The sequence below is a fragment of the Nylanderia fulva genome, unplaced genomic scaffold, assembly GCF_048542155.1.
Source record: "Nylanderia fulva isolate GAGA-0341 unplaced genomic scaffold, ASM4854215v1 Scaffold192, whole genome shotgun sequence".
Lineage (NCBI taxonomy): Eukaryota > Metazoa > Arthropoda > Insecta > Hymenoptera > Formicidae > Nylanderia > Nylanderia fulva.
This window is the reverse complement of record NW_028190184.1, coordinates 153,969-224,146: the sequence shown is the minus strand read 5'-3', so window position 1 is coordinate 224,146 and position 70,178 is coordinate 153,969. Positions and strand designations below refer to the sequence as shown.

The 70,178-nt window shown below is 41.9% G+C and overlaps 7 protein-coding genes across 7 annotated transcripts; 4 read left to right on the top strand and 3 right to left on the bottom strand.

Moving 5' to 3' along the window:
• Positions 1 to 10,466: 10,466 nt before the first annotated feature.
• LOC146723497 (uncharacterized) lies at positions 10,467 to 11,372 on the top strand. Its single transcript, XM_085481869.1, has one exon. It carries the CDS (start codon positions 10,467 to 10,469, stop codon positions 11,370 to 11,372), a length of 906 nt encoding a protein of 301 aa, XP_085337995.1.
• A 948-nt stretch (positions 11,373 to 12,320) lies between these two features.
• Positions 12,321 to 13,076, top strand: LOC146723496 (uncharacterized). Its single transcript, XM_085481868.1, has one exon. The coding sequence runs from the start codon at positions 12,321 to 12,323 to the stop codon at positions 13,074 to 13,076; it is 756 nt and encodes a 251-aa protein (XP_085337994.1).
• Positions 13,077 to 32,751: 19,675 nt separating this feature from the next.
• Positions 32,752 to 34,135, bottom strand: LOC146723495 (uncharacterized). The gene is made up of 2 exons (XM_085481860.1): positions 33,323 to 34,135; positions 32,752 to 33,261 (listed from the first exon to the last, which is right to left on the bottom strand). Exons 1-2 carry the CDS (start codon positions 33,982 to 33,984, stop codon positions 33,234 to 33,236), a joined length of 690 nt encoding a protein of 229 aa, XP_085337986.1. The 5' UTR covers positions 33,985 to 34,135; the 3' UTR covers positions 32,752 to 33,233.
• Positions 34,136 to 35,328: 1,193 nt separating this feature from the next.
• On the top strand, positions 35,329 to 36,327 carry LOC114937604 (uncharacterized). Its single transcript, XM_029311119.2, has one exon. It carries the CDS (start codon positions 35,329 to 35,331, stop codon positions 36,325 to 36,327), a length of 999 nt encoding a protein of 332 aa, XP_029166952.2.
• A 3,552-nt stretch (positions 36,328 to 39,879) lies between these two features.
• Positions 39,880 to 42,568, top strand: LOC146723494 (uncharacterized). The gene is made up of 6 exons (XM_085481867.1): positions 39,880 to 39,973; positions 40,145 to 40,474; positions 40,652 to 40,960; positions 41,336 to 41,535; positions 41,653 to 41,917; positions 42,291 to 42,568. The coding sequence occupies exons 1-6, from the start codon at positions 39,880 to 39,882 to the stop codon at positions 42,566 to 42,568; spliced, it is 1,476 nt and encodes a 491-aa protein (XP_085337993.1).
• A 6,468-nt stretch (positions 42,569 to 49,036) lies between these two features.
• Positions 49,037 to 50,194, bottom strand: LOC114936015 (uncharacterized). Its single transcript, XM_029308984.1, has one exon. It carries the CDS (start codon positions 50,192 to 50,194, stop codon positions 49,037 to 49,039), a length of 1,158 nt encoding a protein of 385 aa, XP_029164817.1.
• A 158-nt stretch (positions 50,195 to 50,352) lies between these two features.
• Positions 50,353 to 56,207, bottom strand: LOC114936016 (uncharacterized). Its single transcript, XM_085481866.1, has 4 exons — positions 56,114 to 56,207; positions 52,376 to 54,268; positions 51,713 to 52,140; positions 50,353 to 50,496 (listed from the first exon to the last, which is right to left on the bottom strand). The coding sequence occupies exons 1-4, from the start codon at positions 56,205 to 56,207 to the stop codon at positions 50,353 to 50,355; spliced, it is 2,559 nt and encodes an 852-aa protein (XP_085337992.1).
• Positions 56,208 to 70,178: the final 13,971 nt, after the last annotated feature.

Sequence of the window (70,178 nt, the reverse complement as noted above, 5' to 3'; positions counted from 1 at the left end):
CAAAATTTCTTATTTTTATACTGTTTGATTTTTATAATTATGAGATTTAAATATTTTCTATAAGTCAATTCGTTATAATACAGTGATAAACTAAAAATGATACTGATGAACTAAAGATGAATCTTGTGATAAACTAAAAATTAATAAAATTTTTTTCAGTTATACGTGGATACATTAAAACGAATTTTAATAAATTTCTAAATAGTTTTAAAACAATTGGCTGCGGATCCATTACAGATAAGACGTATAAATTGGAGATACAAATAGTAAATTATGATAATGATGTCTACTTTGACAAGGGGCAAATGATTGAAATGAAAGGATATGTAAAAATTATGAGTAAGCTATGTGAAAAAGTTTTAAAATTTCCAAAAATATAATTACTATATAACTGTCATTAATATTATAATTTTATCATTTAGATGACATATTTTATTTGGAGATTGATCATTCAACAGACATAAAGCAAATAGGAGAGGAAAAGTTATCATTTCAACAATTATTGTTGGGTACAAGACCAATTGTAAAAAAAACATCCAATGAAGATTTAGGATTACCACCACGCAAAATGATTTGAAAATAATGATTCTTTTCCATTTTATTAAATAATATGTGAAAATAATTCTAATATTTAAAAAAATTTTTTTTTAACGCGTTCACAATGTTTGGTTATAATTAGTTTCACTTTCGTGTTATTTAAACGTTATAATATTTTGAAAGTATTATTTTATATACTCTTCTAGAAACTATATATAATATCAAGTATCAATTTTTTATCGAACTTTGACATTAAGTAAAATATAATTATTTCAATGATGTTAAAAATAAATGTCACCATTCGTTACATAAGTAATGGTTTTTCAAAAATGATGTTATGTATTATAATGTATTTTATGAAATAAAATTAAATTTTATGTAAAATGTTTTCGTAAGCAAATTGCATTACGACAATTTATAGGATATTTTTGTACTTAATTATTGTGTATATCATATGTTGTATTATTATATATTGCAAGAATGTAGATATTATTCATATTTAATTTTAATACGGCCGAGATATCGAGTACAATAATTATATTTAAATCAGAATTCAAACTACAGGATTAGTCGTTTATTAATCATCATTCATACTTTCTATGCAGATGTAAAATAAAAATAATTTTTCAAATCGAAGGCTTCTTTTTCTTTTTAATATTATCGATCTCTGTTTTTTATGTTTAATTTACTCAGGAGTAAGCAAAAAGATAGCCTATTTCGACATAATAATTAGTTTAATGTATCATAAATTTCGGCTACAGAGTACTGAAGTAAAATGATATTATATCTTTTTCTCTTAATTATTTTATAAATAGATAAATTTGCTTAATTATTTAATTAGAATCCTATAAATTGTGATAAAAAAAATAAAAAGAAAAAAATTAAGATTTATTTGTATTAAATATAATAAAAAGATCTGTATATATATTTATATATATACTTACTTTTTTTCATTCGTCGATCACTGCTTCATCTTATTTATGCCTTCTTTTTTATAAATATATTATTTTCTACTAAATCTTGCGTGACACGACACAAGCTCTTAAGAAATATTATATAACACATACCGAGATCACTACACATTTAACCTTTATTATCACGATACGAACTGTCATTATTATAATAACCGCGATCAAGTTCGCCCCGTACCTCGAATCGACCACCAATCACGTATACGCGGAAAAACGGCAACAAGACTTTCGACTCCAAACACGCACTTCACGGGTACACATGACTTTTTTTATAGTAGATAATTAGGAAGGATATATCCTTCCACACAAGAATGATTTTTTAAATTTTCTATTTCACATATCTCTTCACATATTCCACAAGTGTGAAAAGTCCTTGAAAAATACATACAAAAAGTTATTAACACAAGCATTTAAAACTTAATAATAATAACAATAATATTGATATATATATATATATATATATATATATATATTATATTTTGGAAAATTAATTTTATAACTTAACCTAAAAATGTAATATTTGAACAAACTTTATTCTGCATTGATATCATTTCCGTAATTAAAGTATCTTCTTTTTTATACTAATAATGAAAATAATACAGATAATAATCCTTAAGGTTCGCCAGTAATAATTAATAAAAATCTTTCTTCAATGATAAAAGTCGACCAAACTGGCAATCATTTATTATAGATAATTAGTTAAAATACAACGTTTTGGCTGTCATTGCAGCCCTTTTCAAGTAAATCTATAAAAAATTACATAAAAATAATTATAATTTTGATACATTTTATCGCAACAATTAATTATAAATTTATATACAAAAATATGTTACATACCAATAGTAAATGCAAAATAAATTAATACAGTAAATCAAATTCACTGCATACCTCCGACAACATTCACCATTGTTTTAATGAACAATATTAGTAATTGTCACGTTCCTGACTCATTGATGAATTTTTTAAGTTTAGGTGATAATTTTAGTGTGCCCATATGTAGAAGTGATAAAAACGATAGGAAAATTTCCGCATTGGAAAATATAAAAAATTTTGAAGTCAATTATCGAAAGTTTCCTAAGGATAGTCTGGATAATGTGAGATTGTCAATAGCGTGCTCGGTACACAAGTTTTTGAATAGACAAAAACATGTGTGCTACATGGATAGATACATATTTAATAGGTATTCTGAATGCTCAAAATTTTTGAAATTAAACAAAAATATTTTTGTAACAAAAACGGATAAGGGCCAGGTTACGGTGTTGATGAGTCGGACAGACTATGTGGAGAAAATGAACAATTTACTGAAGGACGTTTCCACTTATAGATTACTCAATAAGACACCACTAAATGCACTGAACGCAAGAATTACTTCTTTGTTAAAATCTTGGTTAGACAATAAACTCATAGATAAGACCACAAAGAAACATTTGAGATGTACGAATGGTAATTTGCCTCGGGGCTATGGTTTACCAAAGATCCATAAAGCAGGTTACCCCTCTCCGTATCATAATTTCAACGGTAGGAAGTCCTGTTTATAACATTGCAACCTTTTTGAGCGCGATACTGCAAAATGCAGTCACAAAACCTCGATCTCATATCAAGGATAGTTGGTCCTTTGTGGAAATCATTAAAAATAAAAACATTGACGATAGTCAGATGATGATTTCGTTGGACGTGACTTCACTTTTTACAAACACCCCGTGGGAATTAATCAAGATAGCAATAAAAAACCGATGGGAGGACATCTCACAATTTACTTTCGTTTAACCTTGCGCAGTTTTTACACGCCATCGACACTGTTATGCGTTAAACTAGTTTTGTTTTTGAGAGTAAATTTTACGAACAGGTTTTCAGTTCTCCTATGGGGTCTCCTTTGTCTCCAATTTTGTCTGACATAGTTATGGACGATTTGGAATTATATTGTTTGCGTCAATTGGATTTCGAACCCTCTTGCTATTTTAGGTACGTCGATGATATTTTTTCAATTATTCCGAAAGGAAAAATAGAAGATATGCTTGGGATTTTTAATGGTTTTCATACTCGACTTAAATTTACATCTGAATTAGAGAACAATTTTTCTCTGAGTTTTTTAGACACGAAAGTTATACATATTGGTGGCAGACTAACGACTAATTGGTTCCGCAAACCTACGTTTTCAGGTCGACATATAAATTTTCTATCGAGTCATCCGATGAGATATAAACTCAGTGTCATCACAAGCCTAGTAGATAGAGCTATCTTACTCGCTGACCCTATGTTTCACGAAGAAAACATTAATATAGTTAGAAGAATTCTTCGTAATAATTGTTATCCGTTAGGGTGCCGTCACATGAGGCGTAACTTGCGTACGCGTAACTTGCGGTAACTTACGCCGACCAATCACATCGTCTCATTTCAGTATCAGCTTCTGTCTAGTTATTTTATGCTTTGTACGCTATTATCGTTACGCCAAATCCAATTTCTGGTGGAAGAAACACTAATGCGTATTTGTAAAAAAAAACTACATAACTCCATTTGTGCGTTTTTTTGTTACAGATGAAGAAGAAAAAGTCAATTTTAATCCATCCATACCTATACATTTCTAATAAAATAAACAAGAATAATCAAATAAGGGTAAGTTAACAAAAATCTAATTTATTATATAAACTTTAATAGCGTTCGATTAAAAACAGTCTATTGCTCACGATATGTGATACAAAATTTCAAGTTTAAATTGTATATTAGTAGGTCTTCGTACTTTTTGCATTTGAAATCTGTTTTCTTTTTCTCTAATATTTAACATATATTGATTTCTTGTTTTACATGCATGAATTTTTGAGAATTTTGAGCAATATGATCATAATGCATTATTTTCTACATTGCATGTTTGAATCTTTTCAGCACAAATGCGGGTATTGTGGATGGCTGTTTCAATTTTCTACTAATTTTGTCGAGCATGAATGCTTCAAGCATTATGTGGAAGATAAGAATCGCATCGTTGTAGATGAAAATTTTGTCGTGACAATACATTATAACAGTATGTTTACAACATTCTTTGCATATATTTTGTTGTATCATTTTATTGTATTATAGTAATTAAATGCATTTATTTATTTAATAATCCAAGAGAATGCAAAGACTGCGGAAGGTCCTACAGATACTTTGGATGAACTCTTGATCAAAGCAGTGAGGGCAAGGAGGGGATTATATGACTATCGCATACCAGCAAATGAAAGGACCAACTTGCGGAAAAATGCATTGTAGGTGGAAGTGTCTAACACTCTAGGAGGTACTATCAATACCTCTTGTGAACACATGCAAATATTTTATACATTATAATTAAATAAATTAAATTAAATTTTTAGGAGCTTTTAATCCAGAGGAGGCAAAGGCCCGTTGGAAATATTTAAGAGATAATTATACTAAAGCGCGTAAAAAGATTAAAGATTATGTTCCTAGTGGATCGGCTGCTAGTGGACAAAAGAAACCCAAATTTAAATTTTACTACATGATGACATTTTTAAACGACTTCCTTGAGACACGGCAGTAAGTTCTTTTTCTTCAATGTGCAAAAATGTGTCACTCTTTTTTGTCAATTTGTCAAGGAAAATAGATATAGAAGACAATTTTTCATGTCCAATACCGTCATGTAGGATGTTATATGTATATATAAACATATATTTATTTCAGGACTGTGAGCTCATTGCCAAACGTTGATGAAAAATATGGAACATTTGAGTCATACGAGGATGATACCAATAGTTTTTCTTCAATGCAGACTACTATTGATGCTTCACCAATACTGACTCCCACTTGTGTTCCTTTACGAAGTACGTGTTCCTTACGCCTACACCAACTCTTCCTCCAAGGACCTCAATATCTAGAAGCGTCTCTCCACCAACGCTATTCAGTACTTTGCGAATATTGGCGACAAATGTGAAAAGTTAGTATATTTTATATAAAACATGATATACTGATCTAATATTCTTAATATTCTTATCATTAGTATATTTTGCTTCAGTTTCCTTTGATGATAATAACTACTGTAAAACGTATTTGGAATTTTTAAAAAATATATTATTAGAATAAAAATTTAAGTTAAGAATAAAATAGTTCATTTACAATGTAAAAATTATTAATAATTTAATTTAAATATTAAAATTTTAATAAATTAAAAAATAAATATAATAATTAACAAATTTTAATAAAATGTACATTATTTACCAAACAATATAATTATTGTACATTATTTATGTTTCAGAGCAAAAGACCGATGTCTTGCAAACAGTTTTAAAAGAAGCTTTAAAAGAACCAACAACGCAAACTGTTGATCCGCTAGATGGGTTTTTAGCACGGTTGGGAGAAGGTATGCGAAGGTTGCCATATCGCCAGAGAGCTCGCCTCGAAATATGATTTTTGACATTGCTCGGTGAAGCAGAAGATCTTTGTGGTATCAATATTGACTAGAAAATTTTTATTTTTATTTCGCTAAGCTGGATGCAGTGATTTTTAACACGTCTCACATTTCTTGATATTTTTTGCAATAATCCATGCGTAGCTCTAAGTTAACATTGTTAAGAAAGTTCGTTACATTTTTTATTTTGAAATTAAATATGAATTAGTTTATTTACACACATTACACTTATATTGATAAAAAAAAGTTGGATATTTTAATATGTGTACATATGTGTGCATTTGCGAGAAAAGGAGTGAAAATTGCAACAATGTAAAACAATGTGCATTTGCGAGAAGATGAGTAAAAATTGAAACAATGTAAAACAGTATTGTGATCTATGTGATAATCTCAGAATGTTGAGATAATATCTCAGTTAAACAAATTCAGGTTTAAAATCTTGTACTTAGAATTATAACTTGATATAACTATAACTTACATATAACTATAATTTACATGTACATTGACAATGATTCGTTACATTTTTTATTTTGAAGTTAAACATGAATTAGTTTATTTACACACATTACGCTTATATGTATAATGTACAATGTAAAATTCATGTATTTTTACAACCAGTAACAAATATGTAACAATTCATGTATTTTTACAACCAGTAACAAATATGGAGAATACAATTTTGTAGAACATACAATAAAGTGACATATGGCGAACTATAAAAATTGAGACTTATTCACACATTTGAAGCAACGAATTAATTGTAACATCTTTTTTACCATGATTAGTATTATATACGGATTTGATAACTTCTTTGTTGATACAATAAAAATACAAATCAACGCTCGTGTAAAATTTAAAATTAATAAAACATGAAAAGTAAGCCAAATATACGAGCCGAAATGATTTAGATGTAAGAATAATTAAAAATTTTTATTCATATTATAATTGTTGAAGATTCGTTCTTCGGAGCGAATCCTCGAGGACGATCGAATCCTCAAGAATGTTGAAATTCCTCAGTGTTTACGATTGAGAAACACGCGAAACCTGCGTGTACACTAGCCGCTAATTGGCGTGTGTACATCGCCTGATTTTCGGTAATCCAATCGCGACACCGATCGGCAGCCGCCCTACGCGCGCTCCGAAATTCGCGCTGCCCTCGAGTCAGTCCTCGAGAGAGCGAGCACCGAGCGACATCATTCTCTGTAACGCGACGTACTTAAGTCAAAGTGAAATAAAGCGATTGTTAACCACAAAACGCGTACAATCATTCGATCTCGTAAACCCGGCATCCTACAACGAGTTGAAACTTGTACAAAAGAATTGGTCCTTCGAGCCGGATAATAAACAATCGATCGAATGAAAGTAAAATCGCGTCAAGACGGAACTCCTTCGTTTCGCACGTTAGTCGGAAAATTGACAATCTCCGCTTCGTGTGTCTATATCGGAGTAGAACATTTAAAATCGCAGCGCCTCCGCGGCACGAGAATTACGCTAATTACGCGTTCTCGTTGAACGTCGCAAGACTCCGTGTGCGGGAGTGAGACCGCGCTACACGACGGTTTGCCGTCGCGCGCGCTCCAAAACAATCTCTCTCTCTCTCTCTCGCTCTCTCTGGAAGAAGCGAAGAGCGAGAGAGACAGTTCGCCGTCGCGCGAGCTCCGAAGCAATCTCTCTCTCGCGCACTTTCTCTCTCGCTCTCTCTCGCAGGCGCGAAGAGCGAGGGAGACGGTTCGCCGTTGCGCGCTACGAAACTCTCTCGCTCCTCTCTCTCTCTCTCTCGTGTGCTCTCACAATCACGCTCCTGCCGTTGCTCCGGTCTAAGCCGCGGCGCTCCGGCCACGTGACGGTCACGCACCCTCACGTACCCGGTGTACGTCGAATTCTGCAGTTGAGTAAACCGAATTTTGACGTTGAGGCGTCACTTGCACAGCAAGCACCACAATTACGCGCTTTGCTTTACAATACTCGCAGTGACTTTCGATGATGAACATTGACTCTCACTGATTAACAGTGACTCTCAGTGAGCGTGCGCCGCTATCACGCGCATCGCACCTGTGAATATTAACCAGTGCATTCTTCTCACTGACTTTCAGCTCTCGCAGAACTCAGTGCAAGTGACCGCGAGCGCCGCTATCACTCGCCCGCGTCGTGCATCTCTCTGTGACTCTCTCGATCATTTCGGTAATTTTCGACGTTTCTAAACATTAGTGAAGGTGCGCGATTTGCAATCTCGACGCCGCTATCACGCGTCAAGCAATCGCATCAATACGCCTTGTACATCGCTTCGTGTGAGAAAGACAGCCGATAACGGCTTAACGCGACGGTGCGCTAACTCGCGCTCGGACTCTCTTACTCTCTCTCGCGCGTCAACCAGCGGGCGCTTCACGTCTGCGCGCGCGCTCGAATCTTCGCTTCAGAAGCGAATAATCGATTAACGATTCACTAATCCGGCATCGATAATCATGTCGACCGTCGTGAGCGACCTGCTCATCGAATAGGGAGCTCGTATTGACGAGATCAAACGAGATCTCGTCAACTTTAAGAAGCTGGCCAAATCAAACGTTACACTCGCTAAGACGCGAAGTCGACTTTCCAAGTTGGAGGAGCACTGGGCCGCTTGCCGCGGCCTTCATGTCAAACTGCTTCAAAAGACGACGCCGGAGCAGCAAGCAACCTTGCCGTACTTCACTCTGGAGGAATTCCTGAAAGCTGAGAATGTCTACATTGACACGGCCGATCTGCTGCAAGACACGATAAGTCGATTATCTCCTAATACAATTCCGTTTGCCAATCGTAGTTCCGATTCCTCCATTCGCGAAACAAATAATCATTGCTTTCAATTGCCACGCATCGCGTTGCCAAAGTTTTCCGGGAAATTAATCGATTGGGAAACCTTCCGTAACATTTTCGAGTCTCTCGTAATAAATAACAACGCGCTTTCAAATTCTCAGAAATTTCATTATTTAAAAACTAGCATAACGGGAGACGCTTCATTGCTGATCAACAATTTAAAGATTTCCGATGCTAATTACGAATTCGCCTGGCAATTGTTAACTAATGAATACGACGATAAGCAAGCGCTAATCTATGTTCATTTACACGCGTTTATTAGTCTTCCGGTTATGAAAAGCGAGAGTGTAAGCGATTTGCGAAAATTGCGCGACACAGTGTCTGCGTCGTTAGTCGCTTTAAAAAATCTTGATTGTCCAGTAGAGCAATGGGACGACATTTTTGTTTACATAATAACGCAAAAGTTTAGCGCGAAAACGCGTACCGAATGGAATTTAAGGCGAATCAAACGAAACGAGCCTCCTTCTTATCAGGAGCTTAACGAGTTTCAAACTCTCCGTATACACGGATTGTCTGACTTTGCCGATTCGAGCAAGGACTCCGGTTCTTCAAAAAATGATAAACCGCGTTTGGCTGTAAATAATGTGATAGCTCTTAAATGTATTTGTTGCTCCGGCGAGCATCACATTTCGAAATGCGAAGCTTACGAGAAGAAATCCGCTTCACAGCGCTTCGCTTTCGCGCGCCAACATAAACTTTACTTTAATTGTTTAAGGCCCGGGCATTTCCCATTGAAATGCCCGAGCAAATATCGGTGCAGACAATGTCGTCGCTTGCATCACACATTGCTGCATTCAGCGGCAAATCAAAATGCCTCCGATTATTCGGTCGGTTCCGAGGCAACTACCTCCGAATCTGCGTCAAACACCGTATCTAATACAATCTCAAATCAAGCGGTTAATACGGTCGCGACCGTCCAAACAGTACCCCCGCCGCTTGAAGAGCATCCAAACGTCCTCTTGGCGACGGCATGGGTCGACCTCCACACGGGGGAGGGTCGCTGCTTAAAGGTTCGCGCATTATTGGATCAAGGATCCACCTTTAGTTTTATATCCGAATCGCTCTCTCAGGTGTAACGCACTAAACGGCAGCGAGCCAATTTACAAATTAGATGCTTCGGCGAAAAATACACGGGTACTGCTAAATCGCGCGTAAAACTCCAGTTAACCCCGTGTGCTCAAGCTGATCCGAGCTTCCCTCTGACGGCTTACATTTTTCAACGCATCACATCATACGCTGCCTCGCGGATTCAGCCCTTCGATTCATGGCCTCATTTACAGGGTCTATCTTTTGCTGATCCTGATCCTTCAAGTCACCATCAAATTCATTTGTTGATCGGTGCTGACCTTTACGGCTCGCTTCTGATGCGCGACGTCCGTCAAAGTCCTCTTGGCACTCCGACTGCTTAGTTGACTGCTCTAGGCTGGATTTTTTCTGGCCCTACGAATAGCAGGCCGACTGCTTCGGCTCAGGCCTCTGTGTTAAACTGCGTGTTAGAACAAAGCACGCACTCTCTTCTCCAGAAATTCTGGGAAGACGAAGAGATCTCGCGGCCTGTCCCCCTCACTGAGGAGGAGGAGAGGTGCAAGGCTCATTTCATCGCCAACCACTATCGTACCCCTCAGGGACGCTATGCGGTTCGATTGCCCTTCAGACATGATTTCCCGATAGAAATCGGTGATTCCTTGCACATTGCAAACTCACTTTATAATAAAATGGAAGGAAAGCTACGGCTTCGTCCAGAACTTCACACGCAATATAACGAGTTCTTACAGGAGTATCACTCGCTCGGTCATATGAGAAAGGTGGAAGTATCCGACCGCTCCGAGTTCGGGCCGGTATATATTCCTCATCATCCCGTTTTGCGCGACTCAAGTTGCACTACAAAATTACGCGTTGTCTTCAACGTTTTATGCAAAACGAGCAACAAGACTTTACTTAACGATCATTTACTGATTGGTCAGAGATTGCAGCAAGACCTTTCCGCGATATTATTGCGCTGGCGTCAATGGCAATTTGTTTATACGGCGGACATTGCTCAAATGTTCCGCCAAATTCTCGTGCATCCGTCTGACACGGATTTTCAAAGAATCCTATGGCGATCGTCGGTCGACGGGCCGATCGAACACTATCGCCTTCTCACTGTGACGTACGGGCTCGCGCCCGCTCCGTACCTCGCGATAAGGGTACTGAAACAGCTTTCTCTGGATGAAGGCGACAACTATCCCGCTGCTGTTCCGATTCTCCACGAGTCCCTCTACGTGGACGATGCGCTCTTTGGCGCGGACGACACGACTTCATTGATAGAAGCTCGTGTTCAACTTGTTGAAATCTTGCGAAAGGGAGGATTTCAGCTACAAAAGTGGGCATCTAATGCTCCCTTTCTTCTTCAAGGGCTTTCGGCTCATCAGCCGGAAGTCACCGATCACTTACTCGTAAAAAAAGATGCCCTCAAAGTTCTCGGTCTGTCATGGCTCGCGAAGGAGGACGCGTTCAAATTCGTGATAACTCCGTTGAGACCGGCTACACCCACGAAACGTTCAGTTCTCTCGTTTACGGCCAAATTATACGACCCACTCGGATGGGCCGCTCCGGTCGTTGTAACCGCGAAAATCTTGTGACAAGAATTATGGCTTCTCGAATGTGATTGGGACTCGCCTCTTCCAGAAGAGTTGCGCGATCGTTGGAAAAGCTACTCCAACGATTTAAAATCATTGAACCGCGTCCGAATACCGCGTTGGACCGATCGACATTCTAATAACCTCGCGTTCGAAATCCACGGATTTGCCGACGCTTCAAATCGTGCTTACGCGGCGGTAGTCTATATTCGAGTGCTTCCCTCGCCAACGAAGTTTCAAGTCAGTCTGCTTGCTGCTAAAACAAAGGTCGCGCCGATCAAAACTGTAAGCATCCCGCGACTGGAACTGAACGCTATCGTCCTCCTCAGCCGGCTCATCAAATGGACCTTGACCTCATTAAAATTACCTTCGATTCCAATATACGGATGGACGGATTCGACCATCGCTCTCGCGTGGCTCCGTCAACATCCATCAAAATGGAGCACCTACGTGGCTAACCGCGTATCAGAGGTGCATACCTGTCTGGATTCCGTCCGTTGGAATCACGTTCCTTCTCGAGATAATCCTGCGGACTGTGCCTCGCGCGGTCTGACCGCTTCAGAACTCGTTACTCACCCGTTATGGTGGAACGGTCCACGATGGCTTCAGAAGCCACCGACTTCTTGGCCGATTCTCGATGTTTTCGCTCCACTCGACTCTGCCACCGATCAGCAAGTGTCGGTGGAGAGAAGACGGCCTGTAACGCTCCATATTCAAGAGGCCGATGAATGGGAACTCCCATATAAGTTTTCCAACTTGACCAAGCTTGTCCGCGTGACTGCTTATATGAACCGCTTCATTCTTCGTTCAAGGGGAAAGAGTGCGTCTCGCTCCTATCTCTCAGTTCTTCTGAGCGCCGACGAGCTCAGGAGGGCAGAAACCTTCTAGCTGCGCTATCTGCAACAGAGGTTCTTTGAGCGGGAAACGCGCTCCCTAAAGAAGAACGGCACCATGCCGCATTCGAGCTCGTTGAGCAGATTGAGTCCCTTTCTAGGAGAGGACTCTTTACTCCGTCTTGGCGGGCGGTTAAGGAATTCGGCGCTCAGCTATGACAAGCAACATCCTATCATAATTCCGAAACATCACTTATCCGATCTCTTAATTGATCGCGCTCATAGATCCACGCTCCACGGAGGAGCACAGTTAGTACTCCGTGTGCTACGTCAGCGATACTGGCTCATTAGAAGCCGCAACTCCGTAAAAAGGCACATTCGAAAATGTGTAGTCTGCGTTCGTCACGCAGCTAAACTGTCGTCTCAATTCATGGGCGACCTTCCCGCCGCTCGTGTAACGTCTTCGGCGCCGTTTACTCACTGTGGAGTTGATTACGCCGGCCCACTCCACGTAATTCTATTCGTCGGCAAAGAGCAAAGGGCCAGAAAGGTGTATATCGCTCTGGTTATTTGTCTTGCCACTAGGACAATTCACCTCGAAATGGTGGAGGATTACTCCACGCCCGGCTTTCTTGCAGCCTATCAGAGGTTCGCTAGCCGTCGAGGTCTGCCGCGTCACATGTATAGCGACAACGGCACAAACTTTCATGGAGCCAACCACGAGCTTCATCGACATTTTCAATCCTTATTAGAGGATGCTGACTTGCGAAACGCGCTCGCGGACGACGGAGTGGACTGGCATTTCATTCCCTCCGCCGCTCCGCATTTCGGCGGATTTTGGGAGGCCGGTGTAAGAGCCTTAAAACGCATCTGAGGCGTGCTGTTGGTTCCCACACGCTTTTGAGGGCTGAGCTCGCGACGCTTCTCTGTAAAATAGAAGCGTGTCTTAACTCGCGACCTATCGCTCCGCTTAGCGACGACCCGGGTGACTTGTCGGCGCTCACCCCGGGTCACTTTCTGATTGGACGGCCCCTTGTAGCCGTTCCGGAGGAATCGGTACTCGCGATCGACCCGCGTAGGCTCTCACGATGGCAACTAGTCCGTGCCATGCAGGAAACCGTGTGACGCGCCTGATCACAAGACTATTTGCATTCGCTTCAACAGCGAAACAAGTGGAGCAAGCAGTCTTCTAACTTCGAAATAGGCGAATTAGTGTTAGTCAAAAATCCAGTGCTCCCTCCTAGCAAATGGGAGCTTGCGCGAGTACAGCAGATCCATCCCGGATCTGATGGACTCGTTCGAGTCGTGACCATTCGCACCTCACGGTCCATATTGAAACGACCTATTACGCAATTATGCCGACTGCCAATTCGCGATAACTCTAACGCTTCCGCAACGGATGAAGCCGCTAAGTTGTAAGACTCATGTAATCTTCGAGACAACTCTATCAGTACGAGTCGTCTTCACCTGTATGCTTTCTGTAATCATCCTCCTCGACGATTCGCTCTCGCTTCGTTCAAGTTTATTTCGCATACGTTCGCATACGAGGCGGGCGGTATGTTAAAGATTCGTTCTTCGGAGCGAATCCTCGAGGACGATCGAATCCTCAAAAATGTTGAAATTCCTCAGTGTTTACGATTGAGAAACATGCGAAACCTGCGTGTACACTAGCCGCTAATTGGCGTGTGTACATCGCCTGATTTTCGGTAATCCAATCGCGACACCGATCGGCAGCCGCCCTACGCGCGCTCCGAAATTCGCGCTGCCCTTGAGTCAGTTCTCGAGAGATCGAGCACCGAGCGACATCATTCTCTGTAACGCGACGTACTTAAGTCAAAGTGAAATAAAGCGATTGGTAACCACAAAACACGTACAATCATTCGATCTCGTAAACCCGGCATCCTACAACGAGTTGAAACTTGTACAATAATATAAAAGTAAACGTTTCGACCTTACTAGGTCTTTATCAATACAATCACACAACCGCAAGTATAAAATTATAAAATATAATAAAGAAATTTGAACATAATCTCGCAAGCTATGTAAAGATGAAACTTCGATTATTATTCGATTTAATTACAATGGTTGAAACAATTATTCTTAGATGTTTTATGTTTAAAACCATCTTTCAATTAAATGCACGGAGTCCAAATTGGTCGTTGGACAGCGAACGGTCTGTTCCGGCATCTTCACGAGATGAGTCCCATTAATTCAAGCCCTTTTTTCCCACAAAAATAGATTAAAAAGATTCCAATGAAGAACACTCCGAAAAATATAAATTAGCAATAACTTACATATTGATATTATGTGTTGGTTGTTGTGACTCAGCAATATCAAGGAATAATATGTATTATTATGTCGTAGCCTGTTTATATAGTCAATAGTGTTGTCAATAGTTAAAGGTTAATTTGTTTATTTTTTATTAAAAAAATGTGTCAGATAATTCTTCTAAAATGTCAAAATAGCAGCTTTCAAGGGATTCGATGTCTTTCTTTAAATTTATACTGTTTTTATGTTCTTTTATGTATAACATTTCAGAAATAAGTCTTTTATTATAGTTGATTTCATGATCTAATATTTCAGTCCCTTCCCAGTCAAAAGTGTGCTTATTATTTAAAATATGTTCAGAAATCTCCGAATGTTTTGCAGAGTCTAATTTAAAATTGTTTTTATGTTCGTTAAGTCTGGTACGTAATTGTATTTTCGTTTGTCCAATATAAGTTGCGTCACAGTCTCTGCAATTGATTTTATATACAACATTTGAATTGCTGGAGTCATCATTCTTATCTTTATGTGTTTTAATCCAAATGTTTAGATTTTTCAAGACACGATATCCTACATTTGCATCCGATTTTTTAATATTAGCTGATATTTTTTCGGAGATGGATTCCACATATAGAATTGCAACAAATTTGTTATTTTTATCTTTGCTATCATGAAGACCCTTTTTATTTTCTTTATCAGTTATCTTTAATTTGCTGTTGATAAGATTCTTAATCCTGCGATTTATTTCATTAAAAATAAGAGCCAGAGAGTAGTTATTTGGTAACAAAACATTTATAACTGTATGCAAATTTTTATCATGGAATCGAGGATGCGACAATAGCAGTGCTCTGTCCACTAAATTATAAATAGTGCCTAATTTGTGGCATCTCGGATGGTTGGAATAAAAAGATAAAAATCTACCTGAAAAAGTTTTTTTATGGAACCAATCTACATATATCGCATCCTCAATCACATTAATAGAAATGTCAAGGAAACTAATGCTACGATTCTCTTCTCTTTCAACTGTAAATTTCAGTCTTTCGTGGTATTCGTTAAATTTGTCTATGATATGTGGTATACTTTCCGCATTTGTTGCCAATAAGATATCATCTACATAACGATAGTAAAAAGTCAAATTCCAATTAGATGTGTCAATAATAGATGTTTCAAAATCTTGCAAAACTAAATCAGCAATTATTGGAGATAGGGGAGATCCCATAGGGGCTCCGTATATTTGTTTATATGTAGTGTTGTTAAATTGGAAAAAGTGGATGTTAATATAAATTTAATCGCGTTCAAAAGTTCGTTTTTTGGAATTTTAGTCTGTGGTTCGATGTAATGCCATCTATTATTAATGCATTTTATTGCAAGATCCAGAGGGACATTTGTGAATAAAGAGACAACATTTAATGAAACTATTATATTTTTACTGTCTAAAGCTTTTCCAGACAGAGCATTGCACAAATCCAAACTATTAATAACAAAACCATTCGCTTTAGGAATGCTTTTGATCAAAATTTTATGGATAAATAAAGCTATGTGGTGTAAAGCTGTGTTCACCGACGAAACTATAATTCTAAAAGGAGTGTCTTTTTTATGGATTTTAGGCAAACCGTATGCTTTGGGCAAGAGGCTATCACTCGAATGCAAATGATAGTATTCCGTTTTGATAATAAAATCCTTTTTAGCCATTTTTTTATAATTATATTTGTGACGGCCCGATTAGCCGTCACTAGCCACACATGGCCAACCAACCACCCGCGCTTATGTAAACGGCCCCTTTCGGGGCCACCACATGAACACGTTGGAAATCCGCCTTTTCGCCCCCACCCGTCACTCGACCCCCTCCAAGTTAGTTTTGGAGTGGGGTGGCTCGTCGAGTATAAAGAGCGGCGCAGCCGAAGCTTCGCCGCCAGTCCCGTCCTGGGGGTCTATTCTTGAAACGAGGACCCTAGATATCGCATACGATATCGCATTCGATAGCAAAAATGGTATTCTCGAATGAATGAGATGTATCGTATGCGAGAAAATATCGAACAGTTCATCTCGAGTGGGTAAACCCCATGCGATATGTAAGTCGCATACGATAAATATAGTAATAAAACCGCTGTTTTCAAAAAAAGTGAAGTTATCCAATGTAAGAGAGGTTAATTAAATTTATAATTGCAATGGATTTGGCATGTCAAAATGCTGTTCAACTTCATATTGCTGAACAATTAGAAAATATTTTCGATTATAATGAAAGACAGCGTTTTCACATAAGGGATGATCTATTTCACTTATCAGAGCAACAGTTTATAAATATTGTTTGATTGAAAAAAGAAACAGCAAACAGGCTTATTAATATTGTGGAAGACAATTTTATAGAACCATCACGATCTTCAGCTTTGGACGCCACTGTACAAGTACGTACAACAAATGCAGAATAAATTATTTGTAAATTATTTAATATAACTTATTTGTAAAATTTTTCTAGGTTTTAGCTGCATTACGCTTTTATGCATCAGGCAGTTATCAGAATTGCATAGGAAAAAATATTCACATGGCTATTAGTCAACCTTCGATCAGCAGATGTGTTCGAAATGTGACTAATATTCTTAATCGTCCAGAAATATTTAACACTTGGGTATGCTTTCCTAACAACCTTCAAAAGCTGCAGCAACTACGTAACAAGTGAGAATATATTGAGAAAAATTAAATAAGATATAGTACGCAACTACGTTTATATATATATATATATATATATATATATATATATGTATAATATAATCATACATATTTATTTATGTATATTATTTATGTTATATGTATATATAGATTTTGGATTAAGCATCGCTTTCCTGGAGTGATTGGTTGTATAGACTGCACTCATGTAGCAATTGTTCCACCTCCTAAAGAAGATGAGAATTATCCTGAACATATATATGTAGATAAAAAAGGATATCATTCAATTAATGTACAATTGGTAAGATTGCGCCTTAACACACACAATTCATTTAAGTATATTATTTAAGTATATTATTAAACAAATAATATAAGTACAGCTTTATTTGCAGATATGTGATTCTGATCTTATTGTTAGGATTATGAATGTTAATGCCCGATATCCAGGAAGCACGCACGATTCGTATATCTGGAATAATAGTAATGTTCTTCCTATAATGCAAGATATTTACAATCGTGGACACAACTTTTTTTTACTAGGTAATATGTAATAAAAATAATTATTAAATATTACGTACTTTATGATTCGCGTATGATGCGCATGAATAAGTGACAGACAATCTATAGTTTATGTTACGCATATTACACATTTTCTGTCACTTTATGTGCATCATGTGTGAATCGAAAAATACCTATTGTTTTTAATTACAATGTATAACATTATATTGCTTTACAGGTGATTCCGGTTATGCGCTTAGACCTTGGATGATGACTCCAATAATGGACAATAATCTTAATATTGCAACAAGAAGATACAATGATCGGCAAAAGAGCACTAGATCGCTTATTGAACGTTGCAATGGTGTTTTAAAGATGAGATTTCGTTGCTTGTTGAAACATACAGTCTTGCATTACCGACCAGATGTGTGCTCAAAAATTATCAATGCTTGTACCATATTACATAATATGTGCATTCATGATAAAGTGCCTTTACCTGATGAAGCATTTGAAGATGAAGTATTGGATTTTGGTATGCTAAATGTTATGGATGGTGTAAACGAACCCGGAATAAATTTAAATAGAAATATTGAACTAATAGCTGGAAGAAGAATTCGCAATAATCTAATACGACATTACTTCTCTTGACAATATTTTATACTTTTTGTACACATGCATGTACACATATTTGTATTTCTAATTGTAATAACGTGGCAGTAAATAACAATATTTGGATTATAAACATTTGTTTTATTTCTTTGGACAATGTTCTTTATAATAGAAATACACAAAATGAACATAAACTGAATCTCTTATCTTTCAGTTTTTTAACATAAAATAAATATTAATTTTTTTAACATACGTAAAAATTGTTATACGTTAATAGCTTATAGGAACTATAAAAAGAAATACACAAAATGAACATAAACTGAATCTCTTATCTTTCAGTTTTTTAACATAAAATAAATTACTAAATTAATTAATAAATTAATTACTTTTTTTTACCAATTGCTCCAGCAATGCGCATATTTTTTTTTGGTAATGATGTCTTTTTCTTTCAGAGCTAACTCCTTTGTATAAAGTTTTAATTTTTCTGCGTAGTACGATTTTCGTAGATCGCTATCTTCCTGCGAAATTTTTGCCAACTTTTCAGTTTGTTCTATTGATTTGTCATATCTTTGTGCAGCAGAAGTTCTTTTAACACCTTTTTGTATGGCAGTCGATTTTAAAATTGGGGTTACAGAAATATGTGATGCGTTGTTAACTACATTGATTGGTGTTTCTAATGCAGTTGTTCTTTTTGTTAAAGATTTTCTATTATTATTGTAATTGTCATTATCATTGTTGAAGTTCTTTTCTGGTGAGTTTTCTTCCAATCTGCTGCAATGATAATTTTGAGAAGACGATGACTGTTGTGACACACATTGCTGCGTTATATCTTGACTGTTGTATTGCATGGGAAAATTTTCCTCATCTCCACTATCGTCGATTTCAACTGAATCACCTATCCACTCCTAAAAAAATATTAATGTACACGCATACTTTCTGTTTTAATGTTATAATTTCCTAATACGTTTTGGATATTATATTATGATACAACAAAGATTGCTTACCATTAGCACATTGGATTCTTGCACTGTCTTATGTCCTTCCACGACTGTTGTACCCATAAGTGCCAGAACATTTTGATCTGTTTCAGATAAGACTTGACTTGATGCAGGCTCTCCACCAGTTGCTTTTGCATGATTCTTGATCAAAGCATTTTTGGCTTTAGTGGAACTTCGCATGTCTTGCCAAGTCTATGATACAGGCAGAAAGTAGACCATCAAATTATTTGAAGTATATAATTTTCTTTCTGTAAAAAGAAGTTTTGCTATCTGTCAATATAATACATTCCTTTCGCCATTGTTTCCATTCTTTTTGTGCACCAGGTATTTCATGTAGTTCTGCTGTTACTTTTTCCCACAATTTTTGAGCATGTTTAAACGTAAAGTAAACGTTGTAGAAAACTTTCCACTCTGTAGCTCTGGATGTTTACGCATAAATTCTGCAATTAAAATATATATTATAGAGCATTGTATTGAAAGATTAATAAATAATAGTTACTATCAATCTATTAAGCGGCTTTTACCCATTACATATCTTTAAATACAAATTACAAATTTTCAATGTGAACAAGTTCAATATGAGAGAGTTTAAAGCAAATTTTATTAGACTGTAACAAATTGAAGGCAATACTTACCAACCAGCAAACTTTTCTGTTCTTCATTAACATATGTACATCGTTTCTTCACTTCATTTGATGCTAATGCCATTTTAATTCGATTTTCACTATTATTATATATTTGTTAACTGTAACAAAATTTGCACTTTACCAATTTTAACTAAGATCACAGAATTTTTGTTAACACAGTTTAACTGCGTTGTACAAATTTAGGTTAGACTGACAATGAATTTCAAAATTCACTACAATATATGCGACATAAACTATAGATTTCCAGTACGTAGAATTTCGGAACACACAACCTTTCTCGCATGCGACATTTATCGCAGACCTCATATCGCATGATAGTTGAGAATACGATTCTGAAGTCGCATGCGATACGGACCGTGCGATATTTTTCGCATGCGACAATTATCGCATGCATTCAAGAATAGGGCCCCTGGTCCCTCGAGCGTACTCAGGGATCACTCCTCAAATCCCACACTCCCAGTCATCCCGGCCGACGAGTGTCCTCGTCGTGTAGGCCGAGTGTTCTCGGTCACCGGGTCCTGTCCGTAAGTCATCCCGGCCGACGAGCGTTCTCGTCGTGTAGGCCGAGTGTTCTCGGTCTCCGAGTCCTGTCCGTAAGTCATCCCGGCCGACGAGCGTTCTCGTGGTGTAGGCCGAGTGTTCTCGGTCACCGGGTCTTGTCCGTAAGTCACCGGCGCTCGACGGAGTCCACCCTTCTCAGAGCGCCCGTACGCGCGTCCACGTTGGAAATTCTAGTTATAAGTCGTGTCCGCGTCTGTATAATCTGGTCGCGTTTCGTCCGTAATAAGCCTATCTGTCAATTCTAGTTATAAGTCGTGTCCGCGTCCGTATGATCTGGCCGCGTCTCGTCCGTAATATTCCTATCTGTCAATTCTAGTTATAAGTCGTGTCCGCGTCCGTATAATCTGGTCGCGTTTCGTTCGTTATACAATACTATGTATTGATAGCCTGAATCACGGGTCAACCCCTGAAAGGTGGCCCGAATAAACTATACTTTTACCAGAATAACCGCGTGTCATTGCAAATCTGAGTCTCCCCTCTTCCCGAATCCTGGCACCGACGAGCCGATCCGTGGCGTCGAGAAAGGTGCTTCGTTACATGGCGCCCGAACAAGGACCTGACTCGACCGTCTGAGACTCCGGTTCGCAATCCACATGCTTGGGTGGATCTACCACCTGGATAAAGAGAAAGCCATCTGATATCTCGCCGACCGCAATCTAGACCCAGAAGGGAGATTAATCGACCTCCGCCGCCGCATAAGAGACCACGTGATGGCCAACCAGTCAAACACCGGAGCGGCCGAAACGCTCCACGCGCCGCTTAGCCGCGGAGGAACGTTACCGGAGTGCACGAGGAACCCCCGAACCACCCGAAGCCGACCCGGCTAAGGCCCTTAATCAGATACGCAAATGGGGCTGCCATTTTGATGGTAAGGACCCCCTCGCTTTTCTCGAGCATCTGGAAGAACTCAGTGTGGCCTATGGTCTGGAAGACCACAATTTTTTCAACGGTCTGTCCGAGCTGCTAAAGGGCGACGCCCTTCTGTGATGGAGAAACACCAGAGAACAGTGGTTTACATGGACCGAGTTCCGAAAAGATTTTTTGGCCCAGTATCTATCGCCCGGGTACAAACGACAATTACGACGGGAAATACAAGGCCGGCGACAAAAGCGGGAGAGACGTTCACTCGATACGCTACCGCCGTACAGACAATGATGCGTCGGGCTGGCGGCTACACTAGCCAGGAGCGGCTCGAGCAATTGTACGAAAACGCCGACCCAGAGCTCCAGTTATACGTTCGACTGGACGAACTGCACTCCGTTTCCGAGCTGTGCAGTCGTGCCGCCGAGTGGGAGGAAATTCACCGGCGCCGCCAAGAACAACGCCGCGAAACATCACGGCCCACCGAAGCGAATCTTGCCGCCACTACCTATGACTGTGCGAGTTGCTGCTGGCGATGAAAACAACGAGGGCACACACGACTCGACTGCCGCCGCCCAGCGCGGAAATTTTGCTCGCAGTGCGGGAAGGATGGCGTTCTAACACGGGACTGCCATCGTCCGACGGGAAACGACCGGCGGGTCGGAAACGAGGCGGCCACCGCCCGACCCGCGTCCAGATAGAGTACACACCGCGGCCGCATTTACCAGTCCAGATCCGCCGATTCACCGCCTGGGCACTTCTCGATTCCGGATCCGAAGTGTCTTTTGTAAACGCCGCCATGGCCAAACGCCTGTCTGAACACGGCCTCCAGATCCAGCCGTCCGAAGAACCGGTCAACTTAGCCGACGGCTCCAAGGCACCCATCTCCGGTTCGATCCGCTTCGCCCTCCGAGTCGGCCCTTGCTCTGTCCGCCACCGCTTCCAGGTCCTTTTTTTTTTGTGACGCTGGGGAAACCGTCATGGTACCGCACACCCCCGGGTAGGGGTGCGGGTTATGTGGGACTCCTTGTTCCCCTTGGTCGAGCCACGAATGGTTCGACCAGGGGGCCCAAGACCTACCTTACTAAAACCCCAGCGGGTGTTCTTCCCGGGCGTTGGATAGGGGGCGGCGAGGATGCTGGTATCCCATGCCGACTCACCGCCCCCCCGCCAAGCCGTCTCTGGGGAGCTGCCTCGGTCTTGCGACCGAGACCCCTCCCCTACCGCACAGTCAATGACTGTGCGGTTCCCTCGCGGTTGCGGCGCAGGGCGAACACCGGCCCCACGCCGCGCCCTCCCAAAGAGTTTGGGGGGCGGGGCCATGGCTCGAGAACTCCCGCTCGAGCCATCGCCCCCCACCCCCCTGCTAGACGCATCCCCCGGATCCCCAAGAGGGTGATCCGGTTCGGCGTTCCACCAGGGGAGCCCTCGCCAGGGGGTTCCTCTCAGAAGGAGAGAAACCCCCTCTGTGGACGGCGTTGCCCTCCCACCGGTGCCTTGTGGCTCCCGGTGAGAGGGCCCCGCGCGTCACGTCTCCGTCATAAAGGGGGGGGCCAGGCGCCCCAGGCAGACAGGCATTGCCCGCCCGCCAAAGACGCGTGGCCCCCCCTCGGTCCCGCCGATTACGGCTCCCTCCGCTCCCTTGGGAGTTAGGATTCGGCCGCAATCAGGGGGATTTCCCGTTCGGGGGCGCGGCCGCGCCCGCCTCGCCTAGGCAAGGCGGCGCACCCACGCCCCCGATTCTCGAGAGGTCTTTGGGGGGGAGTCCAGGGACTTAGTTGTCCTCGACCCTCCCCGGCAACCTCATCCCGCGTCGTACGACGACGCGGGTGTGAAAATGGCGGACCCTCCCCGCCCCCCGCCACCACGGGTGAGTACTCTCACCAATGGCGGAGAAAGAGAGGGCTCGCCCCCTCCTCCGCGGCTATCTCTTGCGCCGCTGGAGGCGAGCCCCCCCCCGATTCCCGCCACCACAGACGAGCGAACTCGCCGATGGCGGAAAAAGGGGGGCCCATCCCTGTTCCTGCTACCTCCACTTCCACCGGGGGCGCGCCCCCCCCCCCGATTCCCGCCACCACAGACGAGCGAGCTCGCCGATGGCGGGAAAAAAGGGGGCCCGTCCCCGTCCTCCTCGTCTCCTCCTTTCTCCTCACCCTCCGAGGACTGGGAGTTGCCTCTCCCAGCCCTCTCCCTCTCTCTCTGCTTCTTCTTTCTGCGACATCACTCTCTCGCAGAAGGAGGAGAACGCCTTCCAAACTTCTTCTCTCGCTACCATCTCTTTTACTAGAGATGGTAGCGAGAGATTCCCTCCCCCGATTGCCGCCTCTAGCTCCCTCCTCTCTTCCGACCAGGCCACACACTCCTGGAGTGTGTGGTCGGCCGTGTCCCTTCTTCATCACAGTGGTGGCATCGTGTCGTGCGCTCCTTCCTAATTTGACACAGGTACTCACCGAAGCATCCATGCCCGGTGAGCACCTGTGTCATCCGATATGTTAAACCCCCCTTGGCCCTGCCTAGCCATTGCTCCAGGCAGGACCGGATTGCCCCGACGGTCTGCTGTCCCGGCAGCCGCGGGTCTTGCAGCTTGTCGGACCAGTTTTCTATAAGTTGCTGTCGGGTGTGGATCCTCAATGCACGACCGCTTCCAGGTCCTGGACAACCTCAGCAGCGAGGTACTCATCAGAGTCGACCTATGGGCTCGGTTACGCATCCCGCTGCCGCCTCCTCTATCCAACCGACCAAGGGAGACGGCTCCAGCCCATGTGGCGTCTGTCCACGGAAAATTGTCCGCCGGAATCTCCCCACGCTCACCAGAGGAGGACCAGCGTTTCCGGCAGTTCTTGGATACCGAACTCCGGTTATTTGAGTCCGTGCAGGGGCCCACCGATGTCACCAAACACCAGATCAGATTGCGGCCCGGGGCCCCAATAAAGCAACGGTACCGACCCCGTAATCCGGCCATGCAGGCCGTCATTGATAGCGAGGTTAATAAAATGTTGGAGGCCGGAGTGATCAAACCCTCCAACAGCGCATGGAGTTCCTCCGTAGTCCTCGTAAAGAAAAAGGATGGAGGCCACCGATTTTGTATCGATTTCCGCAAGTTGAATCATGCCTCCGACAAAGATGCATACCCACTGCCGCACATCCTCGCTACGCTCGACAAGCTCCGAAGGGCCCAGTACCTTTCGACACTAGACTTGAAGGACGGATATTGGCAGGTGCCACTAGATCTGGTCAGTCGTCCAGCCACCGCCTTTACAATTCCTGGGCGAGGACTCTATCAATTTAAAGTCATGCCCTTTGGGTTACATTCGGCACCGGCCACGTTCCAGCGGTTGCTGGATAGTGTCCTTGGCCCGGAGCTCGAGCCACATGTATTGGTCTACCTCGACGGCATCATCGTAGTCAGCCCTTCACTGGAGACCCATATGAAACATTTGGCCGAGGTCTTCAGACGGTTGCAACAAGCGCGCCTCCGCCTTAACCCACAGAAGTGCCACTTCTGTTGCAGCCGTCTCAAATATTTGGGACATATAGTGGACAAAGACGGCATTCGAACTGACCCAGACAAGGTCAGTGCGGTAGCCGCGTGGACAGCACCGACAACCGTACGTCAAGTGCGTCAATTCCTCGGCGTCGCCTCCTAGTACCGCCGTTTTGTACCAGACTTTTCCACCACCGCCACACCGTTGATACGCTTGACCCAAAAAAGGGCACGTTTTGCGTGGGGACCTGAGGAAAAAAAAGCTTTCGACGAGCTGAAGTGGGCGCTCACCACCGCGCCAGTCCTTGCTTGTCCCGATTTCAGCCGACCGTTTACCCTCCAGACCGACGCCAGCACGTATGGACTCAGGGCCGTGCTCACACAAAAACTACCCGAAGGCAAACGCGTTATTGCCTACACCAGCCGTACCCTAAATAGTGCAGAAAGGAACTACAGCGCTACAGAACTAGAATGTCTGGCGGTGGTGTGGGGAATTCGCCGAATGCGCGACTATCTGGAGAGTTATCACTTCACGGTTGTCACCGATCACCAGTCGCTTCGATGGCTGCAGAGACTGGAGGCTCCCACCGGTCGTCTAGGGAGATGGGTATTCGAGCTCCAGCAGTACGACTATGACATCCGGTATCGAAAAGGAAAATTGAACATTGTGGCCGACGCTCTCTCTCGTCAACCCGAGGCCTGTGTCATACAGGCCGCTCCAGATTGTCAATGGTACCGTCGCCTTTATCACAAGGTACAACAACACCCGGCAGAACATGCGGATTACCGCATTCAGAACCGCCGGTTGCACCGACACATCCTGCACGATCTCAACTTCCACGACTCGCCAAGCGAGGAGCAATGGAAGCAGTGCGTCCCGAAATCCCAGCGCGCGGAAATATTGCACCGACTGCATGACGACCCGACCGCCGGACACTTTGGCATTGCGAAGACCATCGCACAAGTAGCGCGCTTATACTATTGGCCAGGAATGTTCCGCGACGTCACTCGATACGTCCGTGACTGCCGAAACTGCGCCACCCACAAGGCCGCACAAACCTGGCCAGCCGGGAAACTTCGAGCCACCAACGTCACGCACCCGTGGCAACAGGTCTCCATTGATCTGGTCGGACCATTACCACGATCGACCAGTGGCCATACCTGGCTGCTGATCATGCAGGATCGATTCTTCAAATGGATAGAAATGACGCCGCTCCGCCAAGCCACCGCCGCCAACGTCGCGCGAGAAGTAGCCGGGCGTATTATATATCGTCACGGCTGCCCGGACACCATCGTCTCTGATAACGGGACTCAGTTGAGATCGCACCAGCTCGAGGAATTACTACGATCCTTCGAAATCAAACATAGAACCGCCCCCGCCTACGCACCGCAGTGCAACCCGGTCGAGCAAGCCAACCGCACCATAAAAACCATGGTGGCGCAATATGTGGAAGGCCAACACCGTCGTTGGGATGAACACATCCCCCAGCTCCAGTTCGCCTTCAATACCGCACGGCAAGAATCCACGGGATACACCCCGGCCTTTCTGATGTACGGCCGGGAGTTACAATCACCGCATCCCGACGACCGCCGCCCGGCAACCACCAACAACGCTCCGGAAGCAGTTCGACGTCGACTCGAAGACGCCTATGAAATTGTCAGAATCAACCTGGCCCGCGCCTTCCAACATCAACAGCGAAACTACGACTTACGCAGACGCGACTGGCGTCCAAAGGTTGGAGACCAAGTATGGAAGAAGGAGCACCCGTTATCGAACAAAGAGCGCGGCTTTAATGCCAAACTGGCACCAAGATTTGGTGGCCCGATGACGGTCAGACACATCATCTCCCTCGTCATCATAGACCTGAAGGACAACCAAGGTCGATGGCATCGGCACATCCACGTCCGGGACTTGAAACCCGCCTCCGAATCGCGTTCTGCGGGCGAACCCTAGCCGGACACCTGAGTAACACGCGCCGATAAACGCCCCCGATCATCCGCCAGTCACGTTCGCGATTTCTGATCAATATACCTAGAGCGGCACTCTTCATGGTCCGCGCCTTGTCGCAAATTTTTGGCCAAGTGCCGGGAGCGACACTCTTCGTGGTCCACGCTTTTCCACCCAGTCCCGATTTTTCTCTCTCAACCAAATACCGGGAGGCGGCACTCTTCATGGTCCGCGCCCAGATCACCAAGGAGTATAAAGAACGGACACCCTTGGGTCAGAACTCATCCCGTCGCGATGGAAACACCGTACGAGAAAGCGAACCCGCGCTCGCAGGATAATCCGTCCGTCTTCGCCAACCAACCACCCGCTCTCATGTAAACGGCCCCTTTCGGGGCCACCACATAAACACGTTGGAAATCTGCCTTTTCGCCCCCACCCGTCGACCCCCTCCAAGCTAGTCTTGGAGTGGGGTGGCCCGTCGGGTATAAAGAGCGGCGCAGCCGAAGCTTCGCCGCCAGTCCTGTCCTGGTCCCTCGAGCGTACTCAGGAATCACTCCTCAAATCCCACAACTTTAAGTCATCCCGGCCGACGAGCATTCTCGTCGTGTAGGCCGAGTGTTCTCGGTCACCGGGTCCTGTCCGTAAGTCACCGGCGCTCGACGGAGTCCGCCCTTCTCAGAGCGCCCGTACGCGCGTCCACGTTGGAAATTCTAGTTATAAGTCGTGTCCGCGTCCATATAATCTGGTCGCGTCTCGTCCGTAATATTCTTATCTGTAAATTCTAGTTAGAAGTCGTGTCCGCGTCCGTATAATCTGGTCGCGTCTTGTCCGTAATATTCCTATCTGTAAATTCTACTAATAAGTCGTGTCCGCGTCCGTATCATCTGGTCGCGTTTCGTCCGTTATACGATACTATGTATTGATAGACTGAACCACGGGTCAACCCCTGAAAGGTGGCCCGAATAAACTACTTTTACCAGAACAACCGCGTGTTATTGCAAATCTGAGTCTCCCCTCTTCCCGAATCCTGGCACCGACGAGTCAATCCGTGGCGTCGGGAAAGGTGCTTCGTTACATATATATATATATATATATATATCAGGAGACGCGGTAGCGTCTCGCTAAGTTATATCTTTCATTCGTCAAATTGAAATACAATCTACAAAAAAACAAAAAAAAATATTGAAAGATATCGAAAAGATAGCGAAAACATCAAAACAAAAGCGAAAATTATCCGTAGGACGCTACTGTGTATCCTTTACCGGACGTAACACGATTTTCGTCACCTTGAAAACAAAAATTTGAAATATTTCATGAACGGGAACATATTTTTCAAAAAATGATTTTTTCCGAGTAAAATGAGACCTTAACGAACTTGATAGCTCTATTGGTTGCGGAGATATGAATTTTTTAAGTTATTTTTTGTTCGAAAAGGTGTCACTTTTTTTTAAGACTATGGCGTCGTACTTGTCCGCGGTCACCTATCCCGACAAAGTGATTCTGTCCGAAGCTGCTTTACCTTATCCGCGGTCACCCATCTTAGTATAGTGACATTTTCCTCAGCTGCTTAATCTTTTAAGCAACCAAACAAAAAATAAATTCTCGCTCTCTCTCACTCTCTCTCTCCCCCCCTCTCTCTCCCCTCTCTCTCGCCCTCTCTCGCTGTCTCTCGCTCCCTCTTGCTCTCTGCCGCTCTCTCTCTCGCGTTCTCTCGCTCTCTCTCGTCTTCTCTCGCTCTCTCTCGGTTTTTTTTCGCTCTCTCTCGCTTTCTCACGCTGTTTCTCGCCTTCTCTCGTTCTCTCCCGCTCTCTCTCGCTTTTTTTCGCTCTCTCTCGCTTTCTCCCGCTCTCTATCGCTCTTTCTCGCGCTCTCTCGGCCTCTCGCTCTCTCTCGCTTCCTCTTGCTCTCTGCCGCTCTCTCTCGCGTTCTCACACTCTCTCTTGTCTTCTCTCGCTCTCTCTCGGTTTTTTTTGCTCTTTCTCGCTTTCTCACGCTGTTTCTCGCCTTCTCTCGTTCTCTCCCGCTCTCTCTCGTTCTCTCTCGCTCTCTCTCGTTTTCTTCCGCACTCTCTTGCTCTCTCCCGCTCTCTATCGCTCTTTCTCGCGCTCTCTCGGCCTCTCGCTCTCTCTCGCTCTCTCTTGCTCTCTCCCGCTCTCTACCTCGGGTCCTCTTGCTCTCTTGTCTTCTCTCTCTCTCTCTCTCTCGTTCTCTCTCGCTTTCTCTCGCTCTCTTCCGCTCTCTATCGCTCTCTTTCGCTCTCTTTCGCTCTCTCTCGCTCTCTGTTGCTCTCTCCCGCTCTCTCTCGCGTTCTCTCGCTCTCTCTCGTCTTCTCTCGTATATAGCTCCTCATTTTGAGTATTGCGCGACGATATTAATAGGCATGGGGGAGACGCAGATAACCCAATTGCAGAAGGTACAAAACAGAGCTATGAGGATAATACTTCAATGTGATAGATACACCAAAGTGGAAGACATGCTAGAGACGTTGCAATTTATGTCAGTAAGACAAAGATTACAATATAATATATGTATATTTATTTTCAAGATATTGAATAACCTGTTACCAATTCAGTTAAGAGACAAGTTACAAATAGTAGGGAACAAATGCGATAGGGAAACAAGACAAGCGGGTAATATCGAAATTCAATTTCGAAAAACAAGGAGTGCACAGAAAAGTTTGTTTTATGAAAGAAGTATATTGTATAACGTCCTGCCAGTAGAAATTAAAACTTGCGATAGGCTCGAATTATTTAAAAGAAGATTAAAAGCGCATATCTTACATATGTAAATGTTAAAACTGTATAAGAAAATAGCTGAGAAAGCTAAATAAAAGCTCATCAATCAATCAATCTCGCTCTCTCTCGGTTTTTTTCGTTCTCTCTCGCTTTCTCTCGCTTTTTCTCGAGAGGACGAAAGAAAACGATAGAGAGTGTAAGAGGACGATAGGAAACGAGAGAAATCGTGAGAGAGCGATAGAAAGCGATAGAGAGCGAGAGAAAGAAAAAGAGTAGGTTTGAAAAGATTTTACATATGTAAACTTCGATTTATATTATATACATATATGTATTATTTATGTATATTCGTGTGTATACACACACATATACGTATGTAATATAGACGCACATACATATTTTCACGAGTACACAATTATTTCATATACAGTATATATGCTTTGTTGTACTAAACAATTAAAACCATAAAGATTTTTATATGTATAAACGTGTGTATGTACAATGCATTCCATACAAGTTGTACTAAACAGTACAAAAACGTAAAGAGTTTATGTTTGTATATACGCATATACAACGCATTCCATACATGTTATATGTACTAATCAAAACAAAAACATAAAGAATTTAAGAGCAAGAGAAATAGTTTTATCACTTTTACACAGACCGTGCAATAACAGTGCGACTCATCTCCACAGTTTCTGTGATTGTTAGTGATAGTGAAGTATTGGAGCTATAAATATTGGTGAAGTGCTTTTGCTTTTTTGTTATATATTTCTTGTGGTTTTCATAATATTTTTTATTAGATAATTTCTTATTTGTAGGGCAACGTATATATTTTTCCAATCTTTCACATTCATGTTTCTTATGTAAAACATAATATTTACGTTTTTTTTCACGTTTATCATTTCTATCATTTGCATATTTTAAACGTGTTTGAAACGCATAATAGAAAACTACATGTGTAATAAAATATTATATCTTAAATAGAATATTCTAGAATATTCGCTTCCGATCGCAAGTCAACAGGCATATCGTTTTTATGTTTTTTTTTTGGAAAACATATCGCGACACAAATTATCCTGTCGTACAAAAACACGCTCGAAATATAAACAATTAACGGTGTCGAAACCGTTCCGCCGAATAATTATATTTTATTGAGCATGCGCGGCTTCTCACGGGCGCCTCGTTTCGCCAATAATCATCGTGATCGCCAGCTCGCGCATGCTTTCTAACAGCCGTTGTTCTGTCAATTTTGACAGCGGCCAATTACGCGTAATACGCTCAGGTCACCTCGCGCAACTTTAAAAAGACGCAAAATTATTGGCGCTTCACACAAAGGTGGGTTCCGCTCCGGAAATTATAAAAGAGGAGCTCACACCGAGTAATATTCATAGACTTAAAACGGGCATTTGAAACGGTGGATAGGACAAGATTGTTAAAAAAATTAGAGCAATATGGAATGAAAGGAATAGTGCTAGAATGGTTTAGAACATATCTAAACAACAGAACGCAACAAGTCAAATTTAACAATCAGTGGTCAGAACGTCTTAGAACGGAATACGGAGTGCCACAAAGTTCGGTACTAGGATCTCTACTATTTATAATATATATAAATGATATAATCGAAGTATGTCCGGAGGGATGCAATATAAAAATGTTTGCAGACGATACGCTAATATATGTAAGTGGAGAAAGTAGCACAGATATAGAGATAAAAATGAATATGGTTTTTAATATAATTAAATGCTGGATGAATATAAATTAAAAATGAATGCGGATAAAACGAAATATATGGTAGTTAGAAGTATTCGAAAAGAATTGAGAGGCAATACTATTTTGAAATGTTTGGATGGAACTAAAATAGAACGTGTTGAAACTATAAAATATTTAGGTATAATTATTGATGACAGACTACGATTTCAAGATCATTGCGATTATATGCTTAAGAAAATAGGGAAAAAGACTAGTTTTTTAAACAGAATAGGTAACTTCGTGTCAGCCTACACTAGATGTATTGTATATAAGTCCATAATAGCACCTCATTTCGAGTATTGTGCCACTCTATTAGTCGGGATGGGAGAAACGCAGTTGAATAAACTGCAGGTAGCTCAAAACCGTGCCATGAGAGTCATATTGCAATGTAATAGATATACCAAAGTTGAGGACATGCTGCAGGCGCTGCAGTTTATGTCCGTAAGGCAACGATTATATTATAATGTAGGTGTATTTATTTTTAAAATACTAAATAACATGGCATCGGTGGCGTTAAGTAATAAAATAGAAATAGTGGGAAAAGAATGTGATAGACAAACGAGGCAGGCCGGAAACATAGTACTAACTTTGCGTAAAACGAGAAGTGCGCAAAAAAGCCTGTTTTACGAAGGAATAAAAATGTATAATGCGTTACCCACCGAGATAAAACAATGTGAAGAATTAATATTATATAAGAGACTGTTAAAAGAATATGTGTTAAATAATGTATAGTAATTATGTATATGTAATAGCTGTGAAAGCTAATAAAGATCAATCAATCAATCAATCAATCTTTCTTTAAGACACACGCTCTATCTCTCTCTCTCTCCTTCCCTCTTTCTTTAAGACACGCTTTCTCTCTCTCTCTCTCTCTCTCTCTCTTTCTCTCTCACTCTCCCTTTCTCTCTCTCTCTATCTCTCTGTCTAAAATTAAAATCTACTTACATTATGCTGATTTGAACTGCATGCTTTTTCCTTGCTCTCTTTAGACATCTTGGTTAAACCGTATTATGTTTCACATTGATTTAAAAAAAGTTGAAGGAAATGTATGTATAAAATAAGAATATTGAATTTAAATGTTACTATGGTCAAGGCATACAAATTAAAGGTTTATTTACACGAATTGCACACATAATCACAAATACGTACACAATTTTTTTCAAAATTACTTATTGGTGTGATTTTGTAAAAATCACTCTTTAGGAGTAAGTTTCGATTTTTTAACGTGAGTCATTTAATAAATGATTATATAAGTTGCTGGTTTCATATTCAATTACGTTAAATGTCATAATGGATAGATCAAATAAAATAGAAAATATTATAATAAATGAAATTAGCGGCAACTTCAAATTAAGATTACGATTTATCGTTAGCATCGGAGGGACTCGCTCGGGATCCGCTCGTGGCAAGGTCACGCTGCACGTAACGTCAGACGTGACCAACGTCAAACTCAGCGTGGTGGCCTTTGTGCTGCCCCGCATATCGCTGCAGCAAGGCTCGGTTTCGCGAGAAGAACGCAGCTGGCCTCATCTCAACGGACTCCAACTGGCCGATCCTCGCTTCTTAGACGACGACCCAGCTGAGCTGCTACTGGGAGCCGAGGTCTATTCCTTGATCCTCGAGGAAGGCCTCCGCAAGGGTGAATCAAGGATGCCGATCGCTCAGCAAACCAGCCTGGGATGGATCCTTTCTGGCGGCTACGACGCAGCAGCAGTCACGGGACATCGCCGCACCTTCCGGTGCACCGCCGATCATGACCTCGCCGACTTCGTTCGACGCTTTTGGGAGCAGGAGAGCGAGCCGATAACTCGGGCTTCACTCACTCCCGACGAGACCACGTGCGAGGAACTCTACGTGCGCACCGTCACGCGCACGCCCACCGGGAGATACATGGTGAGGCTGCCCTTCTCATCGCCGCCGACGACTCTTCAGGATACTCGCCGCCCAGCGGAGCACCTACTGAAAGCCATGGAGACCAAGGGCAGCCGAGATCTTCGTTTTGGCGACCTCTATCACGGCTTCATGCAGGAATACGAGGACCTGCAACACATGAAGAAAGTAAATACCTCAACAACAACGGAGAATTTCAGATGCTACTTACCGCATCACGGGGTCCTGAAGGAATCGAGCACGACGACAAAGCTCCGAGTCGTGTTCAACGGCTCTCAGCGCACACGGGCCGGTACTTCGCTCAACTCGCAGCTGCTGACTGGGGCAAACCTTCTGCCAGCGCTCACCGACGTGTTGCTGCGATGGCGTTGGCACCGGTACGTCTTCGTCACCGACATCGAGAAGATGTACCGCCAAATCCTCGTACATCCTGAGGACTGCCGTCTCCAAACAATCTTGTGGCGTCACAACAAGACGGACGAGATCGGAGAGTACGAGCTGCAGACGGTGACCTACGGCATGGCGTGTGCACCGTTCCTGGCCATCCGAACTCTGCAACAACTTTGTGCGGACGAGGGAGCGCAGTTTCCTCAAGGTGCCACAGTACTTCGGCTTGATTGCTACGTCGACGACGTGGTCACCGGCGCGGACAACCTCGACGACGCCGTCAACCTCCAGACGGAGCTGCGCAACCTCTGCATGGCGGGCGGATTTCCACTGAGGAAGTGGGCCTCGAACCATCCAGAGGTCCTCACAGGAGTCCCACAGGAGCATCGGCTGCAGCAAGGACCACATTCCTGGGAAGGAGAGAGCCATTCGACATTGGGCCTGCGATGGCGTCCTCAAGATGACCGGTTTGCCTTCGCAATACATCCTCGGCCAGTCAGCAAATTCACGAAGCGACGAGTCCTCTCCGAAACTGCACGCCTATTCGACCCGATGGGCTGGCTCGCGCCTGTCGTCATTCGGGCGAAGATCCTAATCCAAAGCACCTGGCTTCAGCAACTTGATTGGGACGCTCCACTGCCGGTTAAGGATGCTCGACATTGGCAACAGCTGTTGGATCAGTTGCCGCTGCTCAGGCACATACGCGTGAATCGCTGGCTCAGCACCGACAACGATCACTCGAGGTTGCAGCTCCACGGTTTTGCTGATGCTTCCGAACGAGGATACGCCGCAGTAGTCTACCTCCGCACCACTGAAAGGGGAAAACCGTCAATTAATCTACTCATGGCGAAATCCAAGGTCGCACCCGTCAAGCAGGTTTCGTTGCCGCGACTTGAGTTGTGCGCTGCTAGCCTACTCACCACGCTCACGCTGCATGTCCGCGACATTCTCGGCTTGGCAACTACTCCAGTATATCTGTGGTCCGATTCCCAGGTCACGCTTCATTGGATCCAGGGACACGCCACTCGCTGGAAAACTTTCGTCGCCAACCGGGTAGCTCATATCCAGACACAGCTCCCGGACGCTCGATGGAGACACGTAGCCGGGAAGAATAATCCTGCAGACTGCGCATCGAGAGGAATTACTCCTGGAGAATTAATCAACCACGCATTATGGTGGACTGGACCTACCTGGTTGGCACTGGACGAGACAGCATGGCCCAGCTCAGAGGTCCACATCGCAGAGGATGACCTTCCTGAACAGCGCACCACCAGCCTGATGACCAAGGGCTCCGTCGTCGTCGAACCGGACATCCTTCTTCGGTTCTCTGCGCTTCATCGGCTGCTACGCGTTACGGCTTGGTGTCGTCGATGGCTCAAGGTGGCGAGCCGGGAGGTCACACCTGGTTGTCCACTACACCCCGACGAGCTGGACGCCGCCCTACTCCAGTGGCTTCGAGTAGTACAGGCGCTCCACTTCCCGGACGAGATAGCTGCTGCCACCGCAGGACGCTCCGGCCCACCACGCAGTTCACTGATCAAGCTGAATCCGTTCATCGACGACCAAGGTGTACTGCGCGTTGGAGGACGTCTCAAACACGCACTGCTGCCCTACGACGAGAAGCACCCGGTGATCATACCGCCGGCCTCCTGGATGACGCGACTGCTGATCGAGTCCTGCCATCGTCGCTCTCTGCACGGCGGCGTCCAGATGACACTTGGTCTGCTTCGCCTTCGATTCTGGGTACCACGCGGAAGGACCGTCGTCAAGCAGCAACTGCATCGGTGCGTCACTTGCACTCGCTGGCGCGCTGCCACGCCACAGCCTCCAATGGGCCACCTTCCTCGGGACCGAGTGACGCCAACTCGACCTTTCTTGAGCACTGGACTGGACTACGCGGGACCAATTTCCATCCGGACCAGCAAAGGACGCGGACACCGCTCACAGAAAGGATACATCGCGGTCTTCGTCTGCTTTTGGTCGAAGGCCATCCACCTCGAGGTCGTCTCGGATTACAGTTCCGAGGCCTTCATCGCCGCCTTACGCCGCTTCGTCTCTCGCAGAGGACTGTGTACGGACGTCTACAGCGACTGCGGCACAACATTCGTTGGCGCCGATCGCACCCTGCGGGAGCTCTTCAAGGCGTCGACCTCCGAGGGCCTTCACATCGCCCGCGCCGCCAACACTCAAGGGATCCGCTGGCATTTTAATCCGCCAGCGGCCCCTCACTTCGGTGGTCTTTGGGAGGCTGCCGTGAAATCCACGAAATTTCACCTCCGCCGAGTAATCGGCGACACCACGCTCACTTTTGAGGAGCTTAGCACACTCCTCACACAAATCGAGGCGTGTCTTAATTCTCGTCCGTTGCAGGCTCTGTCAGACGATCCAGACGACACTTCAGCACTCACTCCAGGGCACTTCATCATCGGCGCGCCTCTATTAGCTATACCTGAGCCGTCACGGATCGGACAATCATCATCCACGCTGTCACGCTGGCATCACCTGCAGCTGATGCGAGACCATTTTTGGCAGCGGTGGTCAGCTGAGTACGTGCACGGGCTCAACCCCCGCACCAAATGGGTCAAGGCCGAGGCCGCACCTCACGTCGGGGACCTTTGCATCATCCGCTCGGAGCTCACCCCTCCGACTCGATGGCCTCTTGCAAGGATCACGAGACTGCATCCCGGGGACGACGGTGTCGTCCGCGTGGTCTCAGTACGCACCGCCACATCCGAATTCGTACGCCCGATCGTTAAATTGGTCATGCTCCCGGGCGCGGATCGTATTCCGGACACGAATAACGCGGACACGCCGTCCGCCGGCACGTAACACATCACTCATCAACGTTCGACACTCATTCACGAGATTTATCACATCATGCACTGTATCATTTGTCACACCTCATTCTCATCATGCACCACCGCACTTGCAATTGTTCCATAATCACCACACTGCACTACACGTTCGTCATTTCACATCAAACACACACTCGTTACTGTCTCAGCTGATCATCACATTCCACGCGATCATCCACGTGTTTCCGCGGCTCAGCTGATCGATTCAAATTACACGCGATCATCACGTGAATCTCGCCGCGCCGGCGCGCCTGCCCCACCATCGATCACTATCGACTTGCGATTCCGCGACCGAAATACCACAAACATGTTGTCACTGCGCGACAAGGCGGGCGGGAATGTTTGAAACGCATAATAGAAAACTACATGTGTAATAAAATATTATATCTTAAATAGAATATTCTAGAATATTCGCTTCCGATCGCAAATCAACAGGCATATCGTTTTTATATGTTTTTTTTTTTTTTGGAAAACATATCGCGACACAAATTATCCTGTCGTACAAAAACACGCTCGAAATAAAAACAATTAACGGTGTCGCAACCGTTCCGCCGAATAATTATATTTTATTGAGCATGCGCGGCTTCTCACGGGCGCCTCGTTTCGCCAATAATCATCGTGATCGCCAGCTCGCGCATGCTTTCTAACAGCCGTCGTTCTGTCAATTTTGACAGCGGCCAATTACGCGTAATACGCTCAGGTCACCTCGCGCAACTTTAAAAAGACGCAAAATTATTGGCGCTTCACACGAAGGTGGGTTCCGCTCCGGAAATTATAAAAGAGGAGCTCACACCCCGCTTGTGAGCTTTATCGCTTTTCCGTCGTGAAAACATATCGCAAACCGCTTATCAGATACACCGCAAAATTCGTTGACGACCGCCGCTATTCCGCACTTTGATTTTGATTCCGATTTCACTGTAAAATAATTAAAGTTTTGTAATAAGTTTGTTATAGTATTTTGTCAATACGTGTGTGATATTATTAAAGTCCTTGTTTTACAAAAAAGTGACTCATCCTTTCGTGCAGCGCGATCCTTTGCTCACGCAGCGCGTTCGTGAACATTTGTCAAGTTTTATGGTTCAATGCAATGAATTTGCAAAGACTTTCAAGATGATGCGTCAAGTTGAACAAGATCTTAATCCAATAGGCAATAAAAATATAATATGTGATATAATAAAAGGCCAACTTAACGAGCTTATATGCTATTAATTGAAAAATTTTTTTATTAATTTACGTCATAATATACAAAAGTTAAGATAAACGTTTCGACTGTACGACAGTCTTTTTCAATATCCTAATAATATGTCAAAAAATTAATTTAGTCATATCGACCTTATTATAAATACAACATTTATGAGATTATATGACAAACGCAGTACAAAATTCATGTTTGTTGGCATGAGTTAGAGCGTCAGATGCTGTTATATTATGTAACGACACTGTGAACAAATTAATATATCCGCTCAAATATTACATTTAGATTTTTAATAAATAGTATTAACTTACTTTTTTGTCACGAACATAACACTTTTTTTAACAAAATTATTTCTTTTTACTTAACATAATCACAATGTGTACTTTTTTAAAAAACAAATCGATATCTGTATCTTACAATGTCGGCGCGCTGTATATATACCCAATTTTTAAGATGACGTAGACAATTTGTTTAGAATATCAAAATAAGAACCGTCAAGACGCTCGGTGTCCTTTTTTAGGTTGATACTGTTGTTTTCTTCTTTAATATATATCATTTCTGATATCAACCTTTTATAATAATTCTTTTCATAATCTAGGATTTTTGTGTCGTTCCAATTGAAATTGTGTGTAAATTTTACAATATGATCAGAAACCACCGAGTGCCTTGCTGAATCTAATCTAATATTATTTTTATGTTCATTTACTCTTGTACCTAATTGTCTTTTCGTCTGTCCTACATATGTAGCATCACAATTATTACACGAAATCTTATATATGACCCCCGAATTATTTTGGAGCTTATCTCTGTCTTTTTGCGTTTTTATGACTCTGTTTAATTTCTTTAGACATCTGTATCCTACTGTTATATTTGATTTCTTTAATTCTGATGCTACTAGTTCCGAGATTCTTTCAATATAAGGTATCGCTATGAATTTTTTATTATTGTCATTATTTATGATTTCGTTATTTATATCTTGAGTCATTTCTTTGTTTAATCTATTAACAATAAGGAACTTCAGTCTATTATTGATTTCTGAGAAAATGAGATCAAGAGGAAAACTATTGCTCAATAAAATCTCTATGATTAATGTTAAATTTTTACTATGAAAACGGGGATGTGATAATAATATTGACCGGTCTACTAAATTATATATTACATTTTTTTTGTGGCATATAGGATGATTTGAATGATATGAGAGTGTTCTACCCGAAAATGTTTTTTTCTGAAACCAATGTATGTATATTATGTTATTTATAATTTTGAGTGAGATATCTAAAAAACTTATGCTACGGTTATCCTCTCTTTCTATTGTGAATTTTAATCTATCGTGACAATCATTAAATTTTTCTACTAGATATGTGACTTGATCTTCCGGCAAGCAAAGCAAGATATCATCGACGTAGCGATAGTAAAACCTTATATTAACCTTTATAGTTTCAAGAATCCTAGTTTCTATATCTTGCATGACAATATCCGCAATAATTGGAGATAAAGGCGATCCCATCGGAGTTCCATGTATTTGTTTATAGATCGTTTCGTTGAATGTGAAGTACGTTGAAGTCAAAATGAATTTAATTACATTAACAAACTCATTTTTGTCTATTGATGTGTGGTTTTCAATGTAATGCCATCTATTATTTATGCTGTCTATTGCAAGGTCCACAGGAACATTTGTGAACAACGATATCACATCCAAAGATACGATTGTTTCATTATTATTTAATTTAAGATCAGACAATGCGTTGCACAATTCAAAACTATTGTTAACATGACTTTTCCTTTTGGGTAAACTTGTCACTAAAATGTTGTGTAAATATGCAGCTAAATGATGTAGTGCTGTATTGACCGACAATACTATTACTCTGAATGGAACATTTTCCTTGTGAATTTTGGGCAAGCCATATGCTTTAGGAAGCACTGAATCACTGGAACTTAAACAATAATAGTCTTTTTTTGTGATCCATTCATTTTTTAACCATTGTTTTAAATTTTTGTTAAGGTCTTTTTTTATTTTTATTATTGGATTGTTTTTGATTGTCATATAATTATCTTTGTCATTTAATAATTCTTCAACTTTGTCTATATAAAATTCTTTGGTCATTGCTACGGTCGTGTTTCCCTTGTCTGCTCTTGTGAAAATGATGCTGGGATTTTGTTTACAAAATGTCATGGTTTTTTTGTACATAAAAGTAAGTTTGTCATTAATTATGTCTTTCCTAGTATTGTTGTTTAAAAAAACAAAGAACTGTGGAATAGCTATGTTTCTTATTGTCGTGAGATTAGTTATGTTATTCGAATTGCTTTCTATGTAATAAAAATATAAATTTAATGTTGTCCTTTCGAAACGATCCTCAACATGATCAAAGAAAATATAATGCTCCACAAGCTAATGAAATAGCTGTGGTCTTTCAGAATGTAGATGGTGAGCCTCCATTTGAAAGAGACATTCGGATTTATAATAAAAATTCAAACGATGTTCAACAAATATCAATTCTGGACAAAAAGTGTGACCCAATGTGTTATCCTTTGTTATATCCATATGGTAACGATGGATGGCATTCAGAAATGAAATCTTATAATTCTAAATATTCAGAATTTAAAGTAACTCAAATGGATTATTATGCTCATCTGCTGGCACCAAGAGCCGAATTTAGCCAATTTAAAAGAGCAGGCAAATTGAGATGTCAATTTATACTTGATGCCTATATGAAAACTGAAGCCAATAGACTTAATTATATTAAATTAAATCAACCTCAATTAAGAGCAGAACTTTATTCAGGATTAATGGATCACCTTGATAATCGAGCACAAAATGAGGGAATTACAGTTGGTGTACCTGTAATATTACCATCTTCATTTATGGGCAGTCCAAGGAACATGCAAGAAAGATACCAAGATGCCATGTCTTTGGTAAGAAAGTATGGTAAACCAGACATTTTTCTAACCATGACTTGCAATCCTCAATGTCCTGAAATTAAGGATAATCTTGATGGATGTCAAATAGAGTTTCGACCTGATTTAGTCGCTAAAACATTTAATTTGGATGTCAAAGAGATTTTAAAGGATTTAATTCAAAATAAAATTTTTGGAAATATTATAGCTTATGCAGGTGTGATTGAATTTCAAAAAAGAGGACTTCCACATTTGCATTTACTTGCAATGTTGAGCGATGAAGATAAGCCCCGACTTCAAGAAGTCATTGATATGATGGTATGGGCTGAAATTCCTAATGAAGAAAAATATTCAGAACTTAATAAAAAAGTTTTGAAACACATGATTCACGGTCCATGTGGAGATCCCTCGAGGAGATATCCTTGCACTGGGGACGATGGAAAATGTTCAAAAGGATTTCCAAAAGAATTTAGTGATAAAACTAATGCTAATGTAAATGGATATCCCATCTATCAACGTAGGGATATTGGAATAAAATACATTGTTAGAAATAAAGAAGTGGATAATCGATGGGTGGTGCCGTATTCACCATATTTAATCATGAAATATAATCGACATATTAATTTAGAAATATGTTCATCAGTGAAGAGCGTAAAATATCTATATAAATATATTCATAAAGGATTTGATTGTGCTGCAATTGAAGTGCAAGCACGAGATGGTACAAGATTCATTAGAATAGATGAGGTTAACTCATTCATGGATGCAAGATATGTTAGTGCTCCAGAAGCAATGTGGAGACTTAATGGATATGATCTGTTCATGAAATCTCATACAGTAATAAGATTGGCAGTTCATTTGCCTGATCGCCAAATGGTTTATTTTTGAGCAGGAAATGAAGAACAAGCTGCTCAAAGAGAGCTAAATCGAGATACTACGCTGACTGCATGGTTCAAATTAAATCAATATGATGAAAATGCAGCAAATTATCTTTATACAGATATTCCTTATCATTATGTTTATAATAAAAAAGAAACTAAGTGGAAGCCACGTAAAAAAGGTGGTGAAAAAATAATTTCAAGACTATATACAGTAAGCATAAAAGATATTGAAAGATTTTATCTCCGTCTTCTTCTACTACATGTGACTGGAGCAAAATGTTTTGAAGATTTGAGAAATGTAAATGGAATTATTTATAATACGTTTAAGGATGCAGCAATTGCAAAAAATTTAGTAGAGACTGATGACTTTTGGGGAAAAACGATGGAGGAAGCAACAGAATCGAATATGCCTGCACAACTTCGAGAATTATTTGCTTACATTTGCATCTTTGGAAATCCAATAGATGTACCAACAATTTGGAATAAATACAAAGATTTTATGATTGAGGACTTTGTAAATAATAATGTTGTAAATCCCGAAAATATGGCGTTAAACCATATACAACAAATTCTGATAAATAATGGAAGTAGTTGTGAGAAATTTCAATTACCAAATCCAACTGAAATAAATATTTACGAAACAGAGTATAATGTAGATGAAGAAAAAATACGTGGTGATTATTTATTATCTACACTAAATGATGAACAAAAATACGTGTATGATATAGTAATGCGAGCAATTGAAAATGAAAATGAACCTAAGCGTTTGTTTTTTATTGACGGGTTTGCAGGAAGTGGTAAAACCTATTTATTTAACCTATTTATTTAACACATTTCTAAGTGTTATTCGAGGAAGAAATGAAATAATTTTTCCATGTGCTTCAACTGGAATTGCAGCCACACTTCTGAAAAGAGGAAGAACTTATCATTCTCTGTTTAAGCTTACAATTCCAATTGATGATGCAGCTAAATCAAATATTAGAGGAAATTCTCAAGCTGCACGAGAATTGATCAATGCAAAATTAATCATATGGGATGAAGTGAGCATGACTGTTGGACATGCCTTAACAGCAGTTGATAAACTTTTAAAGGATTTAATGAAGAATGATCAACCATTTGGAGAAAAAGTAATTTTATTTGCAGGAGATTTCAGACAAAATCTTCCAGTAGTACCTCATTTACACAAAACAGCGATAATTGAATCGACTGTAAAAATACAACCCTATATGGAGGAATGTAATTAAGGTTAAATTACAGCAAAATATGAGAACTGCGGAAGAAAAAGAATTTGCAAATTGGTTAATGCAACTCGGAGATGGTAAATTATCAAATACAGATGGATTAAATCTAGACACGATTAAAATTCCACAAGATTTTATATCAAAAGAATCTCTTATTAATGAGATTTTTGGTGATAGAATTACCATGAAAAGGATTAGAGAAAATCAAGATCGAGCGATTCTTTGTCCTAAAAATGAGGATACTTTCAAAATTAATGATGAAATTCTTTGTCTAATGGAAGGAGAAGAAAAGGAGTATCTCTCTATTGACTGTATTGTAAGTGATGATCCACAGGAGCAATTAAATTTTCCAACTGAGTTTCTAAACTCACTGACACCTTCTGGAATGCCAGTTCATCGGCTTAAAATAAAAGTTGGTGCTACAGTAATCTTATTAAGAAATTTAAATACTAAAAAAGGACTTTGTAATGGTACAAAATTTATTATAACTAATTTGAAAAATAATATAATTTATGTAGAAGTTATAACAGGTCCTGCTCGAGGACAAATTGTTATGATTCCGAGGATAGATTTAATTACAAATGATTTGGAACTGCCATTTAAGTTTAAACGAAGACAGTTTCCTATTCGAGTGTCATTTGCTGACAATAAATAAATCACAAGGACAAAGTTTAGAAAAAATTGGAATTTATTTGCCACATCCTGTATTTGCTCATGGTCAACTTTATGTGGCATTTTCTAGAGCAACAAAAAGAGAAAGTGTAAAAATTAAAATTGATGAATGTAGCAATCAAGGACATTTAATTGAAGAAAGTGAAAAATGTTTTACAAAAAATGTAATATACAGAGAAATTTTGTAAATTGAAGAATTATGACATTGTATGAGAGCTAATAATAGCTAATAATATATTAACTAAAATAATGTTTTATATTTAAAAAATATGAAATTGTGTGGAAATTAAAATAAACAAGAAAATAAAAATAAAAATATATAATAAATATTTAAATATATGCAAAACGCGGTGTAAAATAAAATATCTGGGAGAAAGAAATAGATAACATAGTAGTCATCCAAAAAAAATTTAAACATTTATTTTGATATAAATTTCGTGAAAGTCGGACAACAAATGTGGAAGTAGTTCGCGGTAATACAAAAAAAGAATTAATTTTTTGTGTTAAAACGGATTTAATATAGGCCATATGAGGACCGCGCGAAGCGCGGTCCGAAAAGCTAGTCTACAATATGTTCCGAAACCACAGAATGCTTAGAAGAATCAAATTTAATGTTATTTATATGCTTCTTTAGTCTAGTACGTAATTTTCTTTTGGTTTGCCCAACGTATGAAGCTTCACAATCTTTACAATTAATTTTGTAGACGACATTATTATTGCTATTATGCGCATTTTTGTCCTTATGGACTCTGATGAATTTGTTGAGATTATTAAGACAACGGTACCCTACTCTAAAATCTGATTTTTTAATTGTCGATGCCATTGTTTCCAAGATGTTATTAATATAGGGAATGACAAAAAATTTTTTATTATTTCCCTCTATAATTTCTTTTGTTCTATTGTTGTTAAATTGCAAATTGTTAACTACTTTTATTCTTCTATTTATTTCTTTAAAAATTAAATGAATAGGGTAACCGTTGTCCAACAATGTTTCAATACACACAACTCTATATTTTTCTTGTGATATATGGGATGAGATAATAACAGCTCTATCGATCAAATTATAAATCACTCCTATTTTGTGGCACATGGGGTGATTCGATAAGAAAGATAGTACTCTGCCTGAACAAGTCTTTTTTTGAAACCAGTCCAAGTGTATGACGTTGTCGATGATCTTAATGTTTAAATCTAAAAAATTTATGCTTGTATTAATTTCGTATTCAACCGTAAATTGTAGTCGTTGATGGTAACTATTAAACTTATTCAATATATCATCTATCTTATCTTTTGGTGCCATCATAATAATGTCATTTACATATCTATAATACATTCCGATATTAAAATCCAATGTGTTAATAATCGATTCCTCCAGATCTTGCATAACAATATTAGCAATTATTGACGATAACGGGGAACCCATAGGCGTGCCATAAACTTGTTTGTAAACAATGTTATTAAATGTAAAATATGTTGACGACAGTATAAATTTAACCATAGAAATAAATTCATTTTTTGGAATTAATGTATGTGTGTTAATGTCATTCCATCTATTGCTCACACTTTTACTTGCAAGATCTATCGGAATGTTAGTGAAAAGTGAAACCACGTCTAACGATATTAAAATCCTTAAAAAATCATAAAAATGAAAAGGTCAGGCCATGTTCAAAAGAAGGTACTCAAAAATTTAAACCTTTCAAAATTTAAACGATCTAATAATAAATTATCACGAAAAGTAACTGATATGTTATTCAAGGTGCCAGTTCAAAGTGAACATACGTAAAGTGTATATTATCTAAATTTAGTAATAATATATTACCATGAAAAGTTGTGATATTTTATTCAAGGTGCAAGTTCACATTGAACATACATACATATAAGTAAAACTGATTACAATTTGATTCTAGAAAATAAGTGCGATATGTTATTCTTAGTGCACAAAATATAATAGTCGTTTATAGAGATTTGATTTGAAATTCATACTAGCCCGTACAATAAAAAATAATTGCTCGTAATTCCAGAGTACCAATTTGTTAATGACTCAAAAAAAATAACATGGCGGCCTACTCTCAAAAAACTTTCGATGGGTAGAATAAATAATTGAAATAAGAGTTGTGAAAATTGTATAAATTAAAAACCTCCAATCTTTCTTTAGTAAAATTTCGAATTTTCGTATCAACTTCCGATTTGTGTTATATTGTATTTTCAGGGAGTAAGTTATTGATCAGAAAACTTTGCCTTATTGCTTGAAACGGGTGTATATTAAGTAAAATTTATAAATGTACAGTTCTCAGGTCAAGTACAATAAAGCTATACGCTTAAAAAGTTTGATTATTTGTCGTAATATACAATAAAAAATTACATATTAATTATTCAAGATACAAGTGAGAAATAAATATCATTAAAATATACAAAAAAAATTTATCAATTTGACTCTGAAAAGTAAGTGAAATAGTTCTCAAAGTGCAAGTACAAAATGTATTAGTGTTTTGATAATGATTGATTTAAATATTCCCATTAACCTAGGCAGGGTGGCATATGTGATTGGGATTTAACATTATCAGTAATTTATTGAACAGACAGAGAAAAGTTTTGTTGTATGCATCGGTTCAGTGTTTGAAATAACCATGTACTATTCATATACTCTAAAGCACAAATTTTTCATTTCTATCATAAATAATATCTATTTATTAAAATTTTAGCAGACGTTTTTTAAATAGAAAATAGTGTCTTGCGATCATGAAGAATAGGTTTTGAATAGCAAGGTTTCATTTGACTTACAATTTTCTTCAGAAACACAGAAGAAAAAGGTATTTGTATATAGTTTTGTCGTGTGTAGAGCTTTTAAAAATACGTTGAATCCTTATTCTAATCTAATCTTCTTCTAATGTAATACTTTTCTTACTTCAAATGTTGTAGTAATTATTCTGTAAGAGCTTTGACATTACTTCTAAATGGACATTGAGAAACATCATAGTTTTTTGAGTGCAGTTTTTTATTGTACAGACTAGGTTTAAATTTTTGAGGACCTTTTTTTGAACATGGCTTGACCTTTTCATTTTTATGATTTTTTGGAGATAGGGTGAGAGAGAACGAATGAGGGTAAGAGAAGACGAGATAGGCGAAAGAGGGTGAAAGAGAACGAAAAAGGGTGAGAAAGGACGTACGAGGGTGAAAGAGGATGAGAGAGGGCGAAAGAGGGTGAGAAAGAATGAAAGAGGGTAAGAGAGGACAAAAGAGTGAAAGAAGGTGAAAGAGGACGAAAGAGGGTGAAAGAGAGCGAAAGAGGGTGAAAGAGAACGAAAGAGGGTGAAAGAGGACGAAAGGGGGTGAGAGGGAATGAAAGAGGGTGAAAGAGGGTGAGAGAATGAAAGAGGGTGAGAGAGGACGAAAGAGGGTGAAAGAGGACGAAAGAGGGTGAAAGAGGGTGAAAGAGGACAACAGAGGGTGAGAGAGAACGAAAAGACTGAAATAGGACGAAAGAGGGTGAGTAAGGGCGAAAGAGGGATGGGTGTGGGGGTGGGGGTGGGGGCGGAGGGACGAGATGTGGAAGGGAAAGGGGTGGGTGGAAGTTGAGGGAAGTGTGAGTGAAAGGTGAGAAGAAATTTATATATATATATTCCTGATGACGTCAGCGGACGCGGACAGAGAAGAAGAAGACGACGTTTCTTAATTTTTTATGAAAAACGTCACTTTTTGACCGCTTGTATGTCCAGAACGGCTTGACCGATTTTATTCCTTCTTGGCTCAAATTACTCGTGGCAATGCCGCCTTTCAGGTTATATTTCGTGCAATTCCAAATTTTTTATAGTTTAGTAGTTCTACACCCCCAAAAAATGGACTTTGATGGTGCAGGATATGAGACTTGTAGTGTCTTTTAAGGTCTTTTAAGGTTTAAACATGGCTGGAGACGCTACCGCGTCTCCTGATATCTTCCGTACTAATTTTTTTACCCGCAAGCTTGCTATATAATTCAAAACTGTTATTTATATTGCTTTTAACCGTGGGAATACCATTTGATATAATTTTATGTAAAAATGTGGCAATCGAGTATAGCGTGGTATTAATTGATGACACAATAATTCTAAATGGAGTATTCTCCTTGTGTATTTTTGGGAGACCATAACATTTTGGAAGAAGGGAGTCGCTGGAACGTAGTAAAAAATATTCTTTATTGGAAATGTACCCTTTTTTTTTGCCATTTTTTAAGAGTATCGTTTAGTTCCTTTTCTATTCTAGAGGATGGATTCTTTTTTATGATAGAATAGGTGCTATTGTCATTAAGTAGGCCCTCCATCTTATCCGTGTAATATTTTTTTGTCATCGCGACTGTTAAATTGCCCTTATCGGCCCTTGTAAAGAGAATATCAGGATTATTATGGCAAAATTTCTTTGTGTATCTATGCATGCAAAACAATTTTTCATGAATTGAATTAAACTTAGTTTTGCCACGTAAAAAATTGGAAAGTTGTGGAACCAAATTGTTGCGCAATGTTTTTAAATTTTTGATGTTGTAACTGGTGGAATTTCCTTCCATATCCTTGATAAATTCGTGTATGGCCAACTTTTTATCATTATTAAACGGCAGGCCGAATTTACTCCCAAATTGCAAAAAGTTAGTAACATTGGATGGAATTATTGTGTCAGTCAAATTAATAAACCATTTTTTATTAGTATTTGTTTCAATGTGAACGAGATATTTAAACTATCTTGATGTAGGGTGGACGCGCTCCGAATTTGGTGCGCGAAGGAAATGGCAAGTTAGGCCAGTGCCGAATAAAAAAAAAAATTCATTGAACATTCAAGTTTAACACATTAACAAAAGTATTTATTACTTCACATAGCACACGTTAAACAAAAAAATGAAATCATTAACAAAGTTATTTCATTATTCTCTTCACAACAATGCGAGTATAATACACTGAGTATGCATACGTCGATCACGCTTGTTATTCATGATCATAATTTCGAGTCTGAAATTCGAAGGAATTTTCGATAACCTTTGTTCGTCGTACACATAGAATGTTTTTTCGCACTTGTTTGTTCGTCGACTATGTTTGATTTGAAGGACACTGCTAATCTGTATGCGCAAAATATCCTCCTACACAAATATTAAATTTCCTTTAATTGTTCTTACATACGATTTAATAATCGTCATACGAAAGAAAAACATGAGAGTAATTTCACTGACACGTGAACTTGCTTAAGTGTGAGACACTTATGTACGGTCACTGACATGTGAACCGAGAGCTGATTGAGAGTGATCATTAGGAACTATACAGTTCGTATTTAAACAATGAGTTGCGCCCTGTTTGATAGCGCGAGGCCTCGTTTTTATTGCCGGACTATTCGCGGCAATCTAATTGTATGCACAACACTCCGCGTAACTCAGTACTCGCACACAGTAATAGTCTTAGGTTTTGATTTATATCATTTAATCCGACTTGATTAATAATGATTTTCAATTGAAGAGAGCGCTTACTTATGTCGACTTTACTCTTGGAGAGACTTTCAACGACTGACTTCGCTTTTACTGCCGAAAAACCCAAAGGAATTTTGTTTTCGTGGCTTGCTACTTCTCACGTGTATTCTGCGTGATTGGTGAGAACAATAGCCATAAATACGCTTGCCGGGAGGTGCTGCCTCTCTGGCTTCATGCGAGTTATTATTGCTTCGATTATCGATGCTGTCACGAAATCGATTGAATCCGTAACATACCGCCCGCCTTGAAATTATAATTTCGAAACTTATTAATTATTGTATTGAACGCATCTTATATATACTGAGCCTCTAAACGTAGGTTTACAGTGCGATGGGACTCGAGACTTGTTCGCTGGACTTAACTTCTATCGGAAGTAAGCATATCTTCGTGATCGGTCGCTTATATTCTGAGCTTGCAGTCTTGATTGAGACAACTCGCGTTAATCCGTCAGAGCCTGGATGACATTGAATGACACGTCCTAATTCCCATTTGCATGGAGGGAGTAACGGATTCTGAATTAAAACCAACGAACCAATTTGAATTGACGGTTTTTCTTTACGCCATTTTGTTTTTTGTTGAAGGGTGTTAATGTAATCGGTTTGCCACAACCTCCAAAAGCGTTCCGTTATCTGCCGTAATAACTGCCATCGCGACAATCTGTTTTCATTAAGGTGCAGAATGGAAGGCTCGGGATTGGTAGTGAGTGCTGAGCCGATGAAAAAATGACCTGGAGTGAGAATTTCGTAATCTTCCAATGAATCAGTGAGTGGAGAGAGAGGCCTGGAGTTTAAGCAAGCTTCAATTCGACATAGTAGAGTTGTGAACTCCTCGAAAGTTAAAGTATGTGACCCTAACACGCAACGAAGATGATATTTGACGCTTTTGACACCAGCTTCCCAGAGCCCTCCGAAATGGGGCGCGTGAGGGGGAATGAATTTCCAATGTATATTGTCTGAAGCGATAAGATTAAGAAAATTGGAATCGCGTTGCGCATCTCGAAAGGCTTGTGCTAATTCTCGATCGGCTCCTGTGAAAGTGGTGCCATTGTCCGAATACATGACTTCGGGTAAACCTCTCCTGGCGCAAAATCGTTGAAATGCATTCAGAAAGGTGGAGGTGGAATACTCGCTGACTAGCTCCAAGTGAATAGCACGAGTTGCTAGACAAATAAAAATTGCTATATAAGATTTTCGAGAGGCGATTCCTCGACCAGCTGATGCGCGTGTGAGTACGGGGCCAGCGTAATCGACACCGCTGTGCGAGAATGCCCGAGTGGGTGCTGATACGCGACTATTGGGAAGTTGGCCCATCATTTGATTAGCTACTTGAGCCTTCTCCCGTGTGCATTTAACGCACTTGTAAATAATTGATTTGACTAAACTTCGAGCTTTGATAATCCAATACTGTTGTCGTAATTTTGAGAGTGTAGCTTGAATGCCGGTATGAAGAGAAACGATATGAGTATATGAAATAATCATAGTAGAAATTGGATGGTCGGCTAACAAGAGTGGATGCTTGGATTCAAATGATAATTGTGAATGTTCAAGTCGTCCACCGACTCGTATTAAACCGGTGGAGTCAAGAAATGGAGTTAATGAATAGATACGAGATTTTATAGATACTGCTTGATTAAGTTTTAATTTGTGAAGTTCGCTCTCGAACACGGCAGCTTGAGCTGTTTGTATCCAAAAATTCCGAGCTCGATTGAATTCGGATGCTGTGAGAGCGTGAGAATTGAGATGATTGTCATGCTTTTCTTGTCGCCTTGTTCGGCAATTATCTATAAATCGGTAAACATATGCAGTGACGCGCACTAATTTCGGCCACCAAGAATAGCGGGAAGCTAAGTCCCACAAATCAGGAGCGTTGACTTGATGAATTTTGCAAGCTTTTAATTCTAATTGAGTTTCTTGTGAGGTTACTTTGATAGACTTAGGCCAGTCGTTTGCGGGAGACTTAACCAGGAGGGCCCATGCCACCAAAGTCGAAGGGAATGTAATTCGGAACCGAGTAATCCGCGCGAAGCGCAATCGGCGGGATTATCGGTTGTGCTTACGTGATGCCATGCACCGTCGGGTAATTGTGTTTGGATTTCTGACACCCGATGAGAAATGAAAGTTTTCCAGGTTGAAGGGTGTTTGTTCAACCAAGCAAGAACTACGGTGGAATCTGTCCAACAATGAATCGGAACGTTCGTTAAATGAAGAGATTCTTTTATGAAATTAATCAAACGAACTAATATGACTGCCGCTGAGAGTTCAAGACGAGGGACGCTCATTAGTTTAATGGGAGCGACTTTAGATCGTCCGGCAAGAAGTGAGACTTTGATTTGTCCTGAACGCGAGGTTATTCTTAGAAAGACTACTGCGGCGAAAGCTACGGTTGATGCATCAGCAAATCCATGTAATTCTACACTCGCTGTGTCTGAATCACGGTTTATCCATCTACCCAATTTGATATCTGTGATGTGAGAAAGAGAATCGTAAATTAATTTCCAATGTGACCGAATTTCTTTAGGAATGGGGTCATCCCAACCTATCTTTTGTCGCCACAAATGTTGCATAACTAACTTTGCCTTAAGAACGACGGGTGTAACCCATCCGAGAGGATCATATAACTTAGCTATTGTTGAAAGTATCGTTCGCTTTGTGATAGGAAAGGTATTAGGAAGGTTGACTTGGAATTGAAAACTGTCATGCGAGGGATTCCAAGAGATGCCGAGTACCTTCAAGTTATCGTCGGATTCGAGTCTTCGAGCAAGCTAGACCGTGATCAGCAGATAGGATATCTGTTAACAACTCCGATTGGTTACTTGCCCACTTTCGAAGGGTGAAACCGCCGCGGTTTAATAATTCGCGAAGTTGATTACGAATTTGTCTTAGCTGCAAAATGTCATTTGCTCCGAATAGTACGTCGTCAACGTAGATGTTATCGCGCAAAATGGCGGAAGCCAACGGAAAAGAAGGACCTTCGTCTTCATTCAATTGATTAATTACTCGGAGCGCAAGGAATGGAGCTGAAGCGGTACCGTAAGTGACTGTAAGTAATTGATATTCTTGAATGTTTGAGTTACTGTCGATCCACAATATGCGCTGATAGTCTCGGTCTCTCGGATCGACGAGAATTTGCCTGTACATTTTGGCTAGATCCGCGGAATAGACGAATTTATATTGTCGCCAACGCAATATAACGGCCTGTAAATCCGTTTGCAACTTAGGGCCTTTAAGCATGTGGTCGTTGAGAGAAGTTCCGTTGGTCGTTTTGCAAGACGCGTCGAAGACAACCCTTAAACGAGTAGTGGAGCTTGCCTCTCGGATAACTGGATGATGCGGGATGTACACGACTTGTGAGTGATGAGTTTCTACGGGAGAAACGGGTTGCATATGCCCTAGATCTTCGTAGTCGCGCATGAATTCGCAATACTCTGAAGTAATAGAGGGTTGACTTTTAAGTTTGTGAATCAGTGAAGAAAGTCGACGCGCCGCTATTTCTCGGGATTCGCCTATTTTTAATTGGAAGGTTTTCGCGAAAAAGAAGACGCACAATATATTTTCCATCTGCTGTTCTCGAGTGAGTTCGCTGGAAGTGCTCTTCACAGCTCTTATCCTCGGGAGGGAGTTGTCTAAATTGAGGCGCTTCTTCGCTCTCCCAAAATTTACGTAATTGATATTCTAACGAACAATGATGAGCGACCACTTGATATCTTTGATTTGACCTAGAAACTCGTGAACCTTGATTTTTGTTTGACGCGAGCGATGAAATAAAGGTTGAACCAACTACGCAAGTGTTCTGTTCGATATGACTTGGAACAGATGTGGTTCCTGACAAGATCCACCCAAAATGTGATTGTATGGCGCCTGGTTGCCCGACTGGTCCATTCTGCACATTAATGAGTACTTGATTGTATAAGTCAGCTCCGATTATGAGGTCTATCTGCGTTGATCCGGTAGGATCATCATCGGCTAATTTGAGATTCGAAATGTGTTTCCACTCATGCAAATTCGAAACGCTTCTGGGAGCATATCTTGTCAATGATTTCATAATGTAGGCGACGGTAGTAAAAATTGGTTCGGGTTTATCACGAGGCGTAATGTAAATTAATGCTGCGGAGCGACAAATTCCGGTGTTTACGCAGCTGATTCCCGTTGTGGACGTAAACGTTCGTATACGCGTTAGACGTAAATTTTGTGCAACTCGCTCTGAAATAAAAGTAAGCTCCGATCCACCGTCAAGCAGGGCTCTGACGGTCAACGAACGGCCTGAAGGCGCACGCAAGTTTACCTTGGCAGTTGATAAGACTACCGGAGTCGGAGCGGTAGTCAATGTAATGGATGTAAGCGCTGCCACGCTCGCCGCATTTTCGTTCTCGTTATGCGCATTTGATACGTTAGAATTGGTTTGTCGCAAGGAGTCCGATTCCATATGAATCATCGTATGATGTTTTTTACTACAAAAACGACACGTAAATTTGCTTTGACAATCATTTACCGAGTGATTTTTGCTCAGACAATTGAAGCAACGTCGGAATTTTTTCACTAACTCGCGTCGCTGATGAGGACTCTTTGAAACAAACTGTGGACATTTAGAGAAAATATGCTGTTGCTTGCACATCGAACATGACAATTCAAATGACGCAGTGGCTGTTGCGCTCGTCACTTTCGAATGTAACTTCGATTTATCGCTTTCATAAGAATGAAGCTCTTCAAGAGCGAGAGCGCGCGATGATAGAAAACGTGTTAATTCTTTATAAGTTGGGGGATCATCGCTATCGCTCGTTTTGAGCTTCCACGCTCTACGCGTCGCAGAATCGAACTTTTGTGATATAAAGTAAACTAGCAAATCACTAACTATATCGTCCGAAGACCGATCGAGACGGTTTAACGTAGAAATTACTTGCTCGGTTTTGTCGCGCAATGCGTGGAGCTCGACAGCTGACTCGCGCGTCATTTTAGGAAGATGATATAAAGTAGATAAATGAGTCTCAATTAGTCTGCGTTTATTCTCAAATCTGACTGTTAATGCTTTCCATGCTACTTGAAAGTTATCTGCAATAACTTTAATGCCGGCTATCGCGTCGCGAGCACTGCCGGTGAGACTCGATACTAAAAAATGCATTTTACTAAATTCTGAAAGGTCTTGATTATCGATAATTAGCGCTTGAAATCGATCTCGAAACGTTTCCCACTCGTCGGATTTTCCGGAAAACGGAGGTAGTTTAATTGGTGGAAGATGCTTTAACGAAAAAGACGCGGGTTCGCTTCGAGAAAATGTAGTGTCGGTTGACGAATCGTGACTTACGACCGGAGCTACTTCCTCGAGGCACTCGTTCATGAAGTCCTTGGCTGTCTGATAAATATCTTCATGAGCGGCAAATTGATCATCTTTGAAGTAGTCTAATTCATCTCGGTCTTCTTCGGGAACAAGTTGAATAAGAATCGCGTGATTGCGCACGCACTGATTCCACGTTTCTTGCAAACTCGCTAATCTTGAGCGAATTTTTGCGGGCGTCCAGTTTGAACGACCGAGTTTTTTGAAATTAGCGAGAGATCGCCCTATCGAGTGGAATGCAGTTTGTTAATTCGCAAATGCCGATTCCATCTCGACACTAAAATTCACTGACTGTTATTGAACTGCTATAGATGGTATCACGTGGGAGGTCACTATCGCCGATAAAAGTAAAATTGAATCGACATGTACTGGATTATCACTTAGACTGTCAATAGAGTTTGTTTTCGAAACACTCAATGAACACTTTGAATCGCTGCCACTCCTTCATCCGGCTCGAAGGACCAAAAATGTTTCAATGTGAACGAGATATTTAAACTATCTTGATGTAGGGTGGACGCGCTCCGAATTTGGTGCGCGAAGGAAATGGCAAGTTAGGCCAGTGCCGAATCAAAAAAAAAATTCATTGAACATTCAAGTTTAACACATTAACAAAAGTATTTATTACTTCACATAGCACACGTTAAACAAAAAAATGAAATCATTGTAACGGCGTGGCCGTTACTAACGCCTCGCGGGCCGATCACCCGCCCGCCACTTGAGGCTATGGCGCCTAAGGCGCCCCTTAAACACAAAAACATAAGCGATACACGGGTCACCCTACCCCAGGGGCGCCCCACTACAACCCCCAGAGGCGCCCCACTACGACGCCGGCGTTATCCCCACCACAGCCTCGATGTAGAGTGGGGGAACCGCCGGCAGGGTATATAAGCCGGCTCGACGGATGAGCCGGCACCAGTCCTGTTCCGGACCTCCTAGCCAGGCAACGGGCTTTCTCGTTGTTACGCCGGGTTTACCCGGTTTCTGGCCTCCTACCTTTAGTATCGGGCAACGGGTTTCTCGTTGTTACGCCGGGTTTCCCGGTTTCCGGTCTCTTCCTGCTACACGCCGGGCAACGGGTTTCTCGTTGTTACGCCGGGTTTCCCGGTTTCCGGTCTCTTCCTGCTATACACCGGGTGACGGGTTTCTCGTCATTACGCCGGGTTTCCCGGTTTCCGGTCTCTTCCTGCTACACGCCGGGCAACGGGTTTCTCGTTGTTACGCCGGGTTTCCCGGTTTCCGGTCTCTTCCTGCTACACGCCGGGCGAACGGGTTTCTCGTTGTTACGCCGGGTTTCCCGGTTTCCGGTCTCTTCCTGCTACACGCCGGGCAACGGGTTTCTCGTTGTTACGCCGGGTTTCCCGGTTTCCGGTCTCTTCCTGCTACACGCCGGGCAACGGGTTTCTCGTTGTTACGCCGGGTTTCCCGGTTTCCGGTCTCTTCCTGCTACACGCCGGGCAACGGGTTTCTCGTTGTTACGCCGGGTTTCCCGGTTTCCGGTCTCTTTCTGCTATACACCGGGTGACGGGTTTCTCGTTGTTACGCCGGGTTTCCCGGTTTCCGATTTCTTCCTGCTATAAGCTATACGCCTCCGTACACCATATCTCTAAGTTATACCGGGTAATTTGTAAATCTTTTCCGGACACCGCTACAGGCTACACGCCTCCGCATTTTGTTTATACCGGGTAGTCAATAAGTTTCTCTATTTAGGCTTTATGCCAACAAACATTTTGTTTATTTGTTTCTTTTTGAATAAACCAAAGCATTGTTAATAAGGAATAAGCGAAGTCTGAATCTCCCCCTTCCTCCCGAATCCTGGAACCGGCGAGCCGATCCGCGGCGTCGGGAAAGGTGAACCGTTACATGGCGCCCGAACAGGGACCTGCCCAGTGGAGATCCCGACTCGCTTAAGCCTATCCAGATGCCCGCGTGGGTAAATCAATTATCAAAATCCGAAGCTATTGCCTTGGCCAAAAGACACGGAATCGATAGCCAAGGAACTTTAGACGAGGTCCGCCGACGCCTCCGCCGATTTGTCGGGCAAAACCCCGCGCTATTTCGAACTCACCTACCTGTGCCCACTATTAACGTCGAAATGGCCACCGGAAGCCCAACCAAAGAAGAAGAAGCTACCACCCCGACTCCTGTTGAACCGGCCAGGATCATGGATCAGATCCGAAAATGGAGGTGCCACTTCGAGGGCAAGGACCCCCTGGCATTCCTCGAGCGTACGGAAGAGCTGTGCCTGGGCTACGGCTACACCGACGCCCAGATGCTGTTAGGGCTACCCGAACTCTTACGGGGAAACGCCCTGCTGTGGTATCGCAACATCCGCGATACCATAGCCAGCTGGGCCGACTTTCGCCAAGCTGTCCGCCAGCAATACCTGCCAAGCGGGTATGAGAGACAGATGAAAAGGACGATCCAGGGACGTCAACAACGCCCTAAAGAGTCCTTCCAAAAGTACGCCACCGAGGTCCTGACCATGATGCGGCGCGCCGGGGGATATTCACCCCTAGACCAACTGGAACAGCTCTACGAAAACATGGATCCGGAGTACCAATTGTACATCCGTCGGGCGGACGTGCTCAGCGTCGGGGATCTAAGCATCCGAGCCACCGAATACGAAGAGGCCGACCGCCGGAGACAGGAACGACGAAGGGACGTGCCGCAAAGCCACACCCCGGTCGTAGCTTCCGCGGTCTACAGTCGGGAGGAATGTTGCTGGAGGTGCAAGCAACGAGGACACACACGCCTACACTGCCAGCGACCTCCAAAGAAATTCTGCTCGAGATGTGGCAAGGACGGGGTCCTCACCCGTGACTGTCACCCCCCGACGGGAAACGGGGTGCGGGCCGGAGACGTCGCGGCCGTCGTCCAGGCCGACTTGGCCTAAAATACAACCCGAGACCGCACCTCCGGATCCAGATCGCCGGACAACATTTGTGGGGCCTTCTCGATTCCGGCTCGGAGATCTCATTTGTAAACGCTGAAACGGCCCGCCGAATCAACCGCACACCGTCTAGCCCAGATCTCAAGGCAGCCCAGATACGCCTGGCCGACGGGACCCAAGTCCCCATTGCCGAGACCATCGAGGCAACGGTCAGGTTACGAGGAAAATCGTACCGCCACCGTTTCTCCGTACTACCACAACTAGACAACGCCGTACTAATAGGCATAGACCTCTGGGCGAAATTAGGAGTCGAGCTGCGCCCGCCGCCCAGACCTGTCACCGAGACAACAACCAAAGATGGAATCGCGACAGCCAGTATCAGCCCAGGAACTACTAGCGAGGCGCTAAGGCTACAGGCCTTTCTAAATAACGAACTTCCAAAATTCGAATCGGTCCGCGGCCCGACCGACAAAGCCACGCACCAAATTCGGCTAAAACCGGGGCCGCCCATTAAACAACGATATCGGCCCCGTAATCCGGCCATGCAGGCCGTGATCGACCAAGAGGTCCAAAAGATGGAAGCCGAAGGAGTCATCGAGCCCTCCACCAGCGCCTGGAGCTCTTCGATAGTGCTGGCAAAGAAGAAAGACGGGACCTACCGATTTTGTATAGACTTCCGCCGATTAAACGCGGCCTCCGAGAAAGATGCATACCCGCTGCCTCACATTGCCGCCACCTTGGATAAGCTACGAGGCGCACACTACTTGTCCACGTTGGACCTACGCAGCGGGTATTGGCAAGTGCCACTAACTCTGGAGAGCCGCCCCGCGACCGCCTTCACGGTGCCAGGGAGAGGGCTGATGCAGTTCCGCGTCATGCCATTCGGACTGCATTCAGCACCGGCCACCTTCCAACAGGCTACTCGACACCGTGCTAGGACCCGAGTTAGAACCACACGTCCTCGTCTACTTGGACGACATAGTTGTCGCATCCCGTACTTTCGAGGAGCACCTAGGCCACTTGACCGAAGTCTTTCGCCGCCTCCGTGACGCCCGACTCCGCCTCAACCCAGAAAAGTGTCACTTCTGCCGGCCAAGTCTCCGGTACCTCGGACACGTTATCGATCGGCACGGAATCCGGACGGACCCAGAGAAAGTGCGAGCCATTACCGATTGGCCTGCCCCCACGACCCTCCGCAGGGTTCGGCAATTTCTGGGGGTAGCGTCATGGTACCGCCGATTCATCGCTGACTTCTCCACTATCGCCGCCCCTCTCACTCGACTCACTAAAAAGAGAGCGCGCTGGACCTGGGCAAAAGAAGAAGAAACCGCGTTCCGGAAACTGAAAACAGGCCTTAACCACCGCACCTGTCCTCGCCTGTCCAGATTTTGCGCGACCATTTCTACTACAAACCGACGCCAGCGCCCACGGGTTAGGGGCCGTATTAACTCAACACCTCGGCGAAGGAGAGCGGGTTATCGCGTACGCCAGCCGGACCCTCAACGCAGCCGAGAAGAATTATAGCGCTACCGAACTAGAGTGCTTGGCTGTCGTGTGGGGTATACGCCGGATGCGGGATTACCTCGAGGGCTACCGATTCACCGTCGTGACCGACCACCAAGCTTTAAAGTGGTTACAACACATCGAGGCCCCTACCGGACGACTAGCCCGCTGGATGTTCGAATTACAACAACATGATTTCGACATCCAGTACCAGCGCGGGACACTTAACCAGGTGGCAGATGCTCTCTCCCGCCTCCCGGAAGCTTTGGCGGTGACCCAGCCGAAATGCCGGTGGTACCACCGGAAACTAGCCGAAGTACGGAGACATCCGACCGATCACCCGGACTATAAAATCCAGGATCAACGATTGTACAGGCATATACTCCACGATCTGGACTTCCGGGAAACACCAGCCGAAGAGCAATGGAAGCAGTGCGTGCCTACAGACCAACGACCCGCCCTGCTTCAGCGAATGCACGACGACCCGGCCGCCGGGCACCTGGGCATTTCCAAAACATTGGCTCGGGTGGCCCAGCTATATTACTGGCTCGGCATGTTTCGGGAGATTGCCCGGTACGTCCGAGGGTGCGCTAATTGTGCGCGGCACAAGGCCAGTCAACGACGACCGGCTGGACGGATGATGGCCACCCCCGTCCGCGCACCATGGGAACAAGCCGCCGTAGACCTGATCGGTCCCCTGCCTCGATCCACTAGCGGCCATACCTGGCTATTAACCATACAAGACCGGTTCAGTAAGTGGATCGAGATGGTCCCGCTTAGAAAAGCCACCGCCGTAGCCGTAGCCCGAGCACTCACCGACCGCCTGATATACCGGCACGGGTGTCCGGTCGCCCTGGTGTCCGATAACGGGACTCAGTTCGTCGCGCAACGCATTAAGGCCTTGCTAGCTTCCTACGGGATACAACATCGGACATCCCCCGTGTACACTCCGCAATGCAATCCGGTAGAGCGAGCGAACCGTACGGTTAAAACAATGATCAGCCAGTACGTAGGCCGGCGGCACAAAGACTGGGACGAGCGAATCCCCGCCTTACAGTTCGCCATCAACACCGCCCGACATGAGGCCACCGGATACACTCCGGCCTACATCCTGCACGGCCGAGAGCTCGCCCGCCCACATCCAGAGGATCGACCAGGAACCGCACCAGCACCAGGACCAAGCACCCGCCAGACCCAGTTGGAGGACGCCTACAAGGTGGTCCGAATCCACCTCGCCCGGGCCTTCCAGCGGCAAGAGAAGCCGTACAACCTACGGCGACGAGACTGGCGACCGCAGCTGGGCGAACGCGTCTGGAAACGCGACCGTCCCCTGTCCAGCAAGGCCAACGCGTTCAACGCCAAGCTGGCCCCGAAGTACAGCGGACCGATGACTGTCCGGAGGATCGTATCCCCCGTAATCGTTGACCTCAAGGACGCCCGAAGACGATAGCACCGCCACATCCATGTGCAGGACCTCAAGGCGGCATCCGAGGAAGAGGACGAGGAAACCATCGGGGCGTAGGACAGGGCCAGCCGCCGTGATTCCTCCAGCGCCATACCGCCCACGCCACTCGGAAGTTCCGAGCCACCTCCCCTACTGGACGGTGGATAATACGGTTCGACCGTTTCGGCCGACCACGTACAATCCGCCGTCTAGAGAGGGGGTAGTGTAACGGCGTGGCCGTTACTAACGCCTCGCGGGCCGATCACCCGCCCGCCACTTGAGGCTATGGCGCCTAAGGCGCCCCTAAACACAAAAACATAAGCGATACACGGGTCACCCTACCCCAGGGGCGCCCCACTACAACCCCCAGAGGCGCCCCACTACGACGCCGGCGTTATCCCCACCACAGCCTCGATGTAGAGTGGGGGAACCGCCGGCAGGGTATATAAGCCGGCTCGACGGATGAGCCGGCACCAGTCCTGTTCCGGACCTCCTAGCCAGGCAACGGGCTTCTCGTTGTTACGCCGGGTTTCCCGGTTTCTGGCCTCCTACCTTTAGTATCGGGCAACGGGTTTCTCGTTGTTACGCCGGGTTTCCCGGTTTCCGGTCTCTTCCTGCTACACGCCGGGCAACGGGTTTCTCGTTGTTACGCCGGGTTTCCCGGTTTCCGGTCTCTTCCTGCTACACGCCGGGCAACGGGTTTCTCGTTGTTACGCCGGGTTTCCCGGTTTCCGGTCTCTTCCTGCTACACGCCGGGCAACGGGTTTCTCGTTGTTACGCCGGGTTTCCCGGTTTTCCGGTCTCTTCCTGCTACACCGGGTGCAACGGGTTTCTCGTCATTACGCCGGGTTTCCCGGTTTCCGGTCTCTTCCTGCTACACGCCGGGCAACGGGTTTCTCGTTGTTACGCCGGGTTTCCCGGTTTCCGGTCTCTTCCTGCTACACGCCGGGCAACGGGTTTCTCGTTGTTACGCCGGGTTTCCCGGTTTCCGGTCTCTTCCTGCTACACGCCGGGCAACGGGTTTCTCGTTGTTACGCCGGGTTTCCCGGTTTCCGGTCTCTTCCTGCTACACGCCGGGCAACGGGTTTCTCGTTGTTACGCCGGGTTTCCCGGTTTCCGGTCTCTTCCTGCTACACGCCGGGCAACGGGTTTCTCGTTGTTACGCCGGGTTTCCCGGTTTCCGGTCTCTTCCTGCTACACGCCGGGCAACGGGTTTCTCGTTGTTACGCCGGGTTTCCCGGTTTCCGGTTTCTTCCTGCTATAAGCTATACGCCTCCGTACACCATATTTCTAAGTTATACCGGGTAATTTGTAAATCTTTTCCGGACACCGCTACAGGCTACACCCCTCCGCATTTTGTTTATACCGGGTAGTCAATAAGTTTCTCTATTTAGGCTTTATGCCAACAAACATTTTGTTTATTTGTTTCTTTTTGAATAAACCAAAGCATTGTTAATAAGGAATAAGCGAGTCTGAATCTCCCCCTTCCTCCCGAATCCTGGAACCGGCGAGCCGATCCGCGGCGTCGGGAAAGGTGAACCGTTACATCATTAACAAAGTTATTTCATTATTCTCTTCACAACAATGTGAGTATAATACACTGAGTATGCATACGTCGATCACGCTTGTTATTCATGATCATAATTTCGAGTCTGAAATTCGAAGGAATTTTCGATAACCTTTGTTCGTCGTACACGTAGAATGTTTTTTTGCACTTGTTTGTTCGTCGACTATGTTTGATTTGAAGGACACTGCTAATCTGTATGCGCAAAATATCCTCCTACACAAATATTAAATTTCCTTTAATTGTTCTTACATACGATTTAATAATCGTCATACGAAAGAAAAACATGAGAGTAATTTCACTGACACGTGAACTTGCTTAAGTGTGAGACACTTATGTACGGTCACTGACATGTGAACCGAGAGCTGATTGAGAGTGATCATTAGGAACTATACAGTTCGTATTTAAACAATGAGTTGCGCCCTGTTTGATAGCGCGAGGCCTCGTTTTTATTGCCGGACTATTCGCGGCAATCTAATTGTATGCACAACACTCCGCGTAACTCAGTACTCGCACACAGTAATAGTCTTAGGTTTTGATTTATATCATTTAATCCGACTTGATTAATAATGATTTTCAATTGAAGAGAGCGCTTACTTATGTCGACTTTACTCTTGGAGAGACTTTCAACGACTGACTTCGCTTTTACTGCCGAAAAACCCAAAGGAATTTTGTTTTCGTGGCTTGCTACTTCTCACGTGTATTCTGCGTGATTGGTGAGAACAATAGCCATAAATACGCTTGCCGGGAGGTGCTGCCTCTCTGGCTTCATGCGAGTTATTATTGCTTCGATTATCGATGCTGTCACGAAATCGATTGAATCCGTAACAGTATTAATTAAAGGATTAATATGTTTGTTCTTGAATTTATTTGGAGATATGACGATGTCTTTGTTATTTATATTATTATTTATATTATTTATTTATTTAATTAGTTTTTATGTAATAATAAGTATATAACTAATTGAATCAAAATTAATTCACATTGATTTAATTTACATTGAGCACTTAACACGCGTATCAAATAGTACATTTGAGCTGATCAGCTAATAAAAATGAGTCAATTTACTAATATTTGCTATTTAATACGCGTATGAAGTGCTCGATGTAAACAAGGCCATTGTAATTTGAAGATTCAATGAATTGATAATTTTTAGACATGAAATCCGATAGCTCTAATGTGTATATTTTTCAAGGTTATAGATGTGATGTAATAGTAATATTGGCTCAAAATTCAACCGTCTAATGGATACTGACTTTTCGTTTAAAGAAATTTATAGGATTTCACAATATATGAAACCCTTATTGTGTTAGAACAAATTTTTTAAGCAAAAAGTTAATTATTCGATTGACATTATGTATTTTGTTATAATTTATTCGAGTATTATTTTGCTTTGATTTATTAATATTTATAATTTGTTTTTAAGTAAATTTAAGTTGTGTTTTACTTGTAATACGCAAAATCAGCTGGGTATCGATTCTGTAACTTTTTCTAAAGTGAAAACGTGAAAAATGAAAAATTTTCGCCAATTGCACATCAATTTCATTTTAAAATCAATGCGTGATTGGCGAGAATTTTTTAGTTTTTACATTTTTACTTTAAAAAAAGTTACAGAATCGATACCCTTTTTTTTTTTTTTTTTTTACGTAGTGGAAATCCTCATGGATACCCCCGCCTCCGGGTAGAGGACGGGTGGTTATGTGGGACTTCTTGCCTCCCTTGAGGAAATGAAATCAGTTGAAACGATAGGACGATTTTTTATAGTCTTTTCGTAGTTATTTTCAAGTTAGATATTTCGTCATCATGCGTTAACAAGAACGGATGCAATACTGAGCTTCTTCTTTATAAACCTCATTTTTGAATGCTATAAAAAGTTTATAGAAATATCAAAATGTTAATGTTTTTTTTTTTTTTTTTTTTTTATAGTTAGAGTTAATAGGTGACAAGTGTTAAATGTATAAAATATTTATTTTTGTTTTTGGTATATATATAAATACATTAACGCACAAAAAAGCGAGATTAGTGATGTACTGTTGTAATGTTGAAATTGACGTCTGTAATTCGAAGTTGTTAAATAGATTTCTATGTGTTGTTGTGTGCCTCGGGTAAGGCACAAGGGGTCGCGCCAAATTAGGATGAGGATCCGGGGCGTCAGGGCTTGGATCGGGATAGTTGCACCAATGCACTTCATGTTTTACTATTAAAAAATCCTTTATTTGAATTAAACACTTGGTGTAATTTTTATTTCCACAATGTTACACTTTGTAGTTACTTAACTAATCGAGCTAAATCGATTACGTATGATTTCGTGACTCGCGCGCGCGACTGCGATAAGGTGTTATAGACCGCACGCGGTTTGCGAGGTAATTCTTAATTAACGACTCGAGAGCGACTATTCGGCGCGTCTCCTGCTCCGTTTTTATAGTCTCGCTTTTTGAGAGTTCCTTGATCGAAAGGGGTGCCTGGCAACGGGCCCCCTCGGTCAAGGACCTAGGTGCAAGCGAAGTAAATTCAAAGTCCTGCTTTGCTTGCACGTTGGGCAATTTCGGTTTCGCGTGTATCTCGCAGCGTCTGCGTTTTTACGCGGTCAGTGCCCGTCGTCGAGCGGATGTAATATGAGTAGTTATACCTTAATAGTTATATCTTTTAGGGATATAACATCCCTCCCCCGTTAAAGAAGAAAAACGAAAGTACGTAGTTTTTCGCTTAAAACTAAAGTTTATAAATGTTTTATACCCGTTTACAATATAATTATAATTGTTTCTTATTTTATAAAAATGTGTGCTATTGCTTTTTTTTAGTATGGATCTAGGTAAACTCTAGTCATCGTCAAGTATTGTTACTCTTGGTCTTCTTTTTGTCTTTTTTGTTTTTTATTTTCCAAACTACAATGGCAATAATAGATATTATGATTAGAGTTATTATTAATCCGCTCGAGGTCATGGGGTAAATAAACTGTCGTTTTGTGTAAAACTTCTATTCATTGTTTCGTAAATCGTTGTCTATGTCGTTTATCTTTGCTCTTAACTCTATTAGTTCTATGTTGTGTTGTATCAGGTTATCTAATGTGTCGAGTATTCTTATGTCTTTGTCTTGTGATGGTGCAATGTTGAAATTTGGTAAATATGTGTCTATGCTTGCTACGTAGATTGTCTTTTTTGTTTCTAATGTCATGTCCTCTGTTTTAATTTGGCAGTTTCCTCGTAAGGTCAGTCTGCCTGTATTTTTTATTACCAAATTGCTTTCTGTATGTTCATCGCATTTTATATTTATTTTTTCTTTTTTGGCTGTTGAGTACAGCCATGTATGTGGTTGATGTAACGGGATTCATAACGTCGTTCTCGTTATCCGATAGTGTACCTTACATTCATGCTTATTTTGCACTTGTTGCGTATACAGTTGCAATTCGCACGGTATATTAGTATTTATGCGATAAGTCGGCATGCTGTGCTCGCATATATAATAGGAGTCTATTTTGCTACATTTTTGCAAATCTTTGTGTGTTATAATTAAATATGTTAGTTTAAAGTTATCTATGGCAAACATATTGTTTTCTATTTGTATACTTTTAAACGTTTTATTATATGCTGGCGCGGGGAATTTGATTGCATTTATAATGTTATATTTAGGTTGTGAAATTATTGGGAAACGCAGTATCGTATATAGGTTATAGTCCTTACTTACGTATGCGCTTACGCTTGCGTGTTTCTTTATTTCGTGCCAACTTGCTGTATGTGTCCTAAACGGGAAGTAATATCCCTGTTCTAACTGCGCTGCGGCTTCCGTTAAATGCGCGACAATGTTGTCGAACGGCACTAATTTTGGATACATGTTTCCTTCCTTAATTTGCGCCAAGTATTCTATAATATTTTCAGCGTCCCTAATGGAGTCTGTTAAAGCTGCCATAATTACTTTGTATTGTTCCTGTATTTTTTCTAGTGTAATATATTCTGCTAAATTTTCTTGTAAGAGTTTCTCACTTCGCTCGATTATATTTTCTAATTTGTTTAAGTGTGTTAACATGTTGATTACTGTCAGTTGGTTTCGAACTGTGTGTTGTATTGTGCTTTGTCGGTTATTTATTAACTCTAGTTGTTTATTTATATTTTTTTCGTCTTCCGCGTCCATGGTACTAAACAATGTTTTTGCTATTGTACCTATTCCGTTGATTATTCCCCTGCGTTTGTCTGTACGTCTGTCGTAGATTGTAGTTATTTGCACTGTTATTTTTTCTAAATAGTTTAATTTTTGTTTTGTAATGTTAACTAAGTTAAGGCATATGTTTTCCGTTGCATTAGTACATTGCACTTTTTTTCTGTTTGTTCTATGTAATTTCGTATATGTTCCTGCTTCGTACTTAGTGTTGCTAAATCTAATTTTATCACTAACTTCCATGTGCTTTTAGAGTAGTGTAAATGACCTATTCTTTTGAAGTGTATACCTGGTTCGTTGGTGAATTCTTCAAGTTCGTACGGTTCTTGATAAAAAATTGCACACAAAGGTATATACGCATGATTACAAATAAAGTAGTAAGAGGAAATATATATATATCATTACAGGATGCTCGTATTCAATGCCAACGCAGCGGTATTTGGCTTGACTGTCTTAATACCGCTGCGTTGGCATTGAATACGAGCATCCTGTAATGATATATATATATATTTCCTCTTACTACTTTATTTGTAATCATGCGTATATACCTTTGTGTGCAATTTTTTATCAAGAGAGCGGAGCGTTTGTTCTATATGTCGTCTGTCGTCACCTTTTAGTCTTATGACAACTTTTCTCGCGGTTATGTCCCGTTACAATTCTTGTTCCTATTGCGGACAGCGCTTTGTGCACTGGTTTAAATTCAGGTGCTCGGTGTGCTCCGATGAAGCGTGATGTCAATGGGGCGCCTATCGGGCGCCGCTTGTGGGACCGGAGTTGCCCCGTGATCGGCTGGCGCGGGTCTATGAGGCCGTAGGCCGTATAATTAACTTAGTAAGGTCCTATCGGGTTTCCCTTGACGTGTTGTGCACCGGGGTGCGAGTTGTGCAGGAAGTGCGTGTGATGCCTATAGAGCGGGCGCCGGAGATTCCGCTTCGGCTAATAAGAGCGGCCTTGGACGTGAGGAGATCCTTCTCCTATTGTTTTTTGCGGGATAACTTAGAAGGGGACTCGTCTGATGATAATTAGACGATAATAGGTAAGTTCCTAGTTTTCAATAAATAATTTTAATCTATTTGTGTGCATGCGTATTGCTCTTTTACCCTTCTTCACTGTATAATCCACACTTGAATTTTTTTTTATTATCGTGTACGGTCCTGCCCATAATGCGTCTAATTTCTTGGATCGTTCGCGTTGGAGCATTTTGTCATACACAAGCACCTTATCTCCCACTCTAAATTTTGCTTCCTTCACGGTCTTGTCATATTGGTTTTTAGCCTTTAATTTTTCTTCTTTTATACGGTCTCCCGCAATTTGACTAGTCGCTCGTCATCTTTCTTTCAATTTTTGCGCGTAGTTGTCATAGGTATACGTTGGTTTATGTAAGGCGGTTTATTTAAGGTTGTCGGTAACTTTGCTTGGTATCCGTAAGTATGCTCAAAGGGTGTATACCTTGTGGCTGTGTGGAGGGTCGTGTTGTATGCGAACATAGCGTAGGAGATCCACTTGTCCCAGTCTGTCTGGTCATTATTTATGTAATGTCTTACAAGGGACCGTTACAAACTGAACAATAGCTACAGCGTAGACAAAATTATCCAAACATCTTGACTCTTTTTGGATCATTTTCCACCCAAAAACTAGACCGGAAATGAAAAAAATACAAATAATAAGATAATAAAATAATTTTTTTTTAATTTTTTGATGCCTGTCGTGCTTCCTCGTTTTTTATTTTATTTTTTTACTTGTTATCTATCCGATTCGACTCCAATCTGATTAACTCAAACCAAAATCCGCTTAATACTAATGAACCATAACATACTAATGATTAGGTCAAGTCGGAGCCTCTGTGAAGTTGGCACCCCATTTTTAAAAAACTAATTTTTTCTTTGAATTCTGAATGCACCCCGAAGAGTTCTAAAGTTCCTTATTAATTTTAAAAATAGTTCCGGCGAATTAAGCTAAAAAAACCAATTTTGAATTTTGGGGGTGCTAATTTCACAAAATGAAATGTTTAAATCAGCGATAACAATGAAAGTATTACGAATATTTAATTTTGTCATTAGGAGTGTGTGTGTGTGGTTTGTGTGTGTGTGTGTGTGTGTGTGTGTGTGTGTGTGTGCTGTAGTTTGTGTGACACAACAGAGGTCAGGACCCTACGGTTCGTCACTCCCGTAGTATTTCACGACTCCAAACCCTCTCTGTTGTGTGTGTGTGTGTGTGTGTGTGTGTGTGTGTGTGCGTGCAATGGCGCATGTCAATTACATAAAAATTTTTTTTTATAATTTTATAAGTTATATATGTTATATTATATAAATATTTATGCTTAATTGTTATTTATTATGGAATATATTATTATATGCGGTACTACTTCTTCATTATCTATTGATGCTATTTTTGGTTTAGACATCATATCGTCATACATGTACCAGCCAGTCGTATCACATATGTATGCTGTGTAATGTCCGTTATTTTTATTACTAGCATATTGATGATAGGATACTGCACCAGCTAAAATGTAACACTGTTTATTAATATTTAAATTTTTAGGTACGGAGTCGAGTGTATTTGTTTTTTCTATTCCTATTAAAACAGCATATCGCTTGTCTGTGAAGACACTGCAATCAATGAGCAAGTGTGATTGAAAATTATATTTTTCCAGCACGCTTTGATGACATTCTCTGCATATCGAATTTTTGTCGTAGTTGGTGTCGATTATAGCGTTTTGTAAATCGGAAAGACCATTTTGTAAAATTATATCAACGTTAATAGTGACTATTGGAACTTTTCGCAAATTTTCATGATTGCAATGTTGGCATTTTTTGCTTATACTTTGACTGGGAAAATTTGCGAATAAGTGTTCCGCTAAATGCGCGACATTGCAATTCGTATTTAAATGCATAACATTTGCTCGATATGGTTGCATTTCAAAAATGGATACAGTACTAAGAATTTTAGTACGTTCCGTATAAATATTGCTCGTAATTTTAGCACTATCTATGATTGAAATGCTTTTTGCAAAATTACAAAAATTGTTATTTTCCTTAGTAATGATATTATTATAAGTTTTATTAGTCACTATTGCATTTGTTATTATTTGCGTTAAAGAATCAAATGCACATGTCTCGCGAACAACAATAAAATTACCACTACAACGCGATGCTTTAAGCAAGCTGCCGTTTTTTAATAAAGGTATGGTAATTTGTTTTAATGTTGGCATGTCGTTCCAATTTGGGCAATTATCAAGATAAGTATTTTTTCGTTTCTTATTTGATAATTGCGGCGTTTCATTTTGAATTGGATCTTCTAATTCAACATTTGATTTTTTATGGATGGTTAATCCACGCCAATTTTCTACGACATCCCACATATTTTCATTTGTGACTGTTGATTTTTCTATTATGTGTGCCGTATTAATATCCAGAAGCGATAACAAAACCTTACCTTGTAGCCAATCGATATGTCAAATGATAAATTTGTCGACTCGCATTGGCAATTCTCCTGCGAAAGTTCTGCATTTTAGGCTGGAGAACGCTGCTTCGACAGTTGAGGACGTGGCTACTTCTTTATCACAGGAGAAATGATAATTCATAATGGCTGTCCACAATGGTAAATAAGAAATTAATTTTTTTAAATTTTTTGCGATTTCCGGATTGTAATACGCATTAATTACAGAATCTGATGTAGCCTTCGCTGCTTCAGTTTCTGCCGCCTCGAAAATACATTTAGCCCATTCTGTCCATCCTGATTTTTCAGAAACCAAATCTTCATTGTAAATTGCTTCTTCGGTTTCTTCCGCTGCTTCATCGATAGGATCTTCGATTGACGTTCCTTTGATAATTTCATTAATAGTTCTCAAATGCAACTCCGAATTGAGAAGTTTAGAATTTTTATTGCAGCCTATGTCCTCGCTCAAAGCAATTATCATTATGGACGTTAATGCATCTTTTATGTTTTTTACATCTTTCATTTTATAAATATGGCCTATACTCCTTAAATAAAATTGGCGAACTTTTTTAACTTTACCGCGAAGGCAGTCCCAGCTAGCAATAATTTTGATAAAATGACTAACATCAAGTCTGATATAACACTTTGGTAATTTATTCTCTTCTCGTTCTAAAATTATAATATTATATAAAATTTGTAAATAATCACGTGTATCCGCGCAATTTGAAAATACTTTCGATACAGCCATTAAAAGAGCTTTACTGAAATCAATTACCACCATTCGTGGTGCAGGTGCTCCGTCCTTTAAAATAGATAAAAGAAATATGCAATCATTGCAGCATCTTGTTTCGTTGACACCATTTGAAACACCGGAGTGCTGTTTGTCTCCGTTACTAGCACACATTGATAAATAAACATGTGAGGGCTTTTCTCATTATTTAAGAGCTTTAATTTTTTTGCAAAACTACCCGTTGCATCGATAGTTAAAAAACTATTCAAGTTTTGACGCGTAGTGGTTTTATACAATAATTGTTGCTCCTCTGTCCAATACATGCAGAAGAAGGGATCAAGTCCTATGTTTCGAATGATACCTGCAAGAGATTCATATTTTGCCAAATTTAAGTTAAGAATTGGATCGCT

What these genes read in the sequence shown, in the direction of transcription:
- LOC146723497 (XM_085481869.1), top strand. Translation starts at nt 10,467, where the DNA reads ATGGAAGGAAAGCTACGGCTTCGTCCAGAACTTCACACGCAATATAAC.
- LOC146723496 (XM_085481868.1), top strand. Translation starts at nt 12,321, where the DNA reads ATGCCGCATTCGAGCTCGTTGAGCAGATTGAGTCCCTTTCTAGGAGAG.
- LOC146723495 (XM_085481860.1), bottom strand. Translation starts at nt 33,984, where the DNA reads ATGTATTGCGAAGGCAAACCGGTCATCTTGAGGACGCCATCGCAGGCC. An exon ending in CTTCAGGACCCCGTGATGCG is followed by an intron (nt 33,262 to 33,322) that starts GTAAGTAGCATC and finishes CATGTGTTGCAG; the next exon opens with GTCCTCGTATTCCTGCATGA.
- LOC114937604 (XM_029311119.2), top strand. Translation starts at nt 35,329, where the DNA reads ATGGGCCACCTTCCTCGGGACCGAGTGACGCCAACTCGACCTTTCTTG.
- LOC146723494 (XM_085481867.1), top strand. Translation starts at nt 39,880, where the DNA reads ATGTTGTCCTTTCGAAACGATCCTCAACATGATCAAAGAAAATATAAT. An exon ending in GTCTTTGGTAAGAAAGTATG is followed by an intron (nt 40,475 to 40,651) that starts GTAAACCAGACA and finishes GAAATATTATAG; the next exon opens with CTTATGCAGGTGTGATTGAA. An exon ending in GATAAATAATGGAAGTAGTT is followed by an intron (nt 41,918 to 42,290) that starts GTGAGAAATTTC and finishes TTGATGATGCAG; the next exon opens with CTAAATCAAATATTAGAGGA.
- LOC114936015 (XM_029308984.1), bottom strand. Translation starts at nt 50,194, where the DNA reads ATGATTATTTCATATACTCATATCGTTTCTCTTCATACCGGCATTCAA.
- LOC114936016 (XM_085481866.1), bottom strand. Translation starts at nt 56,207, where the DNA reads ATGATCCTGGCCGGTTCAACAGGAGTCGGGGTGGTAGCTTCTTCTTCT. An exon ending in GACGTTAATAGTGGGCACAG is followed by an intron (nt 54,269 to 56,113) that starts GTAGGTGAGTTC and finishes TCCACTCGATAG; the next exon opens with GGCGATCTCTCGCTAATTTC. An exon ending in CTCCATTCCTTGCGCTCCGA is followed by an intron (nt 50,497 to 51,712) that starts GTAATTAATCAA and finishes ACCGATTTATAG; the next exon opens with ATAATTGCCGAACAAGGCGA.